At 37.7% G+C, this 72,089-nt stretch overlaps 1 protein-coding gene across 1 annotated transcript; it reads right to left on the reverse strand.

Moving 5' to 3' along the window:
- Positions 1–1,627: 1,627 nt before the first annotated feature.
- ADGRA3 (adhesion G protein-coupled receptor A3) lies at positions 1,628–59,001 on the reverse strand. The gene is made up of 19 exons (XM_062636482.1): positions 58,405–59,001; positions 41,906–41,977; positions 35,231–35,302; positions 33,310–33,381; positions 32,389–32,460; positions 30,665–30,825; positions 29,696–29,909; positions 28,656–28,820; positions 23,700–23,901; positions 20,403–20,552; positions 17,494–17,655; positions 16,997–17,200; positions 15,731–15,944; positions 15,366–15,574; positions 9,127–9,251; positions 8,467–8,590; positions 7,383–7,528; positions 3,410–3,505; positions 1,628–3,211 (listed from the first exon to the last, which is right to left on the reverse strand). Exons 1-19 carry the CDS (start codon positions 58,674–58,676, stop codon positions 1,969–1,971), a joined length of 3,975 nt encoding a protein of 1,324 aa, XP_062492466.1. The 5' UTR covers positions 58,677–59,001; the 3' UTR covers positions 1,628–1,968.
- Positions 59,002–72,089: the final 13,088 nt, after the last annotated feature.

The following is a 72,089-nucleotide window of genomic DNA, read 5'->3' on the forward strand; positions in this document are numbered from 1 at the left end:
TCGCAGCACTTTGACATTATGCCTTTCTGCACCTATCCAAACAGTAGCTGTAAGGTCAATTACAAGCTAAAAGTAACTTCTCTTGAAGCAGTAAAACAGAATAGCAATCAAAACTGAGTCATCCACTTGTGAGAATGTTGCTTGAGGAATTTTTAAATGGTAATTACTCACAAGAATCAGAAATAGAACCCAATTCCTTACACTGTACTACTGGAGAGGGTTGTATAATGCATCCAAAATTAGTTCAGACCATCAACCTGATCAGTAGAGGGTGCAGTGAACCTGGCAAGCAATAACTAAACATACCTGAGTCCTCACATTGTAAATTCTTTAACAAATCATTTCAGTACTGAGAATTAGCCCTGTATCTGTATTCAAACAGATACACTTAACTAAAATATCCAACAGTGACAAGTCTAAAAGAAGTAACCAGGGAGCCAGGTATATACAATCCAACTCCTCTTGTTGCTTAAAAGTCATCAGTGTTAGATTATACAGAAATATTTTTTGCTATTTAATACATATGGTTTTGTCAAGACAGGAATCAGTACCAGAAACAGACAAAGCATTTCCCTGAAACTGCTACCTCAAACTGGTCACTGCAGCAGGATGACATAAAATATTATCTTGCTTACATTAAGGTGTCAACAAGTGTAGAAAACTATACTTGTAATTTTAAAAATAATTCTGTAATATTTCATTTTACATGAAAATTTGACCTTGACACTAATTTTTGTAATTATACTACTGTTATAAATTTGTGTTTAAACTACAATTTTTACTTTTCAAGACTTATGATAATTTAAACATTACATGTTTTAGCTATTCCTAACTGCTGGGATTCACATGCTTTTAAAAACTGCTAACCTTATTAATATAGCTCTGCTACTGGAACTGTTTTGACACAGATGCTGTATAGTATGGGAGAAGATTATTCTCCAAGTTGTCACATACAGGCGAGTAAAAGTGAACTTGCAACTCAAAACACTCCACAAGAATAAGCTTCTACAGACACTGAACCTGAAGCCCCTGATTTTGCACACTGATCCTACTCCTAACGGATTAACTCATTACAACCTACCAAAACACCTGTGCTATTATTTTTCCTCACCATTACAACTGAGATTTTACTGGTTGCTACTGATGACCTTTGCAAATTAACACCTATTGTCTGTGAACATTCATAATCTTCTCAAATATGAATTAAAGCAAATTAACAAAAACATCCCAGGCAGATCAATTATGAGGGCAAAATAGAGTATTATTCCAAAACCATTACCAAGTAAACTGAAACTCTGTACACATGCATTAAAATAAGCTGCAGCCATCTGAAAATATAAGTAACTTATGAAACAAGTAGCAAGCAATTATTTTGGCATTAACAAATTACTTGTATATTAAAAATATCTTTAAAACATTGCTTCATTTCCAACAAATTCTAGGACTTATGCAAGTAATTGAGCTATTTCCATTGCCTATTTCAGTCACCAAGTATTTTCTTTAGTAACTAAAACTCCTAAATTTCAAACACTGAAGTAATAAGATCAGGATAATGCTTCAGTGCAATAATCCTCAAAAACCCAATAAATAAGTGAAACACTGGGTTGATAACCCTTCTCATCAGGGCTGCTGGGGAAAATATTATTTATTATACATTTAAATACAAATTTGAAATGTGTTGCGGACACATCTGCAGGTTTACAGGTAAAAAATAAAAATGTACGAAGTTGTTGTGTTCTGCATCCCTCAAGACTGATGCTTCTAAAAAAGTGTCACAAAACACCAAGAGTTCATCTGTGTAAAAACAGCAAAGAGAATAAAGCATACAATCTCCTGCTCGGCAGATTATCTTTGTTCCCTCCCTGCATAAAGTACCTACAGTTTGTAAACAGTCTTCAACAGTGTTAATAGCTTTAAGGAATGCGTAATCACTGTTCATATGGATTCATAACTCAATGAATTATGCCGCTACACAGTAGTTTCATGTTTCCATAACCCAGTTCTAATATTCCCAGTACCGTCTGCAGCGAGCAAGGGTCCATCCTGTCCGCTGCTTTTAAGTGGTCCATTCTGACTGGCTAAGTTTAAGCCGTAAGATTTTTGTTGGTTTTCAAGTTCAACCGCTATGGGTTTCCTTAGAATATCTTTTTTGTTGTTGGTAGCTATTGCTTTTTCAGTATTTCTGCTGCTTTTTGGAAGAGTACTGCAAGCATCACTGCTGTCTTGTTGGGACTGGTTATACTGACGTTCTCTATATGCCAAGTAGGCTCTTCGGCTCCTTGAATGCCCTTCAATGTTGCTTTGGCGACTTTTAGGTAAGCCATTTTGCACACTTCCTTCCACACTTGTGGGAACATCATACGCGTACTCCCTCAACACGGCAAGCCTGCTAGCACGATGCCCCTTGCTTCTATTCTTATGGTGCCGACTTTGGTGTCCGTTTGTCCGGAACTGTACCTCTAAGGGAGCTACATGCATTTTGATATCATTATCCACAGAATGTTCAGTGAGGCTATTATCAAGCTGAGGACCTGTGTTCAGTGGCAGGGAATTTGGGTGACACTGAGCTGCTGCAGCTTGCAAGTTAGTTAGTTTACAACCTTGAGAAGAATTTTTTAGACTTGATGCACTTTTATTTGTGCATGAAGATTCTGCACTACTGTTAGTGCACTTAGGGGCTTCTCCACTGGTTCCACTGGAACTGGATGGCTGCACATTTACTTGCACTGAATATGTACTTCTTCCAGGGCAGCAAGTCGTTATCCAAGCATGCCTGACATCTTCCCTGTTAATGCAATGGTGCACCATAAGGAAGGCACTGAAGCTTAAGCATGTTGCCCCAAAAAAACAGCTGAAGACCAGGTCCATGGGATAATACAGGGAAACTGACATAGCTCCAAAGATCCACAGAGCAACATATAAAAGCAAAGTAAGGCCTACTCCCAGCAGCTGTGACTGAAAACTGTGCTCATTCTCCAAAGCAGATGTGGAAACTAGTGACACCGACAGTGAATCTTGATGAGCCAGCTCTCCATGTTCATTGGTGGCCAGACGCTGCTGCTCCTCAACAGGTTCCTTAAGTTCGTATTTACGTTCAGGGTGACGCTTTAGTTGTATGAATATGCTCAGAAAATACATACAGTTTATGAAAATTATAAAGCTAGCTGGTCCATAAAATGCTCCTAAGCTAGGCTCCCACGTCATCCAGCAACTGGAAAACAAACAAACCAAAGAATCAAAATTAACATTTTATCACAAGTCACTTATGCTTTATCAGTTCATAATGGTACTTTGAAATGGTCCTGGCTGTGTTACATTTTCTGGAAGAATCAGGATTAATGGCAACAAGTACTAAGAAAAGGAAACCCATGAAATCTTATGACAGAGCTCCCAGTTATATGGTACTTACTAAGGAGCATTAGGTCTGCTGCCATAATTTCGGATGTTTGCTGCTGCTGTTATTCCACAGACTATGATAGGGATCCCTCCACCAATAAGGTAGAACCTAAAAAGTAAAAGTCAGTATATTAGCGGCTGCTTAATGGAAATGGAATTTATTCAGCATGAAGAAAATTAGAACTTTCCAGGATTCTGAAACTCATCAAGTTCTTTGAGAAAATAAACAGGTTTGAGCTTTGGCAATATGATTCTTTTCCTAAGCCTTCATCACTACAATTCTTTCCTCCCCAATAAACCGCCTCTCTCTCACCTCCCTTGCTGGCACTAAATGGAGGTACACACAGTTAGAACGAAGAAGCAAAAGTTGGCAGTCAGAAGTTGTAAACTGCTGGAAGAAAATATGTAAACTTAGAAGGAAAATAGCAATCTCTTGTTCCAAAGGCAACTTGCCCATATTATGGACACTATGTTCAGAAGATCAGCTGCAAGAACTCTTGTACCTTGAGTTTTTTTGGGGTGGTGTTGGTGGTGGTCTTATTTATTTGGTTTTAATAGTCCCTACAATCTCAAAGCATATACCTCCTGCTTCCCTGTGGTGGTGTTAATGAAAACTGCCTTCACAAGCAAGAGGGCATTTGTTATTGGAGTATCTTACTTTTCATTCCAATTTCTATGAATTCACATTGAATTCATTAGTGCAGATCAACAATTATTGATAATTGCTCCAATTAATGGCTCTTTGTCCTGCATCTTATGCTAATCCAGCCCAAATTCAGATCAGAACATGTAATAAAACCTACTACTGTGACATACAGATTCATAGTTTAGTTTTATCATCAGGAGACACCTACCCCTATGACCCTGGACCTTCCCACTGTGTTCCAGATTATTCACCAGGAGTTACCACTGTCCCCCTTGAGACACAAAACAGCAGTCACATAAATCCTTTTTCTTAGAAGTCTAGGTACACTAAATGTATTAGTTGCTGAACCCTACCAAGATCAAATACCATGACTGGTTTATTCTGTATCTTGATGCAGCAAGCAGGACTTGGCCAAGTGAAACCGATCTCTGTGGCAGATTTTACTCTACTTCTCTTTCACTAAAAATAACTAAATCATTGCCTCAGTGATGCACTGCTACTCAAACATGGACAGGTGAAGGTGGTTCTACACAAGGCAAGCTGTTACTGGTGGGAGAGTGAAGCAATATGGATTGCTTGCAGTTGTAGTTCAGGTTGCTGACTGAAGGAACATGTTTACAACTGGTCTTGGACCAAACCAAGACACCAAGTGCCAACACAAAAAAAAAAAACCAACAAAACAAACCAAAGAGAAAAAACAAAACCTGTGCAATTGTGTAAGTCTTCAGCAATTCCTAAGAGTCCAAATCACAACCCAAAATTATTAAGCAATGAGGAGTTCTATGAACAGAATAGTAACCAAAAAACATACATAAGACATGCTGCAAGGCCAAGCTGGATGGGGCTTTGATCAAGCCTGGTCGAGTGAAAGGTGTCCCTGCCCATGGCAAGGGGTTGGAACTAGATGATGCTTAAGGTCCTTTCCAACCCAAACTACTCTGTGATTCTATGATCCTATGCTAAAGGATATACAGTAATACTATGACTCGGGTGTAGAATGCTGTGTGAACTAAAACTGTTCTTTAAATTAGATCAAAAAGAGAAGAACAAATACAATGACATGGGTACACAAGAGGTGTTATGCTGCTAACAAACCAGTAAATAGCAAAATGTGTTCCTAAGCAGAACATTCACCCAGTATTTTTATTATAGTAATACAAATATTTATATTTTTATTTTATTTCATGCTTTACATGAAGTACCCCATTATTAAGATCTTCAGTGAGATAATTTGCAAAGCAGGTCTTTTACGTAAAAGAAAAATTGACACCGTTTCCTTTATTCCTGTTTGGGTTCCGCTGAACAAACACCATTTCTGCATGACAAACTCCATTTACTTCTTGTGATTGGCATCTGAGGACCTCAGGTTATTTTTACACTCTCTTGCCTCGCATGGCAAGGCAAAATATTTAGTTGGCATAGATTTTTCCCAGTTAAGAAATTCCAGCTGGTGCCAACTGTTGCACTACCTTCTCCACTTGGCTACAGTGAGCCACAGCAACTCCTCTTTAATGTCTATAGCAACTTTCTGAAGAAAACCAGACCCGTTTCAAAGTCTTCTTCCACCCTGTTTGTGACCTGTGACATAGTTCCATCAACACTGAATGACTATAATCACCACCACCAAAACTATCTTATTTCCCAAAACAAAGAAAAAAGCTTGTCTATGCTAGAGTGGAAGGAAGCTAACAGGTATGAAGTGCGCCTTCAGAAAATATCTACAGAAACTGAAGATCAGTGTAAAGATCATGCCTACCTATCACCTGCAAGGTGGACTTCTTCAACCTCCCAGACCACAAAGCAGAATAACTTACATTTGGCCCTTAAGTAGAAAAATGTGTACTTACACACATTAATCAGGGCTTTTATTTTTAATGGTCCAAAAGACCTTCTGTAATTCTGAAAAGGCATATAGAAGAGAAATATAAACAGTGTGAAGGCAACAGAGAATTGGTTGTTTTGTCCCTCCAAGTTCAAGAAATAGGAGACCTGATAACAGTGGGTGACTGCTTCTTGCACAAGACTTTGTCCTATGTCACCACAAATAGTTTTGTTTTGATCATAAATTTAAAAGACAACTGAATTTAAAAAAAACCAAACCAAACAAAAAATAATCCTGCTATGGCTGTTCCATGCAAAAACATCACACATCACTCTGACTGTGGAAATCCCTGATCTGAAAGAAGTTGGACACTGAGAAAAATCTGAAGAATATGAAGGCTGGTTCCTCTGATCTGATACTTGTCTCAAGGGTCACTGCCATTGTCACAGATCTGAAATGGTACATACATGTTTATGTCTATGCAGAGCTGAGCCTGTGAGGCTGGTAATTACTGTAACATTTGCCAAAGCAAGAACTCCATGACAAATAAGGGATGAAAAAGAAAAAACTCACAATAGGTGTTAAAAAGGCTACTCAATACCCTGCTAGAAGCACACAGTTGGCAATGGGCATGATATCCTACAGTGAATACAACAGATTGACTTTTCCTTAAGAAAAACCCAGTAAAAGTTAAGTAATGCAAAGAGAACACTTAAAAGTGATATGAATATTAACCTTCTACCTTTTAACTTATCAATTAAATATTTCTATATGCTTATATGTAATAATGCAAATTTTATGATATTCAGAAAAGCATTTTTGATTTTCTGCAGTCTCTGTACTTGGAAATCAAGCTTTCTACGTATTTGCCAATAACTAATCAAAGTTAATCGCCTTCTGCCACCTTGTGGAGGATTCCAGCTTAGCAGTTCTTAATTAACACAGAGGCTCACTTAAGCTGCATGAACAACGTATGTTACTCTTTTCTAAGAAAAATACCTAGGATGAGTTTCACAGATCATTAGTTTGTCCTATTTTGGTGACTTCAGAAGTAAAATTTCTAAGAGGAATGCTTCACGAAGAACACTATTTTCATTTGATAAAGAGTGACAACTATTTTTCAAATTATTTGTAAGGAACCCCTGGAAAACATATTAAACTTTATTTACTTAAATTGCAGTGTTTATTGTTAACTGTGTGACAGCAGTTCTACACATTCTTTTTTCTCTGATAATTTCGTGGGAAGTGTTGCTATCTCTGATAATTTCGTGGGAAGTGCTAATCAAAGCCCCACTGATGACGCCAAGAAGCTACCCATTTCTTATTTTACAAATAAAACACACAGCAATAGTCTAAGACCAACTGTCCTTCAGCTCATCCTCTTTAACACAATACTGAGGAACAGAAAAATCTAGAAGGAACTTTATGGAACTTCTGGAAGGAAGGACCTGTTACATTCTCTGGTCAGAATATAAGCTCAGCGACCTGGGAAATAATGAGTTGCAGAAACAGTCCCACCTCAGCATTGGTCTGGGTGGAGGCGGTGGCTCATCAGGATCTTGACATCTTTTTGCTTTTTTGGTTACTTGCTTGTAAATATTACGAGAAGTCACTCCCAACCACAGTACTGTTGCAAGAGTGGAATAATGAAGAATTATCCCAACCTGAGAAGAAAGATGTAAATGAATGCCCAAGCATTTCCTTAATAAGTTAAAAATTAATCATTTAACACACAACTCACATAAAGCCTGAATTTTCAAAAGCTCATTTCAAGGTAAGAAAAAATCCCTTATTGTGACTGTTCTAAATGCCAATTCGTTGTGAAAAATAAAGTATGTTTTACAAACCCATCTTCATATCAGCTGCAGCTGCCTCTAGTGGAAGGAAAATTTAGTAACACATGAAGGAAAAAAAACCAAACCAAACCAAAACCAAAAAGCATTATGGAGTATTATGGTGAGGGATTAGAAACTCCTATGAATCACTGGATGAAAAAAAAACAAACCAAACAAAAACATTAAAAGAAACTTCACTTATATATCATTCCAAAGTGGGAACTGTCATTATATTGAAACACGGCAACTGAATTAAAGATGACCAAATCTTAGAAGAACAAGTCATTATAAATCGCAATAAAGCTAGTGGTTTGTCTAGCAAAAGCATGGGTCTCTGACTTTAAATACTTCTCTCTCCCTCCCTTTAGGGTATACTACCAAGCAACTGAAAGTAATTACTTTAATACCTGTGGAAATCAGTTTTTACATAGCCAGTAAAGGCCACATAAAGGCCTATATATGATAATTTCATAGTAAGTTAGTCTCAAAAATAAAACTAATCAGTAAAACTTGTTTTTTGTGACAGCATTTTAAGCAAAAAAAAAATAAAATCCAGTTTTCAAGTAATAAACTAGTTTTACCTCCATGGCTGATTGAAAATACAGAGAAATCTTAAAAAAAAAAACCAAACTATTTTTTGTCTAAAATTTTACCTTCTGATAATATGCCTGTACTGTACTGTTCTGCAGGCGGAAGAAGGGGTGTATACATATGTAGCAGTATGAAACCAGTAACTGATTTTTTCAAGTGTCTTCATGTTTACTTACTGCTTGGCAAATGCTGGCATTCCTGGTCTGAGTTATGCCTCCAATAAACATCACGCATGTCAGGAAAATATGAAAGCTCAGGTTAACTAGCATATGCCAGCTTTTCACACTGATCCTGATCACACTGTTAAAAGGAACAAATTAGACAAAGTACAACACAGCTACATTATTGTCTTCCATAAACTAGCAAGATATGCTTGTGATAAATAACCTGTAATTACTATGAATGATCATTTGACTACCACATACTTTGTAATCAAATAGAATCTGGTCTTCATCAAGAAATTATAACAACCTCCTATTACCTAGCTTTATACAACTATTTAAGGCCCGATTCAAAAATTTTAGCCTTCAAGCTTTCACATCAACAAAAATATAAAGTTGAACAAATGAAGAGTTTGTTAAATTCTAATATTCTTGAGTGGTCTTTTATTCTGACGCAAAAGTGAGATACATGGTTAAAAACATTAAAAAGAGATATGCGGTTATGAGAGCTAAACCGTCAAACTCAAGAACAGATGAAATGGCTACTTGCTTAACTGCTAGTTTGCATCAACAAATTTTGTAGGGAAAAACCTCAACCAAATGCAAATTACCGTATCGTGTTTCCATCAAAAAGTATGCATGAAACTAATTTTTCAGTTAAGGTTTGATTCATACCTGTGATGGTATACGTAACTGACTATGATCAACAACAGACACATTAGCAAAACCATGGCAGTGGCATAAATTACTGGATGCAGAAGATCAGCTGGCTGCGTATATAATTCAGCTCCCGTCAAGTCCTGACAACAACAACAACAAAATTAATATTAGTTCACCATATCTATTCTTCTTCTGAGGACAGGGGCATGGCAGAGGAAACGCAGGTAGTAATAGGAACCTTTTAGGTGAAATATGATGCAATATGATCTGACTTTGAAGGTGATCAAACTTTGAGCAGGTAACTGGACCAAATGACACCCACGTGTTCCTACCAGACTGTTATTTTATGATTACTGTTTGACCAAAACAGATAGCTGATAACGCAAATGGAATTCAACAGCTCGTTAGCATAGTTCAAGTTTTCTGAAGCCAATCATCAAAACATTACTCAAGGAATAAGAAAGAAATGCAACCTTGGACTGTTAATGCATGGAAGTGTTTCAAACATCTAAAAGGTGACTTTTTCATTTACTAACAAGAAGAGAAAAAAAAAAAAAAATTCTGTTTGGATGCAGTTACAATTTACTAGAGTTCCATTTCCATAATGGTAATGGTCATGGACACTGGGAAGTAAATAGAGAAACAGAAAAACACCCTTCAGTCCATTCCAGCACAAAACGGGCTTTACTACTGATTGTAGGGTTGCAAAGGACCTTACGATTGTTCAGTTCCAACCCCCTCTCCCATAGGCAGGGACACCTCACACCAGATCATGTCACTCAAGGCTCTGTGCAACCTGGCCTTGAATATTGCCAGGGATAGAACATTTATCGCTTCTTTGGGCAACCTGTTCCAGTGCCTCACCACCCTCACAGTAAAGAATTCCTTCTTTGTATCTAACCTAATCTAATCTAATCTAATCTTTATATCTAACCTGAACTTCCCCTGTTTAAGTTTTAACCCATTACCCCCTTGTCCTATAACTGCAGTCCCTAATGAAGAGTCCCTCTCCAGCATCCTTGGTAGACCCCCTTCAGATACTGGAAAGCTGCTATAAGGTCCAACCCCGATCTTACGCAAATCTGGTTTATGAAAAATAATTTTTCAGAACAGACAGGATACAGAAACTTCCGTCACATATAATTGAGTAAGTTGCTCTCAAACCTCTAGAGCTGGTAAAGTTCAAAAGTGCGCTGGTGGAAAGGAGAACATATTTGGCAATCACAAAGGAAGGTAGAAAATTAGGAGGAAGCCTCATTTTGTTTTGAGAAAAAGCACAGTGATGTAAAACCTGTTGTTATGGTTTAAGATGGATAATCTAATTTCATGGACAGAAGAAGAGCTCTTGAATCAAGCCTTACAATTAAATTAGAGTCAGCAGTCTCTTCACCACTCCTTCAATTGTTCTTTCATCAGAATATAAATTTGTTATTCCTAGCTAACTCATCACCCTCGTTTCAAACTAATTTAATCAGATTGTCAGTTTGAGTTTTATATACTTGGTTTTCTTTGGCACCTGGAAAACACACTTTGGGAAAGATCATAATATATTATGCCTCAGGCAGCCAGTCTCGTATGATTTCAACACTACCCATAGGTTGGTTGATATCCAGCCAGAGATCCCTAGAACTCACTGCTGTTACAAGCATGAGCAAATATATTGCCACACAGTCAATAAGTATTGAAGAACAGCAACTTACAGAATCATGGAATGGTTTGGGTTTGAAAGAACCTAAAGATCATCTAGTTCCAACCCCCCTGACATGGGCAGGGACCCCTCACACTAAAACCATGTCACCCAAGGCTTGAACACTGGCCTTGAACACTGCCAGGGATGGAGCATTTATCACTTCTTTGGGCAACCTGCTCCATTGCCTCACCACCCTCACAGTAAAGAACTTCTGCCTTATACCTAAGTTGAACTTTCCCTGTTTAAGTTTAAACCCACTGCCCCTTGTCCTATTGCTACAGTCCTTCTCTGGTATCCTTGTAGGCCTTTATAGTATTTTGACTGCTGCTTCCAGATTGGTGACAGATAACAAGATGTGATGCATGTACTGGTGTGAACTTTGAGAACAAGATCTAACAAATCACAAGATTTACAATAATCTTCTGAAACACCTGAGAAAACTCAGTATGCCTAGCCTAGCTAGCACAGGCCTTGACTCAATACCCACTAAGCCAATGGAATTCTTACCGATTGCACTCACATTTTTAATCTGACCTACGAAAAGGAGTGAGGGGAGCTAATAATGCTATTTCCAAGCTAAACTGACCCTACATAATATTTCAGTAAAAAAATGACAGTAAAATAACAGTAGAGAACAACACTGGGGCATTTACAGCCAACCAGAAGAACTCTTGACTACCAGTGCTGTTTTTTTTTCCTGTGCTACAGGCCTATAATAATGAGACTTCAGCTGAGCCTCCTGGTTACCTTAACAGTGGTTAAAATAATTTCCAAATTAATACAAAATTTTACAACTGTATCTTCTCAAATCACTAGATTAGAAAACTAGGCACTCCATTACAAGTTTCCTCATGAGACAAGACTTCATCTTATGTTCTGAAATGTATGAAGACAGGTCAATACCTTACAGCCTACATTCTTCTACACACATACACACTAAAGCAGACCAAAAAAAGAGTGACATAACTCTGGTTAACTCATTCACCATCCAGCCAGGATGATGGAGCATTGCATTCAGGTCTCTCCTGACACTACTGTTCATGTATCTGACATTAATGACAACTGCTGAATTAAAAGCCAAACATCTAAAATGAAACCCGAAAGAATCTCTTATGAGCCTAGGACCAGAACCCAGACTTTCATAACACTGTAAGATTTTACAAATGAACTAAGTTATTATGTCTTTTTTAATTAATATATGGATAGGCATTACGAAAACCTTTTTCAGCAGCCACTTAAGACATCATAGAGCTTTTGCAGTGTATTAACTGTGTGCAAGAAACATCTATTGGATGAATATGAAACACCTTATCCTTGGTGCCATCTTAAGGCATATCAAGGATAAGAGGGTTATGAGGGGCAGTCCACATGGCTTCACCAAGGGGAAATCATGCTTGACCAATCTCTTAGCCTTTTATGAGGAAATAACACGGTGGATGGATGATGGCAGAGCAGTGGATGTGATCTACCTTGACTTCAGCAAAGCATTTGACACAGTCTCCCACAGCATCCTCACAGCTAAATTGAGGAACTGTGGTCTGGATGATCAGGTAATAAGGTGGACTGTGAACTGGCTGAAGGAGAGAAGCCAGAGAGTTGTAGTCTATGGGGCTGAGTCTAGTTGGAGGCCTGTAACTAGTGGAGTGCCTCAAGGGTCAGTACTGGGACCAGTATTATTTAATATATTCATCAACGATTTAGATGAGGGAATTGAGTGTACTATCAGCAAGTTTGCTGATGACACTAAGCTGGGAGGAGTGGCTGACACGCCAGAAGGCTGTGCTGCCATGCAGCGAGACCTGGACAGGCTGGAGAGTTGGGCAGGGAATAACTTGATGAAATATAACAAGGGAAAGTGTAGAGTCCTGCATCTGGGCAGGAACAACCCCAGGTTCCAGTATAGGTTGGGGAATGACCTGTTAGAGAGCAATGTAGGGGAGAGGGACCTGGGGGTCCTAGTGGACGACAGGATGACCATGAGCCAACACTGTGCCCTTGTGGCCAAGAAGGCCAATGGTATCCTGGGGTGTATTAGAAGGGCAGTGGTTAGTAGGTTGAGAGAGGTCCTCCTTCCCCTCTACTCTGCCCTGGTGAGACCGCATCTGGAATACTGTGTCCAGTTCTGGGCCCCTCAGTTCAAGAAGGACAGGGACCTGCTGGAGAGAGTTCAGCGCAGGGCAATGAAGATGATTAAGGGAGTGGAGCATCTCCCTTATGAGGAAAGACTGAGGGAGCTGGGTCTCTATAATTTGGAGGAGACTGAGGGGTGACCTTATAAGTGCCTATAAATATATAAAGGGGGAGTGTCACGAGGATGGAGCCAGGCTCTACTCAGTGGCAAACAATGATAGGACAAGGGGTAATGGGTACAAACTGGAACACAAGAGGTTCCACTTAAACTTGAGAAGAAACTTCTTCTCAGTGAGGGTGACAGAACACTGGAACAGGCTGCCCAGGGAGGTTGTGGAGTCTCCTTCCCTGGAGACATTCAAAACTCGCCTGGACACATTCCTGTGTAACATTATCTAGGTGTTCCTGCTCCGGCAGGGGGATTGGACTAGATGATCTTTTGAGGTCCCTTCCAATCTCTAGCATACTGTGATACTGTGTGATAATATTACACTGTTCTACTCCACCTACCCTCTTTACTCCAGCCCCTACAGCCTAATTGTTTTGGAAATCAGCTAAATATTTAAGGAATACTAGTTTTTAGCAAGCATAGAATGAGAGCCACACACAGAAAAGGAAGAAAGCTGCCCCTACCTTTTTTTGATTTCTGATTGTCAATAGTTCTTTATGTAACTCATAATAAAATATTGATATAATCTTACCATCTATTAATTTACAAATACTCATTTATAGCAGCAGACTGAATATGCTTTTCATTTTATTTCCTCCAGATGACAGAAATGTGACCAACTTAAAGCATAATCTCTTTAATGCATACTACACATACAAATGAAGTTTAATTCTGAATTTTAAAGAATGCTGTTATGTTTCAGAAAAGGATTATGTATTTAAAAAAAAAAATCAAAGAAAGTAACTATAGGATTATAACAGTTTGAAGTAATTTAAAACAGTACCTTCAAAGGTAAAGTTGCCAAGTTCTTTTTTAAAGCTTGCCATGTAAATCTTACAGAATCATAGAATAGTTAGGGTTGGAAAGGACCTTAAGATCATCTAGTGCCAACCCCCCAGCCATGGGCACAGACACCTCACAACTATGTCACACAAGGCTCTGTCCAACCTGGCCTTGAACACTGCCAGGGATGGAGCATTCACAACTTCCTTGGGCAACCCATTCCAGTGCCTCACCACCCTTACAGTAAAGAACTTCTTCCTTATATCCAATCTAAACTTCCCCTGCTTAAGTTTTAACCCGTTAACCCTTGTCCTATCACTACAGTCCCTAAGGAAGAGTCCCTCCCCAGCATCCCTATAGGCCCCCTTCAGATACTGGAAGGCTGCTATGAGCTCTCCACGCAGCCTTCTCTTCTCCAGGCTGAACAGCCCCAACTTAATTTATTTATGCTTAGCTTTTTGGCATTCTAATATTTAATTCCCCTAAAAGGAATATTTTTGAAAACTTGGGTTACAAAACAAAAAAGTAGCTTCTAATGCACTGATCATCATAAAGGAATCCTCTTTCTTCCACACACGATTACATGATAATATGTATTTAATTCCACACAGAGCATATTAACTACAACAAACCCCATACCAAATTAACACTTCACAATATTTCCTAAACCTCTTACTTTTTCTGTCAGCTTTCTGCTAGCCCACCATTTTTAGGTATCACATTTTATCATTTAGCATCTGTGGTGATGACTGATGGCAGGATAGCAGACGCCATCTGTAAAAAGGGAAGCTTCCCGGCCAAATTCTGAAATGAAGAGCTCTGGGAACAGAGAGAGAAGTAATCCTGCTTCATAACTGACAAGCACAAAAAGGTGTCTTGTTCTCTTCTCCTTTAACTATTGCTACATTTTAGAACTGGTTAACCATTTTGTCGACATTGATTTTTTCCTTTTTCAATTGATGTCTTCTGGTAACAGACTTCTACACTAGTGAATGAATAGCTAATTTGCAGTGAAATAGCTATCTCTGCTTATAGATCACAGAAAAAAAGAAATACTTGGGAAAACACCTGTCAACAGACAAAGCTAACAACTTAAAAAAAAACCTACCTTCTCTGTGTTAAACTTTTTCAACTTTATTTTTAAACTGTCATTATTAGACTTAAGTTCATAGAAGCCCATTTGATTAAGTAGCTCATTAAAATGGCTTCCTATAATACAGTACTTTTAATTAGAAAATTCTTTTGTGCCTAGTATATTCAGCAATTAAGTGCATTTTAACAGATTTCTATTTAAACCTCATCTTACATCAACATTTGTATCAATGAGAGCAAAAACTGAACATTTCTGATGCTCAATTTTGTGAAATGAAACATGGGAACGCTCATTTCCTTTAATTCAAGGAAAAAAACAAAACAAAACCAGAATTGCATTTTGAATATTTTTAAGTTCCAGAAAGAGACATGTAATTCTAACTGTCATACCATTAAAACAGCATAGTTGCTGAGGGAGTAGCACTGAATGGTGGTAATGTTTTCATCGGACAGAAGAATGCGACAACCATCAGATTTCCATCCCCCTTGTCCGTTAAGTAGATCAAAGTCCCACTGAGCTGCCACAGCATCTGCTCCATGTGCAATGCGCCGCAGTGTCACATTTATAGGAACGTGGTGACTGGCTAGGTTTAAACCATCTGTTATAAAAAAAATGCATTTGCACATAAATTTCTCAACACATAACACGCGAGATCCTAAAAACCTTTTATAAGATCCTCACTAGCTGAAACAAAGAGGTCAAAAATGTTCCCTACTTCTTAAAGATTATGAAACAGTAATAATAAAAGACAAACCTATCTTGGTAAGAATAACTGGTGTTACAACTGTACGACGTTTCCCATCGTCAGCCAGATTTGTGGAATTTCCTGTTGCTGGAAAAAGCTTTCCATTGCGAAATGCAATAAGCTGAAGCTTGTAGACAGATTCATCTGCTGGTCTGATTTCTCTTTTTTGCTTCTGGGCGAAGAGAGAAGCTGGCAACTGGATAGAAGCCTCTACAACTGTGTTCTAAAAATAAACAGAGTTTAAATTTTAAGAGAAAGTGAAATTCTTTGCAGAGATTAAATTAACAACTCCTCCAACTGCATTTAGCAGACTATGTGTTGTGACAAACCTATCTGACAATGCTGCCAAGTAATCCACAATAAAATTATTGAATCCAGTTTTTAAGAAAGAAAAAGAAATTGAATTAAAATTCTGCAGTTACCTGACTTATTAACTTCAACTTTACTCTCTGTAACATCAGTAAAGTATTATCAGTTTTCCGGATTAGACTACTGGCAACTAAAAGCAGCAACCAAGACAAGCAAAGAGAAATGCTGTAACTGTGCATTAGTACCATTCAAAATGAAATGCTGTGTACAAACAGGCTTTGACAACTTGTTTATAAATTATACTTGGGTAGAGAAGCATGCATGTAATTTCACAGAATTACATAAATATAATTTCAAGTATACACCCTACAGTGACATTCAAGCAAATTAAGTGATAAAAGCAAGCCAGTATGTTAGATGTTAGGGAATGTAACTGAAAAATTACCTTTAGAGAAGCGTTTCCATTCTATACCCAGCCATAAACATATACATGTGTATGTGTATACGCTCACACACATTCAAATAAAATTAACATTTAGTTTCATTTTCTACTTCATACTTAATTACAGAATCACTCTGGGCAGAATATTTCAGATATTTAAGGAGACTGGCAATATTTTGTTTAATATGTAATGAAGGTGAATACACAGCAAAATAAAGCCAAATATTATTATGACCTAGGGAGCATTTCAATTTCTGCACTCATGAAAAGGTCTGAAAGCATCTTTCAACTTAGTAAGTTTTAATAAAGGAAGCCACACCTACTCATTAGAAATTGTATCCATTAAAAAATATTCTATAATCAAGCCTTCTTATCCTTTGACACTTCAATTATCTCTTGCCACAGTCATTCTGGATTATGTAAAATGCTACTTTAACATTAAAAATAAATAATATAAGCTTGCTTTCCAAATGACTCATATTTAAGATATTTTTCCAGAGTCAGTAGGGAAACGAGTATACAACCTTTAAAGCCAGACTTGACAGTGTATTTGAAATGTTGCACTTAAAGCTTAATTGTTTATCCAGATTTCCATCTGGATCTCTTCTCCCATAATCATTGAGTCCTGTACGATCTGATGTAGCCACTTTCTGAAATACAGTGCATGTCATCCCAGTGAAACCAGCAGCCTTTATTACGTAAGCCTCAAGAGCAATATTTGGAGAATACTGTAATGACAAAAAAAAAAAAACAAACGTTAAATAACTTTACATATCACAGGAATAATAATAATAATCTTAGAAGGGATTCTCTGCCTTAACAAAATAAAAAAAAAAACACAAAACAAAAACACCCAGAAAACTGTTTATCTGGCAGAGATAAATCTGTTCAGAGTATTTCTCTTCTCCCTACAGAAATAGTAGGCATTTCAGATAATGCCAACATCTATTAAGAAAAATAAAAAGCTATTGAAACTCAAGAGGCAGCCAAATGTCTTCTAAATAAATAAATTTATACTTACAGTAGAATAAACTTGAGCTCCATTTGCAAGCCGATACATAGCAATTTTCTGTAGACACTGTACAATTCTAGTGCAAGCCTTGGCTTCCCTTTGCGCCATCCACAGTACACGCTCATCAGCTAACATAATGTTACTTGCTATGTCCACCATCACATCACCAAGCTAGCAGAGAAGAGAAATAAAACTATTTTATATCTCTGAAAGCATTCATCAGGTAGGATCATTCTCAGAAAATTCAAAGAGACTTGTCAGCACAAAAACCAAAAGGAAATTGGTTGTTCCTATTTCAATCACCTGCTTGTCACATTGAGATATGGAAATTCTTTTGACTCAAGCATTTACCTTCTTTCAAGAAAAATTTTATGCCAATGTAATTTGTCTGTTTATATTACACTTAGAAAACAAAAGCATTAGAAATAAAGGTATTTCATTAAAAGTAAAGAGTGTAATGCTCCACATTCTACTGTAATAATTACTTAAAAGGACTACTTATAATCTACTCTAGACGTTATATTTATTAAAACAAAATTAAAATAAAAAATAAACTATAAGTCAACAATAAAGCAGTTTGCATGTATGGGGGAAGATAAGAAAAGAGTAATACAGGCAAGGATGGGGATGCAATCCTTCCGCTTTTCCTCCTTTTGCTATGTCTGCCTTTTCTTTTACTGCTTCCTTACTTGCCTTCATTTTTGCATGACCTGTTTTAGGTCACAGGTTGTACATGAGACAGCAAATACCCGTAGACACCAGAGCTGCTTTCAAGCCACCAATTATGTTGTTGTAAGTTTATGCTCACAATTCTTCCCCTGTCTTCTGCATGACAGACAAATATAAACTATAAAGGGAATTTATTTAGGCCACAACTCTACCAAAATTAATGAGTACCTACAATGACAACACTGACCTTCACTGGATTTTCATGACATTTAAGGAACAGTGGCAAATACTGGACCAAAAGAGAAGGTGCATGTATTTTCTAGTTGAATTGTCTGAAATGCAATTCACAGTGACTAAATTTAGGGACTACAATTTTCTGCTAAAAGAGAAACAGGGTGGGGTGTGGAAGACAACTCCTTTGCCATCCAGATCAATTTCTTTTCAGAATATTACTAGTAAGGACAGAATACAGTCAGCTGCTGTAATTGTAACATCTTTAAAAATAAAGGCAAGAACTAAATATAAAAATATTTACTGTTTTAGGAACTGCCTCATGTAAGGACAGAGACTACAGTCAGTAAACATTCTCAACAGCTAACAGAGCCTCAAAGAGCATTTGCAGGTTGTAGACCTTTAAATTCTCAAGAACAAATCAAAGTTAAATTAATTGAAGATGTTTATTATGATATAACAACTTAGAAAGTGGTAACATGTTTTACACATCAACAAATGATGGGTTTACAATAAAGTATCAGTATTAAGATCCTGAAGTCACTGGACTCAAGTTGTTTCACACTGTTAAAAAAAATATTACACATTTCTTCCCCAGTTTATCAAGGTACAGACAAGGTGTTTTTGCCAACTCTATTCTAACTTAAGACTATCTGCCGAGAACTTTCTGAACATTTGTCTTCAAGTTGCTGCTTCTAACATGCAAAAGCTAGTAAATTAAGCTTTTTATAAATTACAGTATTTCTCTTAAAATGCTGTAACACAAACTAAAGAACAGTAACATGGTATGTGAATACAATAATAAGAAAAAGTTTGCAGAGCAATACCCTAATAATAACTCTTATTATAGATGCTAAAAATTACATGAAATGATATTCATATTCCTTGGATATAACAGCAAAGCAAAAGTTGACTTCAAATCAAATCAATTAAGACCAAAACTACCTAAGAATTTTTTCGTATCATCTATATACCTTCAGACATGGCTATGTAATGCCAGATTGTGTCACTCTACAGCCAACAAATCACAGCCAAGAATATCCCTATAATGTAACAAATCATGCAACAATCTAAAACATATTTCTATTTTCAACTGGGTACAAAAGCAGCCATTTAATTAACTGCTTGTATAATTCCAAAATACACCAAAAAATCCAAGCTCTGATTGTAAAAAGGAAGTTTGGCTTGACAATTCTCCAAGGAGTTCTGCAAAGAATTTGGAATCAGCATTTATGGTTTGCTGGGGATAGACAGGAAAAATTTGGTTGGGTTTTGTCTGCGGGTTTTTTTGTTTGCTTGGTTGTGGCTTTTTTGGTTTGTTTGTTTTTTTAGTTATTTTGGTTTGAGTTCTTTTGTTTTGTTTTTTTTTGCACAAATTTAAAATTGAGGTAAACTTCCCAACATGCACTGTACAGTGAGATCAATATAACCTCTGTTCAGCAGTGAAACAGAGAGTTCCTACCCACAAGTGGTACAACCACTTGCATTTTTCTCCCCAACAATGAGCGTTCTCTAAGATTATATTTTAATGTCTTATATCCTGCAAGATAGAGGAATACTGAAAACCTTAGAGATACAGCTCAATACTGAATAAAGCCAGCCTACCGTGGTGGCGGGGGAGAACATAAGTCTTGTTTTATTCATTATTGAGAGGATCTCTGAGGCTTTCATTACTTGTATTTTTATTAGATAAGAACACACCAATGAAAACCTGTGTGACCCACTCCATATTAAATAAAAACAGACTTACTGTACCTATCTCCCTGCTCCAGTGCTGACCAGAGGTGTTACTCACATTACAGGTCCAGTGAATGCTGGATCACCTCAGCACGAGTGCGAAGTCTGTGACCATGGGTCAGCAACTTCAGGGACCTACTAAACAAACAAAAACATGGAATAGAATCTGATAATCCACTAACTCAGTGCCTGCATCTAATGTTGAGAAGGTTTCACTGCTCAGAATATTTAAGGACAAACACTTTGATTGTCTTTAAAGTGACGGCAAATTATCCAGTTACCTCTTTATATTTTTCAGCGAATCTTCCAAATTTCTCTATCATTTCAGCCACAAAAATAACATCCATCTTATCAGAAAAATTTGCTGCTTCAACAGTGTAAGCCAAGAGCTGTCTTGCTGTTGCCACTGCATTAGTAAGGTTGAGAGGCATCTACATAGAGAACAAACAACCATTTTGAAGAAGTGAAAATTAAGTGCAAGATAGAGGCAACAATTCAGTAATTAATGAGCATTTTCCCTGAAGAGGACAGCAGTTCCCACAGGGATCACAGTGCTTTAAGTAGCGAGGGACTACCACCTCATCTGTTGGCAAAAATACTTCCTATAAGCCAGGAAATCAGCACTTGTACCAGCACCCAGAAACTGGGTTTTGTCCTGTTGCCCTAGTAGGGAGAAAGGTGTTGCACCAAGAAAAGGAAATGGGGAAAACCATTACTGTAAATGTGCTTATTTTCCTTTTTACCTGAGCCTAGGCAAGACAACACAAAGCTCCTAAAATACAGCATTTTATAGCAACAGAAACCAAAAGACATTCAAGCACACCATTGCGGTAGCATTCACTCTTGATTCTGTAATTACAGAAAGCATTTGGGATACATACATACAAACACACCACAAACAAGATAGATCCTCTCTATGACAAAGCTCATTATTTCATTCCTGAAACAAGCAGCATGCTGGAAAATTGTTCACTAAATAGTGTACAACATTAACATGACTGAGCCAGCAGGGACCAAAAATGGGATATTTCACATAGGACAGTCGAAAGCTGCGTGAATGTTATCAGCTCATGTTCAGATGCTGTTTATCCATGATAACCCAAACCAGAGTTGTTCCATCTCTCTGTTTTCTGGTGTACAGATATCTGGTCTGTCCTACCAAATTTGTAATGTGCCACATAAGCACAACTATGTATTTGTTCCTGCTGGTCTTAGCACTTGTATGTAGATCTGAACGCAATTAATGAAAGATTTTTTTTTTCCCCAAAGCACTAGAAGTCATGGATATAAAGAGTAAACAAAGTTCAAAGTCATAACACACACTTTGAACAAAGTAAACTTTCATATTCAGATATTCTGTATAATTTCTTTGAACTTTTTTTTAAACATGAATTTATTTTCACCTAAAACTTTATTTGTATGATACACAAACAAGAACAGTGAAATGTAAGTGTTCTTGCATAACTGCTACAAAGGTTTCGCTCTATTTTAAACTTAGACCTCTACTTCATTTAAATTACTTGGCAGAGTTCTAATTTTCAGAACAGCTCAACTACCTTTGTATTCAAAGGTGTTAAAGGAGCTTATAATACTGCTACATTTATTATTAGTCTCAAAGAGACAATAAATTTCTCTGCAGAATACTGTTGAAAATTCTAGGCATACTACACGTAAAAAGAGGAAGGGTCTAGTGAGTAAAAACAACTAAAACAGAAACATGCCACTTCTTCCTTAAAAATAAAAAAATAAATCTATATTTCAGTGTAGCACCACTGTGTGCATGTATTTTTAATGACTGCTTCACATATGGAAATTATGCTTCAGCTGTTTCTGAAGATATTGATCTGACCCTCACCTTTTAAACTTTTTCAGTTGGCAACATTCTTTCACAACCTTATAAATGCTGGCTAAACAAAAGCAGTTAAGCCAGACTGAAGTAATACAGGCTCTTGAACAGTTCCAACTCTATGGTACATAGCCAGGAGTAGTTAGTTATATGCCCTGCCGATAAAATTACCAGGTGAGGAAAAAGCAAACCAGCAGCAGCAAAGTTCTCAATAAGCAAACACTCAGCTCTTGCAGTCTCCTACAAAGGGATGCCCAGCATCATCTCCCACCTGCTAATCAGTCATTTTGCACTACCACCCTCCATTTCAGCCCTCAAGTATGTTTCCTGTCACCAAGTCAGAGCATGCACCCCTAGTGCCTGGAATGTAAAGCAGCAGAGAACAGTTATGTCAATCCCTAAATTTGTCTTGGACAAAAACAATTAGTCCTTTCCCCTTCCCCCTCTCTCCCATACTTTTGATCTTCCTTACACCACTGCTCATGGGTCCTCAGGGAATCAGAGCAAGAAGATAAAAAGCTATGCCTGCATTAGTAAGTAACAGAATACAAAGGAAGCAAGTCAGCAACAACCTACCTACACAATATGCAGTACAATGCTTTTGCCTCAAACGAGATATAGCCCAAGCCACTAGATGTCAAGTCCTCACTACATGTATAAATCAGAGACATCCAAGCACAAATATCAGTTCGTATCCAGATTGTCTCAGTCACGGCATATGGCATTTCTGATACAGTGTGAAGTTTTCTCTAAAAGTATGTGAACTCACACCCTGATCACACACAGCAATCTTACCCTGAGATCAGACAAGCACCAGAACTTACATTAAACATGGGCAGTGCTACCAACATCAAGTGGCATAGCTGTATTAGTAAAAACCAAACAAACTAAATCAAATAAACAAACAAAAAACCCAAAGCACAACAAAACCCCAAAAAACCCAAACCCAAAAAACCACAAGACACACCATACCAAAAAACATCCTCACATCTCTGTAGTTTCATCAGCTGCACTGATGCTAGTGATCTGACAGTATGCAGGGGAAAACATCAAGCTTAAACCAGAGGCTCAAAACTTTGTGGAGTATTATACAATATGGGACCCATAGTACAAGGCTGGATACATCATTGTGGAAATGCATTTGTGAAAGTATGAGCTAACTAGACATAAGCCTCAAAAGGAATTTGGAGACAAGAAATTTTGTTTCATACCTACATTTAAAATTGAGAATACCCTCTTGTATCCTGGTAAGTACTACCAGATTACAGTACCTACTTAATACTACTTTCACTAGTTAACTCCCATTGCCCACACCAAGTCTATTAGAGGTTTACAGCAACAGAGGCAGAGTTTGACTACTCTCGGTTGTTATAATGGAAATAGCTGCTCTACCTTACAACTTCAGCCTGCCTTATTTCTTTATAGCATGTGGCCAGGACAGGGCACGCAGTTGACAAAACCAATCATGACAAGTACCATTCTGCCATGCTTTACACAAGTACACCAAAGCATAAAATTTCCTTTGCACTTTCAATCTGGGGGCACTCAAAACAGGTATTAAACCCAGCTCCTAACATAACCCTACAAATTCTAGTGTTGTATTCAGAGGCATGTGTTCATCAGAATTCACCCACACCACCAGCATTACCAGCTTACAAAAACCTCTGAGAAACAGACTTCACAGTTTTTATTTTCGTTAAAGAATCTGATCTTCTAGAAATGCAAAAATTACCTGATTGAACATATAAAGAACTCGAGTCACATCATTTGCATACTGGCACCTGGAGTAGTCCTCTTCGGCCCAGTACCCTCCCCTATCACATCTGCGCCAGGCTCTTCTCTCATCTTGTGAGTTGCCAGGATATATCCCACTGCCAGCAGAATACCGTGTGCACAGCAGGTATGCTGTGATGCCTGCCAATGTTCTAGGCCACCTGGGGAGGCAAAAGCAAAAAAAAAAAAAAAATTAGACAAATTTACATGACAAGTAAATAAAGGGATTAAGCACCACAACGTGAAATAAAGAAAATAATGAGACACTCAAAACTAAGCATCCCTAAGTATTTAAAGGGCCGCCTTGGCTCATGTTCAGTATTTTCAAGCTGTTCATATTTGTGTACTATTAACAAAACAGTTCTAATGCTAGCATGCTTTTTAAAATTATTTTATGAGGTTGCAGGTGGAGAGAAGGTGCTTATAGAATTACTGAAAATAGCTCACCTTTTTATAAGAAAACTTGCCTACTTCATGAAAAATTACGTATTAACACTATAAAACCAGTTAAACACATAGTAAAAGCCCTGCAAGCATTCTACTTGTCCTGTTCACGTGAATCAACGTAACTTTCAAACGACAGAGTAAAGAGCAGAAGAGAATTCCTTTCACGGGAGGCATGTGGAACTAAGCGCTTTTTAAGAAAACTTCTAAGTCTCTCAACTTTCTCCTCTGTAATTTTACCACATATTTTATCAGTATTAATACATGCAGAGATAAAAATTAATTAAAGAATAAATACAGAAAATCAAGTTGCAATCCAGCTTTAGTGCACTGTTCATTCATTAGATCAGAAATGATTTAAAGGAAACTTAGGAATAGAAGGCAACCATGCCTGAATCAAGCTTCAGTGCCGAAAACAGAGAAAGACAGGGACAAGCAATGCCATTCTGGAAGGAGTGGCAGCCAGTCTGCCTGCCCCTGCTTCTGGCACTCTCCCTTGTTAGCATATGGATAAGCAGTAGTTTATCGTTCAGTAGAGTAACAAAGTTTAAAGCAAAAAAGCATACATACCTAAATTGCAGAATGCTAAGCATCTCAAATACAACAACCCAACATACAAGGTTAAACTAAAACTGACAGCAAAACAGAGCTTCAATTGACTGTACCAGACTTTCTGTACCCTAATTAAGTCAAGTTCCTTGAACAGCCTTAAGAGCTAACATACTTTTTCTCAGTTTTAAGTCTTTCAAAGGGCTTTGTACAAGGCAGTTGTCTCCAAAAATTGAAATGGTCAAACAAAAAATTCCATTAGATTAGACTGTGATTTAAAGTTTGCTTTTTGTATCTGGACTGCATTTCACTAAGTGGCCATTTAGTCACTATTATGACGTATTAAGACATGGCCCAAATATAGCTACATTTGAAAGAAAAAAAAGAGAAAGTAATATCTCTGTTTCCAGAAGGATGGAGTAACTGCCTAGAAGAATGTTCCATCTCAGGAAATTAAAATCTAAGTAATATTGCCAAAACAGAAACTGAGCAAGTTAGCTCCATTTTCCACAAGGTTATTAGGGTATCACAATATTATCTGCCTTCTCTCCCTGCTCTTCCTACCACTTTCCCTATTTTTAAATCCACCTCTTCCTCTTCTGTTACTGTCCTTTTATTCCTACTGCATTTACTTTTCATTTATCTCTCTACACAGAATTTTATCTTTTACCACAATCTTCTCAAAAGTATATTAGCAATGCCAGTCACAGTCTGTACTACATTTATAAAAGATATCTACAGAAAGATTTAACTAATAAAACTCATATATTTGTCCTATGTTTTAGAAAGCTTCCCATTAAACCAGATCTAAAAGGTGGAAAATTTAAAACTCCCATCTTTCTGCTATAATCTCACATCACAAAAACAACATACGCAATGTCACCAAGAGAAGTGCTTTGTGGGGAAGTGTCCCTTACCTTCTCTCCTCTCCCATTCACAATACACCTTATGGAGTTACAAGTTTATCTGCAGCCCAGTGGTGAATGAGACAGAGGAACTGATTCCAGCTGCACCTACATTCACACTTCTCTTATTCTTTATTTTTGCTAAGTGAACGTTAACTTAAGTCATTCCCAGCCATGAACTGTTTCCTCCCAATACTTGTATGAAATGAGCTGATGAGGAACTCTCCACTTTCCATGAAGCCAGAGAGGACATCCCTCCAGCAGGGCTCAAAAAGGTGACTAATGATGTGAAATTCTCATTATTCAAACAAAGGCTACTTCAGTTTGGCTGTATTCTTAATTTCTTATGAGCTTAAGCTAGAATGTCTTTCACAGTTTACGTAACTGCTAGGAGAAGTGCAAATTTGGACTGTATTAACACTGTTATTTCACTGCCATTTATAATTAGGTGCTCAAAATTTATTACATGTACATAGGAGTAGACAGCTGTGCAGAAAAAGGCAGTTTATTTACATTTAAGTACTGAAATTTCATTTCAGGGGGAAAAAAAAAAAAAAGCCAGACCATGAGATTATAAAAGAACCCTTTTCTTCATGCATATTCATTCTGTTTTGTAAACATTCATTTATTTAAATTAACAATCCTTTCAGTCACAATGAGTTTTTATGTCATCATTTCATTAGCTTACAGGTAGTCTAATATTTTTTCTTATTATACTTTAGCAATTCTCTAAATTCAGCATGACAATTACAGTTCTAGGATTAATTACCTCCAGTGAGTAATAATTTTCGAAAGGATAAGTCTTATATTTAAGAAAGTTTTCTATCACCTACCATCACAAAATTATTCTAAACACAGTAGTTGGAGGATTTACTGAAATAGAAGCATTAAGTTACATTTTAACATGCAAGCTGTATTTTCAATTTAATCATGGATTGTAATATCAGGGATATTATCTGAGTAAGACTTAAAAGAACACTTTTTTTTAAAAATTGGTTCCATGATGAAGACAGTTTTTGCCTAATCTTTGTAAATTCATGCTAACCTACTATTACTGCCGAAGACATTGAAGACAAACATCCACCTTTGCCACACTTTGCTATACCATCTCTGAAGGGATAAAAATCTAGATGTCAGTTTTGAAACAGATTCCAAGCTAAAATGACTAACCAGTTCCAACTAAAAAGCTATAAAATCAAATTAACCTAGGATCATTTACAACCATCTGCTCAGAACCATTTTCTCACTAGTCAAAGCCTTATTTCCATATGGTCTCCAAGGTGAAAAATTACTCTTTATTATTACACTACCTAAACTACAAATGGAAGTCTGTTACAGTAAACCCAGACACAGTGAACTTTTTGATACACTGAACATTTCCTGAAACCTTATTTCTTTCTACTGAATTCCAGAGGGGCTAAATCCTATTACACTGAACAGTCACTGAACAGCATAGGTTAATTTAATGGAAAACACTTTGAAATAAGCCTTCACCATCTGTTTTCACCTCTAATGGCAAATCAAAGAAGAGCGATTCACACTTGTATCATAAAAAAAAAAAAGCATAAGTGATTTAAATAGATGTGCTCTTTGATGAATACAGCATGCATCTGTTTGACTTTCTTCACCTTTTTATCTTACACAGGAAGTTTTCATTTTCTAAGATAATGTTCATCCCTGCAATTGAAACCACCACAGTGTAAAAAGAGGATATGCACAAAGTTTTTTATACAAATAATTCCTTACAGTGTGAAAGGGAAGTTCTTCGGTAGCTCCAAATTGCCTCTGTGGAGCAGGTTACCTTAACACTACTTCCCTTACTAATAGTTCCACATACTCAGCTACCCTTCCCAAATTGTCCAACTGATAAACATAAAAAAGATGAACTCGGAACAAATGCTCTCTCTCAAGACTTTACCTGAATTCTTGCTACAACTGGAGAAGGCCTTCTGTACCTGAAAGCTTGCCTTCTCTCCCCCAAAAACTATGTATCAGCAACGCGCTTTAACTTACTTTTAATTTCTTGAGATAAAACATTTATGCTCTTAGATTAGCTGTATAGAAATAAGGCAACTTTAAAGAACTCTAATGTACACAGGGAACGGAAGAAAAGTGTGTAACTGTAAACAGAAGATCAAGCAGAAGATTAACATAGTCAAGCAGCATAAGGAAAGTGAAAATAAATAAGTGTGTAAAAGCAGTTATTACAACATTAAGAAATCCTATAGACCGTAGTGAAAACATATGTTATGACATACACTAATTCTCAGTAGGAGCTATTGCAGGGAGGTAAAACACAGAGTAGTTATAAAGGGAATTACCTTACAGATAGAGAATCTATACAGAAGCTATCTGTTACAGCTGGCACCTCCAGGAGTAACGTGTTGTTAGAGTGACCAGCAGCAGTAAGATCAGAAAAGGGAAAACAGGTGAAGAGGTAAGAACAAAAGATAAACATAATGGAACATCAGAGCTACCACTACAGTCTCAACAATTATTAAAACAAGCACCATTCACCTTATTTATTCTAATACTCATAAGGTGTGTGTGTGGAGAATATCTTGTGTATATTTATTTGTGTGTATATATAGATATACATACACATAATTTTTATGAAAATATATATAGAACTTATTTCTTATATAGTGATTGTGTCATACAGGAGCAGGAGGGTTTTAAAAACAGAATGATAATCTGATGGAAAGGCCCAGTCAGTACACAGTCCAACTCTAGTTTACAGGTCATATATTTCATTCATATATGTTCAAATTCATATATTCCTTCATATATTTCAAATATTGTCACTTACTTTCCATCTCTTCCAAAGATGTGAACTAACAGGCTCAAAGTCTAACATTCCATTGTGTAGTTCTGGGCACTTCTTCCAACACATACTAATTTAGTACAGTTAATAATCTATTACACATCATTTACAATATCCACATAGGTTCCTTTAAAGCATAATACTAATACCTTAGTTAAAAAAAAAAAAAAAGAAAAAAAAAAAGGTTACAAACCTGAAATCCCCTTTATTGTTCACAACCCTCTCTGGAGGACAGTACTGCGCAGAACTTTCTAGCACCACAATGTCTACTGTCCTTGTGTTATTGCCACGTCTGGTTTGTACATGGCAACCCCAGTTTCCTGTGGAGCCAGCCTGAATGTTTGAGATTGTCAGTGCACTGGGAAGATAAAATAAACAAATAAAACCCAAAAGTCTTGCAATAAAATTTATATAAACTCTTACCAAAAGATGAATAAAGTACAGAAAGACAGTGGAAGAAATAACCAATTATATACAACTGTGAGCAATCTTACAAAATCAGAGCTATCTATGAATCCATGTACTGTAATTCACAGAGAAATAATTATACTTCCAGCTTTTTTTGCCAAGGTAGGAAAGGAAAAGCACAGCCATGTGAAAAAGTTCCCTGACTTCAGAAAGAAGTCCGAATTCCCCAAGTGTTATTATTATTGCTCTCCAACACAAATTTTTTCTAGTTGTTCCAGAGAGGCCAAACTAAAATAACTTCCCAAATGCATAATTTGTGATAAAGTTTAGAAGTCCTAACTTACTAATACAACTACAGGATATATAACACTTTGTAAATGCCGAATGAGTCAAAAATCTGCTGCAGGCAAAATAAATTATACTTACAGATATCTGCTGGAGATATTCAATATTACCAGCTGTGGTGTGTACAAAATGAACAGGAAAAAATCCAGGAGCAGTTCACTTGGATACCTTTCTTTCATAATTTCAATGTTCTCCTGCAAGTCTCCTGGGTAACTTGTTCTAGCTAATCCCGTTGTAAGCAGGTGGGTTTGACTAATCAGATCGCTAGACCTCCCTCTTCTAACTTGGTAGTTAGCAGAGGTGACAAAATCCAGGCAATTTAAGAGATGTGTGAAGTTAAAAGACCACTTCCCTAATTGGGATATTTCTGTCTACATATGTTCACCCAGCAAAGATATAAGAGGGCCTTACTGGTTATGAAAAGAGTCACTAAACCAGAGCAGAAAAGGTGTGAAATACATTTTCTCTTTATGGATTCACCTTGCAATCAGTGAGCAGTTATGAATCATGTTTTTTTCAACAAAAATACCCTGGGACTCATCAGTTTCCACTATCTTTCCATCCTGATACCACAAGACTTGCATGTCTTGATCAATATATGAAGCCATACACTGGAAGGGTAGGCTATCTCCTTCAAACACAACCTGACGGTGAGATGGAGTCATATAGAAAGATGGTAATTCAAGTGGTGGTTCTAGAATTCAAGAAATAAAATGAACAGTTAATAGCAAGAATCTGTCATATACATAATTTTCAAAAGAGGAGAAAAATACACTGAGTGCAAGATTTATATAAAAGCTATCCCTTCACACACTGGATATTGAAAAACACAAATTCTCATCATATTCTTCATCAAAACATATATTCCTTTAATGTAATACACTTCAAAAAATCTTTTGCTACCCCACATCCAAAAGATAAAGAATATAAACTTGAATGAAAAATATATGTATGCATTTTATTTCTTTGTGATTTCTCACTATTAAGATTTCAAAGTCACAAATACATGCTTTATTCTTTTGACAGAGTAACTCTAAAGAAGTTCAGCAAGTTGGTCATTGTTTCATCAAAACAAAAAGGCTAATCAACAACAGAATCATCATGTAGAAAACCAAGTCATAAAAACAAGACTTTTAAACTTCAGAAATTTGGGCTTGGAATAATTTACACATCTTAAGATGGATAGCTAGGCTTTGGAACAAAATTTTCAATTTCCAACTCCTCTTGTGAAGTTTGGGTAAAAAACCCTGAAAAACATGGATTACCAGGAAAAAGGAGTTTATCTCCACAAAGTGCTACCCATCCTTAGGTTCTACAAACTAACATCCACAATTACCGATTACCACTATCATGTAAGTGCTGCATTTCAGGGAAACAAAGTTTGTTCACCAATATTAACAGAATATGGAATATGTTAGAAAACAAGTATCCATTGTCTGGAGTGCTTACCGCAGGTTAGAAGCTCCTGCTTAACACCAGTCACTGTCTGTGACTGAAGTGACTTGGGATATGCACATTTAGTTTCACGTACAGTTATATTTCTTTCCTTTAACCACTGATGCATCCACAGTATGTTGCAATCACAAAGAAGATAATCAGTCTGAAATTCTCTGCAACACAAAATAAGTGCTCACAGTGACAAAATGCAACACTCAGAGGTCTGAAAGCTTGACATCAACAGCTGTGCAATGCATATGTCACCTATACAGAGTCCAGCAGTCTGACCCCAGAATAGCCTAGCGCTACGTACATATATACTTCTGCAAACTGTGGTCTAAGAACAAAAGTACACACTCCCCAAGAAAAGGAATCTTCTCCATAAATAAGAGCAACATCTGTGCATGAAAGGTTTTCTAGTAATTTCTTTCATGGAGTAAGTTCAAGTATTTAATTGAGCACTAACAAGGAATTGCTTGAATATGCATCAACATAACCTAAGAACACATTTCATTACTTCATTTTAGCAATCAAATGCTTTAATAATAAAATCAACAAAAATAGTCTTTCACATATTTCTCTTTTCAGAACCACTATTCACATGATTTTAATGATAGTTTTATTCTGCTTCATACAAAAATCATAAGTCTTTTTCACTGATTCTTAAAACGTCTTCTCTGTGCAATTTAATACTTTCTACTAAAAAAAAAACACCAAATATCCCTACAGGTGTCTGATGCAGTCAGCTAAAGTAAAAAAAGAGAGTATAAATATTTTCTCTGTTTAGAAACAGTTAAAAAGTTATCAAACCATATGGCTTTGTCTATGCTGTTTTTTATTTCTAGTGAAAACATAATTTTTCTTTTTTTGCAAATATCTAGAGGATAACACAACATCACAGACAGAACACTTCAAAAACTAAATCAACATTCCTGTGAAATTCCATTTGGTCTTTGTTCACAGGAATTCCTCCAGACACACATTTTTAACAGCAACAGTTATACCCCGGCTCTTGTCAGACCTGTGATGTTCTTAGACAGCAACCCTTCTGTACACTAATAAAACACCAGGAATAACAACTTATGAACAATTAAAAGAAGCTGAAGGAGGGAAAGAAATATTTGCCTTTATAAACAAGAAACTCAGTGTCAAAGCCAAAAGTCAGAGGTCTTGACAAAGTCCCAGTACAGTGAGCCAACTGCCATGAGTATCAGGGAAAAATGCAAGCTAATCATCAGCACTGGTAACTTTTTTCATTTACTGTCTTCCTTACAGAAGACTACAACTCTCATGAAATTAAATGAGAGAAAAGTAACATAAGGTTGAGATGTACACACCGTTATGTGCAGCAAAATTATACTGTTCTAAAGGATTAAGATCTTTCTTAAAAGTATTTGTTTCCTTTGTCAAAAAAACGGTGTGGAACACTGTATTTATTAAATATAAAGTAATAAATGACGCATACAGAATAAAGCTTTTGGAAGCCCAGATGCAGTTACAGCTTTGTCCTCTCAGAACTAAGTTACCAAATATAGAGCAACTTTTGAAGGAAGTTATATAAACACACAAATATCTGTACATACATTTCTTATGTGCTTATTCAGATAAAGAAACCACTGTTAAGAGGCTTAAAAGTAAAAATGCAGAAATGTAGTACAAGCATGTGAAATGTTTTTTGTTAAGAACACAAATGATGATGTAAATTAAGATTAGATGCGGTAGATATAAGTACTTACAGAGACTTTAGTGAAGCAAGATGATCAAACGTTCCCTGTGTAAGCGTAGAAAACAGATTTCCAGAAAGATTCCTATGAAGCAAAAGCATCATGATTCGAACTCATGCTCAAGCAGCTGACATTTGAAATTAAAAAACCCCTCTTCAAGATAACATTATTTTAAAACTCACAAGATACTATTACAACACTGTTACAAGACCCTAACAACAATAATGAGGTCTGATAGCCTACCAAAATCCCAAAATTATATGTTCCCCAGTACTTTTTTTAGCTGAAGAATTTCAAGATTTGGAACAAGGACTGAAAACAAATACTTTATTTTTATTTAAAGCAACAACTAGCACATGTTGAGCATACATTTCAAGAAGTTTAAAATTAACTTTGTTGTTCACAGTGAACTTATGTTGCCGTTAACATGCTACTAAGAAGCATGTTCGAGCTAGCAGAATGTTTTTTAAAAATATTATACATCCCACTTTCTCTGTTATCAGTGAGAACATTGCCTAAAACACTAACAACCAGGGCAAAAAACATTCTGTAATCTTACATGTTCTCTCCTTAACGTAAATGAAGAACTACAAACCATGCAAGAGAGCCAGCAAAACACAACCGCACTGATGCCATGGTACAAGGTGTGGATTTTAAAAGATTCTGTAACCCTGAAATATTTTTGTAAGGAAAATACTTTGTACAGCCTGCTAGTCCCACCCCTTTGCCCTGCTACACCTTCTAAGAAGCTGGGAAACGTCTGCAAAGCACACAAAGCACTGAGTAGCATGGTTTGGGTTGCCCCTGCTACACACCCTCATGGTCATACAGCTTGTCCTTCAAGCACATGCTTAAAACTAACTACTCCCATTGAAACAAAGATTGTTAATGTATATAAGACTAAAGAAGTTATATACATCAAAATATACTTACAATCTAATTAGATTTACAAGTCCTCTAAATACGTCTGCATTCAGGCACCCTATTCTGTTATTAGTTAAGTCTCTGTAAATAGGAAGAAGCAAAAAAAAAAAACTGAAAAATCATTTTCTTTCCACTGACATAGTCTGCAAACAGAATCATGAATTTTAGTTGAAATACTTAACAGACTGAACTGGATTTACATTTAATCTTTTTCTGCAAAATCCAAATGGTACAGCTGTATGGGTGTACTCAGGCACAGAGTCCTTATTCCATTTCTACAGCAGTAACGGTTTGTGCATACATGGTTAAATGAGCCTTGTCTGACCAGTAAATCCCCTTAGAACAGGTTTGGCTTACATCACTAGAAGTAAATTCTCGTATTTGTACAGTATATTCATTACATGTGCTACATCACTTAATTTAACATGCCAGAGACCCCTATAATGGTACATTCGTTGTACATAAGTAGGACCACTTCTTGTCCTGGGTTCAGCAATAGCAGTTACGTTTCTCCTTCGTGGTAGCTGGTGCAGTGCTGTGTTTTGACTTCCAGCCTGGGAACAGTGCTGGTGATACCGATGTTTTCGGTTGTTGCTAAGTGATGTTTATGCTGACCAAGGACTTTGTGAGGCTCATGCTCTCCCAGGGAGGAGGGAAGCCATGAGGAAGCAGAGACGGGACGCCTGACCCAGGCTAGCCAAAGAGATATTCCATACCATAGCACGTCATGCCCGGGGTGGGGGGTAACTGGGAGTTCTTGGCGGGTGGTATTGTATTCTCTTCCCTTGTTATTTTCTCTTATCATTGTTGTAGTTGGTGGTAGCAGTGGTGATTTGTGTTGTACATTGGTTGCTGGACTGTTCTTGTCTCAACCCGTGGGAGTTGCACTCTTTCGATCCTCCTTCCCGTTCCTCCGGGAGCGGGGAAGGGGAGAGCCCCGGGGAGGGCCTCGATTGCTCTCAGCCCAGCACCACTCACTGGGAGTGAGTGAACAAGCTGTCTGGCTAGGGTTTAAACCACGGCACTTCTATATTTACATTTACACAAATATTTAAATATTACATATTTTACAATGTAGGTCTTAAATCAAATTGACAAGAACATTTTAAAGGAATAAAAATGAAGCTTGCAAGCAGTAATGGTCCAGAATTGGTCCTTCACCTCTACTTTTCAGGTTTCCAGAAGTGCAATTACCAATAAAATTTCCTTTTAAGTGAGGCAAATCATCTAATCAGTGACAAATGAACATATATACTACAAAAACTTAAGAAGGAAAGCTGTATGCTGACTAGAGGAAGCAGAGGAGGAGTAAAGCAGCAAAATCACTAAGACTTAAAAGCTGTTCCAGATATTCTGAGAATCTGAAGAGTGAAAGGAGGAGACTAGATGAAGGGAGGCCATCGTGCCAATATCTTGTTTTTCATGTTTCATCTGGGACAGAATTTTTACAATGAAGGTATAAAACCTTAAACACAAAAAATGTGTTAAGGGGAATACTGGCACAACATTCAATAAAGCAGCATTAACAGTGCTATAACTCAATGTAGTATTAATAGCAAGGGACAATGTGTTCCACCATAACCTTTTGAGGGGAAAAAAAAATCATAAGGAGTTTAACATTTAACAAAGCAAGACTTGACTGGCACCAAAGCTCTGAATGAGTGTTCACCCAGTGATGTTTCAAGTCACAGAAACAACAACAGAGGAATAAAACAAAAGACTGTCCATAAGAACAAATGAGACTGCCAAGCCATAAGCAGTGGATGTTCGTCAGTCATAAGACTGAAAGCAGACTTTGTTCCATACATAAATATATGTATATAGACAGCAAATACATATTCAACTTTTAATATTTAATAGCTTAGCTAATCTAAATTTCCAGAACCTAAGACGTACTCTACTTCTCAGGGGTTGTTTTGTCACTACTTACAGTCTTTTCAGAGATGAAAGCCCCAGAAAAGCTCCTGGATCTATCGTACTAATAAGGTTGTTCTTGAGGTCTCTGTGGAGAAAAATGAAGACATTACATTTACCACAAACTACCGTTTAAAACAGATACACAGGCATGAAGATACACTTAACTTGTTTGAAAGCCTTGTTTGAAAACTGAAAAAAACAAAAACCGCAATCCCCCCCCCAAAAAAGAAGAAAAAAAAACAAACCACAAAACCTAACAAACCAAACCAAAACCCATGCAACACATTTCTACTTTTTCTAACAGTATTTTTCAAAATTTGAAAATCTGTATTTTAATTGGAAAGAGGAATATAAACAGCATGTATATTTCATTAAATATTCTACCAGTTCCTGTCACATGAAAGGTTATAGAGCTAAAGATACTTTGCCACAGTGTTCCAGTAGGTTACAGCTGCTCAGGGTGTAACATTTGCTCATCAGACAGTACCATACTGTTTAGCACAGTTGTCTTCTTCAGCCTACCCATTTTCAAATACTTTAGCAGTGCCCAACACCTACCAAAAGAAACAAAACAAGATCCTAAAAACACACCAAAGACACAGCATTGAAAGTTACCACTGATTACTGGCACTAAAGCAAAGCCCTGGCTACGAATCCCAAGTAAAGCTGGTGAAAAACTCAGAGCACAGATTTTTAAGCCTTAAGTTTCCAGACTATGACATTGTAAGGAGAAATCTGATGTAACCATGTCATTAAAATGCTTAATTAATTGTGTAAGTGATATAGGAGTTTTAACTCCTAATTCAATGTATTTTGCAGATACAGCTTAATTTGAAAGGTCACAGAAAGTATCTGTCAGCTTCTACAGTTTTGAACAAACTTTTATCACTGCACAAATGTTAAAATTATTTCAACTCCCTTATGAAGCCAAGATTTTTACTATACTAATATCTGAAACTTCGCAGGCACTTATTACTACAAAAAAAAAAAAATCATTCCTTGGTATTATCTGAATGTTCTGCATTTGAAAAGAAAATCAGTAATTTCAACTAAAGTCAATGTTTTAGTATACAAGAGGGTGGAAAGTACACCTCTTAAACCTACCACAATGTTAACAATTCTGCCCAAAAGAGAACAGTACAAGAAGATTACATCTACCATCACACAGATATGCATGAGTGAAAACATAAATTCATCCCAAGATTTCACAATACCATTTCCTGCAGACAGATTAAGAAGCCATGGTAAAACAGTGTCATGGCACATGGATCACACTTCAGTGCTGTGCCTAATAAACATTTTTAAATACTTGAAATATTTGAAACAATTTAGATTTACCTTGAAGTACAGTAAATTAATTTTCAATAATCATACTCAACTTGATTTTCTTGCCCTGGGACTGCCAACTACTTACAGAGCAGTTTTGGGAGCCTGAAGAACTGTCATGTTTTTAAGCCTCTTTCTGCAGGCTTATAAAGCCAGTACCAAGACCATGACAAATCTAGGAATACTAAATGGTATTAATCTCTTATCTACCATCAGTGTTCGGGACATGAAGAAAAATAATACTTATTCTGCACATTCAGAATTTCAGTTTAAAATCATGTAACTCCCACTTAAAATCTCACCATGGAAAATACTCGGGGAAGAAAAACCTGGACAACATGCCTTGGAAATCCACTAGCCTATAGATTATCAGTGAGCATTAAATTACATACTTAAATTCAAAGCATACTCCCTGATACACCTCTTTCTTAAATCCACTGCTTCAGTGTAAAGTTTTAAAACTAAAAGCAAGAGTTTTACTGTTTCCACAAACTGTTTATACATTTTGTCAGATTAGTTGACAGTACTTCGTAGTCTCTTCTTTATGTAATTTTTTGCCTTTTTTGTCTCCTCCTTAACACCAGTTCTAGAGGGATAATTACACTAGAATAGATAAATTCTCTTTTAAGAAATGCCAAAAAATATGTGTTTACAAAACTCAGTGTGTATTCTGTATTTTCAAGTAAGATAGCAAAGCACTAACGATGCACCATACTAAAGTAATTGTTAAAAAAAACCCCACATCCTGAAAGCCCAAATTGTCAGCATTTTCTCAATCAGCATCTACAACAGTTGGGGAGCCTCTGGGGATTTTCCCCCCTCCCAGCAGCAGTCACTAGTAAGCACTAGCTATGTATTCATCTATCAAAAAGCATTAGCAGATGAAAACTGTGAAATAAGATATTTAAAGATCTCAAAATTAACATCGAGCTGACATGTCTGGCAGCTCTTCTGAAACAGTAAAAGCTGTTGATATACACGCTGGTGTAATTGCCAGGATTCCAGATCTAGGACAGTTTCTAAATGAAAAAATGACAGTCGTGGGTAAACCAACAGATTGATAGGATTCTCATATAAAAGCGATGTGAGGGAGACAATCTCAGACAGTTGTGTTTGGCTTTGAGGTTTCCAGTGGTTTTAACACTTGTAAATACATTTATACAAACTATTCATTTTTAGCAATGGGATTTTAATCATTTTTCTTTGGAAAGCTCAACCAACAGGATACAGTCATAGATACCAATTTGTCCAAATAAAAAAATCTGTCCAAAATAAATCCATTAGAAGAGTGTTTCAGTTAGGGTAATATTACAACTCCACAGTAGACAGTTCTGAGACATGGACATTTTCCAAATGGAAATTAAAACATCGTTATAAAAATAATCTCTTAACTTTCTGAAAAGTTCTTACATACACTTCTGAAATCCCCTCGCATCTAAAAAATTCAACAGCAACTCAGATCACTTCATTTTGCTGTTTTGTGCTTACCCCATCAAACCACCTGTGACATGCACTGATGAGCTACAAGAGTAAAAATTTCTTCAAGATGTAATGCAAAAAAGTTTTAAAAAAGGAAATGCTCAAGCCATTTCTGCAAACTAAACAAAAGCTAAAACCTAGACCAAAAAACCTTTTTGTTTCCTTCAAATAATTTCTGTAATTACTTCCAACAGTACAGCATACTCCGAAGCATTCAATTTCACAGCACAAATTTTTTTACCAGACTACAAGCCTATTTCCCACCAGCACCATTCACCTTTTGGAAATTACCGAGAAGAAGGTGAGGATGGGAAAAGTAAGTACTCTGTTAGTATTTTGTTAGCCTAACACTCTGGGTCTTCTACTGAAAGAGCCACAGCTAACAAAAAGATGGAGTTTTCAGAACCAAAACCAGAACTAAAGTTAGAGCAGAAAACAACTTCATGAATATTCCTGAACTGTTTCTCTGCTCAGTATAATTCAAACAAGAAATACTGATAGTTTCCAATCTCTTTTAAAAACTTCAAAAAAAAAGAAAAGATTCCAATAAATCATTAAGAGAACTCAGGTCTATCTTTTCACATGCTCTGCTGCACTATCACAGAAAGAACTAAATCAGAAATTATTACTCTCTGAAAAACTATTAGATGCTTCTATTTTTACTTAAAGCATCCATATATCTGTAGACTGGTGCTGTAAAAACAAGACAAAAATAAGACTGTCTACAAATAACCCTCCTTCCACACTGCATATTTTCTCTTTTCAAAGGTATATTAGTATATCCTAAAAATACTTTGGTAAGCCCTTACCATTATTTATAGTTCAATAAATATCAAATCCCTCTTCTGCTATCTAAATACCTTACTAAATCCCAAGCCTGTCTCCTCCTCTCTTCTCCCTCATGTATGATTAAAAACAGTACTTTACAAACACATAATCTTCCTTATCCTTGCAAAAATCAACTGGCAGCATTGACTAGCTTCCAGATGGAAAGACAGCAGTTTGCTTCCAAACTGGTGAAGTTTGAATAATGCTGCATACATCCAAGTATCTACTAAATGAAAAATTAGCTGTCATAATTTAGTTGTGCAAGAAGTTATTTCAGCATTTAAACTGCAGGAAATTCATAGCAAAACACAGCATTAACAAAGTCAACGGAGATTAAAATATTTAACATCTTTTTGTACAGATACTTTAATTATCACTTATGGCAGTTAAAATCTTTGATCTGCTTACTGTTATTTGCATGATATTTTCCTATAAGAGTAGATGTTGACATAGTAGAAAATGCCTATGCTATAATTAACAAATGTTTCACCCTCCAGTAAAACAAAAGTCTTCTTTTGGTAATCTTATCATCCTGTTTACAAAATAATGCATTACCAAATTTTACATCTTAATAAATTAACATACATACACAAAATTTAACAAACAGATTTGAAATTCTTACTTGGGGGCAACATTATTAATGTACTTCCCCATAATTTTGGGTATACAAGCAACAAATAAAACAATCTCTTCCTCGCAACAGTAACAATGAATAACTGTCAGAAAGGAATGAGGTCAGAACATAACATGTTTGAGTAAAACAAAAACCTAAAGGGCTGCAGATATCATATCCCCAAGTTTATTTGAAGAACTGATACAGTAACAGAAACCATTTAAAAATATGTACAGTTTCATTAAGATGCCCAAGAACTAAACAGGAAAAAAAGTTTAGTGTGTTAACACATGAATTATGAAATAGTGTGTGCATTTGAGGATTCAAATACTGATTAAAATGCAATTAAAAACAATTATTATGCTGATACATGTTCCTGATAATAGTACGATTTATTTTGTTTTAAAGGCTTTGGTTAAATATATCTATACATCTAAACGCTAGCTGAAAACAAAGAGAAATGGCAAAAAATATTTGTTGGCAAGTATAATGTTACACGGAATGAACAAGCAAGCATTAAATGCATACAGAATCTCTCCCCTAGCAAGTAGTAGTGTTAAGTGACAATGCTACTGTCTGAATGAACTATTTAAATGCTGAGTGAACTTCTTTATCTCTCTTTCCTCTCTTAAGAGTGGGGAAAAGAGCATATCTACAAAGGAAGAAAACACTCAAAGAAACAAGGGTAAGTATGAGTAGTAAGAAAAAAAAATAAGCAAGAAACTGTCAAAAAACTGCAGTTTTGAAGGCATGCAAGTTATCACCGTGTACATTAAGGAGTGTAATTTGAATCAGCTTAACAATGTTAAAATTTAAAACAGTTACAGTGGCTTTCAATTTTTCTTTTACTAAGGATTAGCCATTTAAATTTGAAAAATTACTTTAATTACAGTGGTAGCTTCTGTTCAGGGTTGTAAGAACATTTAAAACAGAAAAGTTTCAGTTTACTGTGGTTAGATACTGTTTTTAAATAAGTCATGCATTCACAAAAAAATAGAAGAGAACGTCATTAATGACTAGTGTCATGCAAGTTACCCCTTCCTTTATGATGAAGCTGCCTGATCACTTAGAATCATTTGTTGATGCATTAACTCTCACACCAGTGTACATAAAGCATGTTGTCTCCTTCAGATGAGACCACCACACCCTCTAAAACACTATCAGAGATCACTTTAAATGCTCAAAACATGATAACTGCCTTATTGTTTTCATTCATAATAAGGGAAGATATTAAAAAAAACTAAAAAACCTTATAAATGACAGGAGTTAAATGGAACAAAGCTAGGTTCTTATGATTTGAAAGAAAATTAAGATTTGGATTCATAGAGCAAATTTAAATTATCACCTCAAACTAATTAGAGTTTCAAGTATTTCCTGCCTGAAAATTGTAACGAGTTATAACAAATAACAACTGTCAGGAGATGCCTTTACTACCTAAGCAAGGATGTCAAAAGAATGCGTACAGATCTATAATCCCATCACCCTGATAAGCTTGCTTCTCTAGCATGCTGGCTTATTTCTACAATAAAGCTCATCTGCTAGGGCATAAAACAAATCTTTCTCCTGGCAAGCAGGGGATGGAGTGGTGAAAATGTTCGAATTTACTTAGGCCAGGTGACCAGGATAGCAGCCTTCAAGTTTTAGAAGAAGAATAAAATACTTTTAATCCCCTGAAGCCAAATTTCATTTGGAACGCTTCCTAGATGCTGTGAGATGATTATGAAGCTGGCGACTTTCCCAGTCAAATGGCCTAGAAAAATCCTTATCGCTAAAGTTTCTGCTTGCTCCCAGGTAGATCAACCTGCCAATCCTGACCTTCTACCAGCTGGAAAAAAGCTGACTGTAACAGAAGCTAAAATGCTTCTTATGCCATAGGTGACGTATCATCTGAAAGGGAAAGTGAAAACAGGAAGCAAAACATGTCCAAAAAGTTACTCCCATCAGATTTGCCCCCATTCTCCTCTGCCATGCACTCAGTATATACTGAAGTTGTGAAGAAGCAAAACTGTTAAATGTCAACAACAAATCTCAAATGAATCTAGCCTTCATCTGCTTCCCATGCAAATATCCCTTACTATTGTTCAACAAAGGGTTTGACACTTCATAAGAAATTAAAGAAATAGTTTTCTTTACAACATAAGGTTTCATGTTAAGAGACTAACAACAACGAAGCACATTCAGCTGGTGTAGCATTCCACTGAACTTCCTATGGAAACTGCCCTAACCACACCCACTGCTCAGATTATCCCTTTGCGCTGTTACATGACATTCACAACCTTGAACAGAATACTTATCTGTATCTCTTCAAATACACACAAATGAAAATACATCAAAATAAAGAACACATCTCTTAAGACATTTTTGTTTTCAGAATTATTAATGAAACATGAACAGTATATCACTTATTTTTTAAGTGAAAATAGCTTCTTAAGAAGTGCTTACAATCTTTCAAGAAGGTGTAATCCAAAGAAAGAGCCATTCTTCAACTCTGTTATTTTATTATTACTCAGGATCCTGTAAACAAAACCAGACAAGAACAACATATTTTAAGTTTGGTAACAAATTATTTGCTGCATCTTACACTTCTGGTGTACATCTTTCTGTTTTGTAGCCTTTGCTACATGCCTAACTCATTATCCAAGGTGTATATAACAGCACTGATTGTGAATGAGAAGAGGATTTTCTGTTATGTGCCCCAAGTAGCATGCAACTTTACATAATTAATATATGAAAGTACCCTTATAAAAAAAATCATAATAAAACACCAGAACTGGCATAATAAATAATGGTACAAAACAGCCAGTCTACACATTCAACAGTCTGTTCTTTCATACCCATTTTGATTTTCAAAGCCATGTAGCATATTGCCTGTTTCCCCTCTCCTCTGCTGCCACCCTCAGCCGCTTGCACAAGTTCACTTCTCCTATGTCATGTCACCCTTCCCAGCCATCATCCCAGCACACTGATCCTTCTTCTCAATGCAGTCTTCTTAAAACATCTCAAAAAAAAGCTTTGCAAGCACTCCTCTTGCATATCATTTTTTCTCTTAAAGGACCACACAACTGCAAATTCCCTCTTCCACACAAATAAGCAGATCAGACCTATGTAGACAAGTCATTCTCCAGTCACAGCTGTCTGCAAATGCAAATCATCCTAAAGTTAGGAAACTCCTTGTACAGCTGGGCACTTCCATACTTAGAAGGACCTGCTTCCTATACACCTTCACATTTCTCTATCACAAAAAAAGGGTGTATTTTCCTTCTGAATCACAAAATTTAGCATCCACAATGAAGTCTCACAGTACAAAGATCTGCTCCATAAAGAGTGCTTCATCTCAGTACATTTTGAGCACAGCTCCTGCTATCTTCATTTGATGCTCAGCATTTCTTACATTGAAACAAGCAGTAATCAATCTCTACCTACCCTCCCTTTAGCATGTAATTATGGAGAAACCTAGATGGTCTCTTGCCAGATGGAAGATTCATATTTTATTTAATTACTCTTCACACAAAAGTAATTTTGTGCCACCATAATAATTCCCGAGCTCTTTCCAGCCTTATTATGCTAAAAAAATTCTGAGGTAAGACCACCAGAACTCAAACAGTCTTTAACAGACAAGTCACAAATCTGCATAATGGGATAATAATGTTTTGTTTCCTACTGTTTTCCTAGCAATTTTTAATACCAATATCTGTTTACCACTTGTACTAGGAATTGAAGATTTCTGGTCAGCTCAGCGCCCATCATGGTATATATAAAGACAGAACTGTCATCATTCCCGATAAAATTTTCACTGTACTGCTTCTGCCACTTTACTGCCCAATTATTAGTTTCATAAGCATCTTCCAAAATTCTTCACTTAACCTTCTTCCTTATTACATATCAAGCAGCTCACACTCACAATGTTGTACACATTATTAAGAAATATGTTGTGCGTTTCGAATCTCTCAAACTCCATTCCACTGAGAAGGCTAACCATTTACTTCCACATCCGCTTCTTATTCTCCAGCAAGTTCGCTGCTCATACAGTGATTTTCCATCTCAGGCTGCCACATCATTTTCATCAAATCCTTTGGAAAGGGATGGAGAGTCAGCTTTTGGAAAAGCATCTGTCCCATCATATCAACTGGATTATCCCTGTTTGCAGATTCTGAAAAGTCAAAGTCTGTGGGGAAGAGCTTCCCATTACAGGAGATGTTAATATTCCAGAGTACATCTCTTTCTCTTTGTCTAGGTGTAAAGTATATTTATTATAAACTGTAAATTTATTATAAATTCTACTGATTTGTTCAATATAAACATCAGACTCAGAAACATATTTCTCCTAAACTCCTGATGCGCTTATGAACATGTGCATTTGCCATCCCACCAGTACTCAGAAATCAGTTTCATTCTAAGCAAGACTTCAGACATTCACCATCTGACTTCTTCATCCTTGACTTCTCCCAGAAGCTCTCCCATGTACACCATCATGTCCTGGAAATTTATTCACTCTGTCACATTGTTCCACAACTGCTACAGTCACTTCAATTTCAGACAAGTCCTCTGACAAATGCATCTTATAGATCCATCACATCCACGCACTTCTTCACTTACACCAATTACATTTTCAGGCACTTAAAACTGCCACTAGGAGATTGCTTTCCATCCTACTACATCTTTCAGATATCCTTTAAAATAGCCATAAACTATACATACACAACACTCTTTCATCCAATACATAAAATTTATTAGCTAATGACAAAGATTAGTGCTTGAAAACACATCACGAATAAGGCAGAACTAAAATACAGAAATACCAGTCTATGAAAACAGCACCATTTTGACACAACCATGTATTAAGCTAAGTAGTTTTCTTTCCCAGGTTTCTCAAAGATTGCCTCAAGTCTCTGTGGCTTAGATGAACATAGGGCAGGCTTTTTTTGGTCTCAAAGCTCTGATTTTGCATCAATCTCTATCTCACACACATAGAATCAAGAGAGCTGAACAAATTATTTGAAAATCTTTCAATTTCCAGTCTGACAGACAGGAGTTTGAAAATTCTTTGAAAAAGTACAGAATAAAACATTCAACCAAGGTTAACGGTTCTGATGCTAAAAGGAGAGATCCCATTCCTTCTCCTCCACTTACAGTCATACCATGTATTTCTGCAGCTCATCTCCAGTCATCTCTAGTGCCCACTGCTCTGCAAGCAACGAATGTTAAACTACACATTTACCCAAGGCATCTTTCAAGAGATCAATTTGTGTCAACTGTAAATGCATGATCATCATAGTATGTTACACAGTCGGCTAATCCCAGGTGAAGGCTGATCACAAGAATGGTAGAAAGGATGAGAAAAAAAAATACTTAAAAGTATACTGAGAATCTGTTGTATGTGCCTATAATGCCTGTAACATCCACTACAGTGTCAACTAAGAAAACATGGTCTTGTGAAAACACTGTACTAGTCAAATACATTAAGCTACCTTATAGGAAGGAAAGAAGGAAAACTGCCCCTTGGCTGCAGCTGTACCTAGATGACCAAACAAATGAAACAGAGCATTTTTAAAAAACAGATGTACAAATCCAGGAAGCCCGGGTACTCTTTAGAAATCTACATGTATTTCAAGGAAACTTTGCATCAAGGAAGGCCCAACATTAACAGAAAACAGAATACAGATTTGCAAGGCTTCAAGTTTGATAAGCATAATAGTAATAATCTACAACTTGGAATGCCTGCAAACCTAGTAAAATTTAACCAAAGCATTAAAATCACCTCCTGAAATCTTTGAAAATACTTTCACTTTACTCAAAAAGGCTTTAACCTATATAGTAAGTATTATTATAGAAATGGTAGGTACAGGATTTATTCTGCAAACCAAATCTATTGAGAGCAAAGTATATCTTTATTTCAACACCCTCCCTGGCTTCAGAAACATCAGCAGGAAGAAAAATAGTAACATATAAAGAAATTAAGGCATGCACAAAACCCCTTATTAATAGTTAATGCAAACTGAACATAAAGCATAACAGCAACAGCAAGAAAAAACACAGACCAATTTCAGACTTATGGATACAATAAGAAGAAAAATACGAGGTTCACAAAACATCCAAGTCAACAGAAGCAAGCACACACACTACCATCTTTAGCAGCACAGAAATAATTTGTATTTTAGTTAGAACTGATTTCATCTTAACATTTATCAATTTTATAGCTATTTTTCTAGGAAAAAAGAGCTATACAAAACAGAGCAGAAACTACTTCAAAAGCAGCTATAACTGACGGAACTAAATTCAAACTAAATAAAAATTACAGTTCTATAAAAAAAATTATTTTTCTGACATTGCCTATAAAATAATAGGCCTAAAGTAGAAGCCTTTGAATATCTGTGCACCAGGTAAATTTCTCTCTGGAGTGTGATGTACAAATTATAGTCAGCCTGATTTAGTATTTTCACTGCAGAGGCTGTTAGTTGCTCAACCATAAAGGTTTAGTACAATAAATGGTAGATTTTACAACACTCCATATAACCTCAGACATTTCATCACACTTAAAAATGTTGTAAGTGCAATCTTTAAAAAAAATGCAGTTTAAAACTTGCTATTAATAAATTTAGTCTATACATTATTTGAAGTGTTAAGGGGTGTGGCATAAGATGACAAAATACAGTGAAGCATTCACCTCAAAGTAAACGTTTTATAGTCACTTTCACAATTTCTGTGCATTAACGTACAGTGAACTGATGGAATGCTATGTATCACTTAGACACAGCAAATTATTTGTGATCAGTAATAATTCTAAGTTACTAGTTTAAGACTGTAATTTTTCTTAAGAAGCAAGTAATTCTGAAAATACACAAGCTTTTCCATCATTAAGAAATTTAAAGGGGAAACCAAACAGAGCAACACATCTCCACTCATCCCCATCCTGTTCAACTCTCCTTTAACAAGTGACTTTGCAACCTAAGCTATGCACTTGGAGATTTCACAAAGGGGTTTCCGTAGCCCAATGTCACTGTTGCTCCATGTGTCTTACAAGCTCCAGAGCAGATTTCCACCCCACAAACCCTCTTTTAAATGAGCAACTGCTTGGAATAAATTCCTTTTGCTTGCTCAGCCTTTACATAACTGCAAATAAAATATGTAACAACCACATGCAACATGCAGCCACAGGAATTAAAAAACTTTTAAGAAAAGGCAGCTAAAAAGTAGGTTCTAGAAAGCATTATTAACATCTCAAGCCACCTTAAAGTAACACAAACATGCAACAAACTCTCCTCTGATCAAGCAGAATGGTTTTATAGACTAAGAGGTAAAACAATGTACCTCAGAAAAAAATTACACCCCCCCCCCCCCAAATTCCAACCAAACCAACAAACCAAATACCATCCCAGCTTTTTACCCATTCCAAGAACATTGCTGAAATGTTCCTTTGTTGAATAGCCTTTATTAAGCGACCCTTTATTAATAGTGATTCTTTGTTGGATCCAAAAGCCCTGTTTCCATTTTGCTTAATAAAGTGCCAGAAGAATTTGGCAAAACTCTGCAAAGAAACTCAACTCTGGCTCTTAACTTATTGGCAAGACCTTTAGCTATCAATGCTCAGTTTCTAGCATGCGAAACGTAACTATGCAGTCCAACTCAAAGTTTGTCTGTACTACAGTGAGTTTTAGCAACATCTACTAAAGGCGATGTGATCATTCCTTTCTTTTTGATACAGCAGGAACAAAAATAATCAAGGCTTGATTTGTTTTTATCATTAAAGTGAAAAGCACTAAGTGAAAAAAGGTTTTATTCAATAAAACAGTTTTGGCTTCATAAGACAACAGTCAACTAGACAGGAATTTAGAATGCATCTATGAGCTCACAAATTAATCCCTTCATAGGATACTACTAATATACACCTCCATTAACACTATTACAAAATAGTCGAAATGGCCACCAAGAAGGCTGTACTGGGAGACAGAGTAACTTTTAGCTGAATGCTGAAGGAACTTCCAGAACACATTTTAAGAGACTGAAATAGAGATCCAGGAAAAAGAAAATAAATCAAATCATTACATGATGATGGCTGCATATTCTAAGGACTGGGAAAGCATCCACCAACAAAAATTGGACTAAAATCCATCTGTACAACCAAGAAAAATGCTTTCCGCTGAAAGCTGCGAACATGCAAAAAGAAACACATTTTTCAAAGTTTATCTTGTAGAAGCTGTGATTTAATAAGGATATAAAATCAATATTTTTCAACAGTTAGTATTTTGCCTTCTAATGAGTTACTGGTGTCAAAGGGAAAGAAACATAAATAATAGACTGCACAGAATATGAACAGGACTTGCATAAAAGTAACCCTAAAATGAAAACACTCCACAAGCTACATATAAAGAATTACGAATCTTTCCTGAGCCTCTAACAAAAGGAGACAGTATTTTCCAATTTAACAAAAGCATTATAATTGAGGAAGCTTAGCAATGAAACATTTGCAAAGTACTTTGCAACAGATAAAAGATTTCCTGTACTATTTCATTCTTATGCATCTTAAACAATATTAAGACTGTAAACTAAAAAATTCAGATATAGCAAAATTACAGAATTAAAACTGTGTCTATTTATAAAGCTCCATTTGTAACTGGGAGTGTCCTAACTTTGTATCATGTAACGATGGACCTCTTTTTTTATTCCTACACGATCCCTGAACATTCAAGCATCCAGTTTCTTCTAACACTAACACTGAGGTGCTGTTTCTAAAGCTAACCAAAAGGACTGTAACATTATTTCTATGAAGCTTCATTCAAGCTCTCTCTCCTAAAATCTATGTAAGTTTAAGCGAAGATGATGACCTTCTTCTGTAGTAACACTCCTAACTTACTCCCCTCCCTTCTGCTCCCTCCTGAGTTCAGAGAATCATAGAATGGTTTGGGTTGGAAGGGACCTTAAAGATCACCTAGTTCCAACCCCCCCGCCATAGGCAGGGACAGACACCTTCCACTAGACTAGGCTGCTTCAAGCTCCATCCAACATGGCCTTGAACACTTCCAGTGATGGGGCATCCACAACTTCTTGGGGCAACCTGTACCAGTGTCACACCACTCTCACAGTAAAGAGCATCTTTCTAATATTTTATCTAAATCTCCCCTCTTTCATATTAAAGCCATTCCCCCTTGTCTTGTCATTGTATGTTCTTGCAAAAAGTTCCTCCTCCAGCTTTCTTGTAGGCCACATTTAGGTACTGTTATGCTCCTCTAAGGTCTCCCCAGAGCCTTCTCCTCTCCAGGCTGAACACCACCAGCTCTCTCACCATCTATTTATAGGGAAGGTGCTCCAGCCCTCTAAGCATCTTCATTGCCCTCTGAACTTGCTACAATTTGCTCCAACAGGCTCAAGTCCCTCTTGTGTTGGAGCCCTAGAGCTGGATACAGTACTCCAGGTGGGGTCTCATGAGAGCACAGTCGAGGGGGATAATCTCCTCCCTCAATCTGATCACACTCCTTTTGATGCAGCCCAGCATACTGCCGGCTTTCTGGGCCAGCCGTACTGCTGGCTAGCTGGTCTCACTGAAAGAGTTGTGGTCAACATCTGTTCAGTTTCTCATCAACCAACACCCCAAATCTTTCTCCTCAGGGCTGCTCTGGATCACTTCTTTGCCTAACCTGTATTTGTGCTTGGGATTGCCCCAACCCAAGTGTTAAGACTTTGCACTTTGCTTTTTTGAACTTCATGAGGTTGTGCTGACCTACCTTTCAAGTGTGTCAAGGTCCCTCTGGATGGCATCCCTTCCCTCCTGCATGTTGATAACACCACACAGCTTGGTATCTTCGGCAAACTTGCTGAGGGTGCAATCCCACTTGTCCATGTTGCCAACAAAGATGTTAAGCAGCGCTAGTCCCAGTATCAAACTCTGAGGAACACCACTCATCAGCAGGCTCCACCTGATATCACACTGTTGACCACAACTCTTTGAGTGAGACCTGCAGCCAATTCCTTATCTACTGAGTGGTCCATCCATCAAATCCATGTCTCTCCAGTGCAGAAAGAAGGATGTCATGTGGGACAGTGTCAAAGGCTTTGCACAAGCCTGGACAGGTGATGTCAGTGGCTCTTTCCTCATCCACCAATGCTGCAGCCCCATCATAAAAGGTTATCAAATTTGTCAGGCAGGATTTGCCCTTGTGGAGCTATGTTGGCTGCACCCCATCACCCCCTTATTGTCCATGTGCCTCAGCATAGTTTCCAGAAGGATTTGCTACGTTATCTCACCTGGCACCACAGTAAGACTGACTGGCCTATAGCTCCCTGGGTCTTACTTCATTCCCTTTTTAAAAATGGGCATTATGTTTCTCCGTTTCCAGTCAGTGGGAACTTCACGGACTGCCATGACTGCTCAGATATGATGGATAGTGGCTTAGCCACTTTATCCGCCAGTTCCCTCAGAATCTGTGGATGCATCTCATCAGGCCCTTGTGCACCCTTCAGATTCCTTAGATAGTCCTGAACCTGATCTTCTCCCACAACGGCTGGTTCTTCACTCTCCTAGTCCCTGCCTTTGCCTTCTGCAACTTGGGGAGTGTGACTGAAGCACTTGCCATTGAAGACTGAGGCAAAATGTGTCAAGTGCCTCAGTCTTTTCCACATCCTAGGTAACCAGCTCTCCCATTTCCTTCCAGAGAAAGCCCACATTTTCCTTAACCTTCCTTTTATCACCAATGTATCAGCAGAATTTTTTCTTGTTGCCCTTGAGTCTCTGGTCAGATTTAATTCTATCAGGGCTTTAGTTTTTCTAACCCTATCCCTGGCTGCTCCAACAATTTCTCTGTATTCCTTCTAGGCTACCTATCCTTGCTTCCACCCTCTGTAGGCTTTTTTTTCCTTTGAGTTTGTCCAGGAGCTTATCTACCGTATGTACACTGTTTTGTATTCTCACCGTCTCCCAGCTAAGTGCAAGTTTACCCCACTCCTCCATACACACATGAAAGAGAGTAACTTGCTTCACAGAACATTCTGCACACATAGATGCCTAGGCAGACTTTCCTAACAAGCTGTTACAGCCAATACATTCTATTTGTCATATCACAGTAGTATTAATTATAGCATAGGCTGTCACACCCAGTCTCACATTTATTTACATTTCCTGTCAGGTATACGTGCTCTCTAGAAAGTGCTTTGTCTAGACATGTTAGCAAGCTCTTCCTCTTAGCTGCTGCCACACAAGGATTTTTCACAAAAATTTAAATCCTAATCCTATAGATGTAAACTGGTTTTGGATAGTTTAGCTCCCTGAACTGACTAGGCATGGAGCCAGAGAAATGCTAGTACAGCAGCAACAAAGGCAGAGGAGGGGGGAACGCACCCACACCGTGAGAAACTGGGAGGTGAAGGTACAAACACACCAGTTTATACCTCCAATTCAGGCTAAAGTTCTACAGGCAGCTGGATGCGGATGTAACTTTCACTCAGAGGAAGAGATCTCCTCTCTCATCGTCCCTGTGTCAGAAGCAGGAGAGGGTAGAAGAGGACCACCCTCCTCCAGCATAGAGCTGTAAGACCAGCTCACTGCAATCTACGGAAAACTGAATGAGCCTAACAACATACAATTCTGAGAACTCTCTCTTCTCTAAGAGAGAAGAGATTCAGAGCAGTCCTGCGGAGAAGGACTTGGGGGTGCTGGTCACTGAGAAACTGAACGTGAGCCAGCAGTGTGGGCCTGCAGCCCAGAAAGCCAACCGTATCCTGGGCTGCATCAAAAGGAGTGTGACCAGCAGGTACAAGGAGGTGATCTTGCTCTTCTACTCTCTCTCCTGAGACCCCACCTGGAGTATTGTGTGCAGTTCTGGTGTCCTCAAAACAAGGACATGGAACTGTTGGAACAAGTCCAGAGGAGGGCCATGAGGATATCAGGGACTGGAACACCTCCTGTATGAAGATAGGCTGAGAAAGTTGGGGCTGTTCAGCCTGAAGAAGAGAAGGCTGCGTGGAGACCTCATAGCAGCCTTCCAGTATCTGAAGGGGGGGCTATAAGGATGCGGGGGAGGGACTATTCATTAGGGACTGTAGTGATAGGACAAGGGGTAACAGTTTAAAACTTAAACAGGGGAAGTTTAGACTGGATATAAGGAAGAAATTCTTCACTGTAAGGGTGGTAAGGCACTGGAATGGGTTGCCCAGGGAAGTTGTGAATGCTCCATCCCTGGCAGTGTTCAAGACCAGGTTGGACAGCCTTGGGTGACATGGTTTAGTGGGAGGTGTCTCTGCCCATGGCAGGGGAGTTGGAACAAATGATCTTAAGGTCCTTTCCAACCCTAACTATTCTATGATTCTAACTGCTTTAAATTCCTGTTAACACCAGAGGCTGCTGCCCTAAAACAAATGTTCTAATTATTGGAATCAGTTGCTTGAGATGTCTTACAGGATGCTTTTAGGAAACTGAGCATAACTTGCGAACTCTGCCTAATGCTAACTTTCTGACAGAAATAAGCCTTTATGCTCATCTCCTCAGATGGAAATAGCACATTATATGGATGATAACAGAAGTTTTTCCAGATGGTGTTATGCCACTACCATTTCATTATTATGATCCACCTCCTACTGACATTCAGTCACTAATCCCACCTTTACTGATTTTGTGTGTAGTTGCTGAATTTCCAAGAATTCTTGCCGATAGCATGCTAAGCCAGTTACACTTATCCTTCAGCACCTGCTTTCATTCCCTCTGAAGTCCTTCTGACTTCTCATCTCTATGACCAACACATCCATTCAAAGAAACCCAGGCTCCCATCTTAACTCCTCCCCAACTCCCAGTAGTAGTTTCTGAATTTTAATCTAGATCTCCTTTCCTTTCTTCATTCTCTGTCTAGACCCTTCCTTCGCTCTACCTCAAAGCATCTTTTTTTCCCTAAATTGAAATGATCTATCAAAGGACACAGACTGTGTACTCTTAGACAAAGCACCTGAAAACAGCACAACCCACAGCCACCTACAGATATAATGCTGTAACCTTGCCTGGATAAATCCTAGAACACACTGCTCAGTGCAGAGAATTGTGGAATTAAGTTTCCTATTTCTTAAACATCTTTCATCAATCTGTATTTATCATGTTTGGTTTGTTTGGGTGTCCTCCCGTCCTCGTCCTCACCCCCCCCCCCAAAAAAAAAAAAAAAAAAAAGCAGCTCTTAGCTGGTTTTCCTTGCCAGAAAGGTCAAGTTACTACCTCAAAAGTGTACTCTGCAGCCCTGCCAAAACTGGCTGACTAGCTTGGATCACACATACTACCAAAGCAACTACCTTTGGGACATAACAGCTCTGCTTTGCACTGCAGTGCACTGTCATCCCATTTACCCTAAGGCAGCTTGGAGGTCTGTAGGACAGTACTGTACTGTACCATTGGACAAGCCCTGTGTCATTACAGAAGGAGGAGTCACAACACAATAATGCACATAAGCAGTAATTAATGGGTATGATCTGTCCCACTGTAGCACACTAAAGGCAACAAGACACTGCAGTGCTCACTGCTGGACAGCCAAATAGTGAAATCCAAAAGTAAAAAGAAAATTCTAACCCACTTACTGTGTTAAAGACTAAAGATATTCAATAAAATTAAGATTTTGCAAATTAGTATTTAAAATTCATTCCTTATCTCACTGCAGAAAGCAAAACTCACAAAAACACACATTAGTTCTCTTAAATTCTGAAATTTGAAACCATTTATTATGACTAAGCAAATGATCAACTGTTTTTAATCTTCATGGATTAACTAACTACTGGTACAAAGAAAGTATTCAAACTGTATAGATTCAAAAATCATAGAGACTAGTACGGTGAAGATAACAAACTAAATAACGCAATAATGACAAATCCATGAACCTGCAACATATCTGGCCCATGCAGAGTACATATGGGAACCATTAAATTCCGAAATATATAATCTTGCAGTTCCATACTTACTTTAAATCACGAAAATAAACTCTGAAACATAACAAACTGCAAGCAAAGAGGAATAAGACATTCATTCTTCATCACTGCAGCACAAATTCTAGTTCAATTTTTTTAACTTAGCATTAAGTTTTAGATTTGGCATACAGCAAAGGATGAATCTATTGCTGAATTTTCTCAACAAGGTAAAAGACACACACAAAATCTGATAGGCTGAATAGGCGTACTAGAATACCAGCCTACCACAAAAAGAAACACCACTAATAACTTTTAGGAGTCAGATGCCACTGGTAAAAAGACAAGTACAAGTACCTGTGAATTACTAAATGGTGGACAAGTACTTGTGAATTACTAAGTGGTGGACAATTCTAAAGTTCTGTCTCTGTACTACCATGGGTCCGTAAGCAAAATATGTTTTGCATAATCCACATTTCCACTGACCAAAGAAAATTAAAGATTTAATGGGAATTATTAGCATTTCTGTCTTCAGAAAAATGTTATCCTTGCGCAAGCTATTAGTACTGGACATTTATAACAGTCTAAGCTAGAATAATTTAACAAAAAGGCACCAGCTGCCAAGAAAACCTTCAAATTAATAATGCAAATGTACCTTAAAAGAAGAGACAAACTGCTGCAGTTACTGTGCCTACTTTCTGTTTGTCAACATTTTGGTAAAGAACACTCTTCCAAACAGGTAATAGAGACAGGCTGGTATACAAAACACAAAGGAAATTAAAATGGTTTAGCAAAGCATTAGATCACACCCCAGAAAAACACTATTATAAATCATAAATATAAAACACTATGTAATAGTAGTTTTCTACTTCAAGTTTTCTTCAAATTTTAAAACTTGAAGAGGTCTTTTTATATAAGAAGGAAAAAAATTATGTAATAACACAAAATACATGTAATTACAAGGTAATCACAACGTAACCTCAGACTGTGATACAAGTTACTTCTTGCAATACTAGTGATCTTTTGCTATGAAACTTTTGGAATTTAGGAACTTGTGTTATAAATGGAAAGGTTGTGTAGATATCCAGAAGTCCAAATATGTATGCCTTTCACAGCATGCCTTTCAGCTGCTCAAATCCCATGACATTTTAGGATGTTTCTCTACAGCAATCCAGTTAAGTATGTATTGGAACAGTTCTGAACACAAATCCTGGCTGATGGCTCAGAAATTCTAACACTTTTAAGTGCAAACACTCACGTTCCTGTCAGGATACATACGTAAGCGAAGTTGTTTGCAGACCAGTATGGATCCAAACTCAGAAGTACAATTCTTTACTGAATAAATATGCTTTTCCTCTGTTTAATTAGATTCCTTTTCCTATAGCATAACCTATGTATAACAGGAAACAAAAATTCTCATCAAGTAGCAAGGACTACAACTTCATGGGCTTGTCTTCAGTAGGATTGGACATTCTCTTCCAAAGAATGAAGTAATGGCTAATATCCAATAGGTTATGACATCATCATTAGAGATTACCTCAAGAAACACAACAGCAATTAATATCTTATCTCAGACTGCTATTACAAGAATATAGTGCATTCCTTACTTAAATGTGAATCATGGCAATGACTTCAGTTATCTACTGAAATACAGAGCATGTCATACAAAGTACTGAGTTACATTCATGCAGTTATGTTATCTTCATACCAAAAGCATCTTACCTGACTAGTTAAACTACAAAGTTCAATGCCATCTATGGTGTTCACGCAGATACACCCTTCATTTGCATCGCAATCAGTTTTTATTATATATGGCTTGAAAAAGGCCCTTTGCTTGATTTCACCTTGGAATTTCACCAGACTCTCAGTAAAGCACCAGTTAATTCCAGCTTGATTCTAAAGCAATTTCAATTTATAGTACTGTCAAAATCCTAAACATCACTTATTCTCCCACAGACATCTCTCTATAATACTTTTCTTCCAGTATTTGCTTTCCTTCCTCAATCATGAAACACTCACTTTGTCTCTTACCAAGTGAAATCAAGTTTAGATTTTTATTTCTTTTATGAATTATAACTAAAGATTCTAAATAGTACTGACCTAAATTACTAGGACAATAAAACGTTTTCTGGCAAACAAAGGCCAAGACATCTCATAAATGAAGTGACTTTGCCCAATTTACCGGCATCATTGTTAACCACTAACTACAACGGCTGTAAGAATGAAAGAACCTTGCCAGCATTCTAAGACACTATTAATTTATCCTCATTTCCACTACTTATTTCCTTCCTTTTTTGAGACTTTTGTCCTCAAAACAATTTAACTGGAAAAAAAAAAAAATTGAAATGCTAAATGCACAGTAGCTGATCTACTGAAAGCCCCAGAATTTGATCAGGGATAAGGATGGAATCAGGATTTCTAAAATTAATATAAACACTTGAGTCATTCCTAGCTTACTTGAAAACCAAGATGTTATGTAAAACTATATAGGCCCTCATATTTAAAACAGGTTTGCACAAAATAAGAGTCAACTTAATAAGTTGCAACTCAATAAGAGTCAAATAAGTTAACTGAACTAAAATGTAGCTGATCTACATGACAGTGATCTATTTTCAACTAATTATCTCTGCAGTGATCCACTAATACAGAAAGCTATAATAGAACTCATACTTATCTTAATAGAAGAATCCCACAAGAATCAAGATTCAAGATAACTCAGGGCACTCTGACTCTAATCAGCCTTTTACTATCCAAGTGCTGCAATTCTAAGCATCAGCTTGGGGGGGGGGGGGGTGTATTTTTTTGGCAAAAGATTAGATAACAGTTATCCCAACCACTATTAATCAACATGTTAGTGAAATGGCACCTGGCAACACACCGCATAAATCACCTGTACTTTCTAACCAGGTTAACATGGATTCAGTAAAAACTCTCTCAGTGATATGGAAAGTCATGCCTCAAGAATCAACAAACTTAAAAGATCCTGAACAACAACAGTTACTGTGTTCACCCTCTTAGAAAAAGCAGAAGCATTGGTTTAGTAGTCTGCCTTATATTTAAGAAAAATTTCAAAGCGTGTGTTCATATCAAATTGTATCAGCACAGTTATGATACTACAAATAACAATGAAAATAATCACATTGGTTATTGCTATGTTTATTAAAGAGTTTAAAAGGGAGAAATTAATATTTTGGAAGTTATCATAAAATTCAAAGTTGAGTTAAAATTGAAAGCAACTAATTAGTGTATGTAGATACGCTCTAGATACACTCTAGATAATGAAGGACTATGAAAATCAAGATGAAAGATGAACCATTCTTCCAAATTTTTCTGTCACTGCAATTATGAACAAAGGCCCATACACAGCAAGGCCACTGTGTTTGATATCTTTTTGTCAGAGCTGTAACTCCAAGTTTTCTGAACCAAAAGATCCCGAAGTCAAGTTCAGCATAACAACCATACTAACATTTACTGTTAAAAATTATAATGGATAATACTATATTTTTAACAGTTATTCAGCTGCAAAGCATTTGAGCCTAACAGACTGAAAAATATTTGTTGACCAGTCATCAGCACCTACTTTTTGCTTTCTTTTCTATTTCACATATGAATATTTCTGGTCCCTTCTCACAGGTAACACAGAACCATCTTCTGAACCCTTGCAGTGTGCTAAGTGAGAACAACTACTTTAGCCTTAATCACCTTCCTTTTTTTGGCCTTCCCTTTTCTCTTATGTCCATATCCATCCATCTGCCACTGACTGGGTCCATAAAGTCACTAAGACTTCCTGCAGGAAGCCCCTCCTTGGTGCTTCAGTGCTGTCTTAAGTTCACAAAAGCAGCAGTCAGACTGTTGTTCTCATGACAGAACTATAGTCATACTGTGCTTATTGGTATATCTTTCAAATCTGTAATTTCTAGTTAAGTAGATGCATATCTTAAACTGGACCACATAATTCAGTTTCTTTGCATCAGTTTTCTTGAGTACGACTTGGCTGCTTGAGTCTTTCCATGGTAGTACAAGCACTTTAAGACTCTAAAGGAACAGACAGGGTTCCACTTTCAGGACCATCAGCCAATGAAATCCAGTACTGCTGATGTCAGGGGGGTTGGACATCTTTAAAGATGCCTTCCAGCCCAAACCATTCCATGATTCTATGAACAACTTCTTTGTTAGAGTGACCAGTTAATGTCTCCACAAGAAAAACACCTTGCAAATCATTTTTTTACATGTGTACACTCATGTCTAAGTAAATAGCAACATATTTCTTACTCTGGAATAAGTTGCATATCCTGTTTGAAACTTGTTATTCAAATGGATGAGCTAGGATTGCCTCCACATAAAAAGAGCACACCTACTGCTACATGGAAGTAAACTGAGCTTTTTCCCAAAGAAACAAAACAAATCCCTTTGGCTGGTTTTATTGCGGAGTGCAACAAACAAGTTGCTGTTTGCTACTGCGAAACTTCAGGCCCACCTAGCCGACAACACACTGAGCAGCTCATACTCTCTATTAGCACTCAGTTGTTAGAACTAACTCAAAGCACGGTACTCCTAAGCCCCATTTCTCCTGAGAAATTAAAAACAATTATAATTTAAGGAAGTTTAAAACAACCAACACCCCCCCCCCCCAATAAACAAATAAAACTGTGGAATTAATTACTTTGAAAAAAGAAACACCTAAGCCTTCTGACCAGCCCGAACCCTTCGATGGAGAGCAACCCCAAAAGGGAAGAAGGAGCAAGGTGGAGGGATGCTGCTCCCGCCGAGCCGAATCCCCCGCCCCGCCGGTGAGCAACGGGATGCACTCCGCAGATCACCATCCCCGGAAAGTACGGGAAAACATTAAAAGCGTAGGAAAAAAAAAAACCAAACCAACTCCCCCCCCAAACAAACAAACAAACAAAATCAACAAAAAAAAACACTTCTGGGGCTTTCCTCAGCAGCAGAGGGGTCAACCACGCTTCCACACCCCCTGGCTGACCCCATTTTACCTCAGGCCAGCACTCCCTCCCACCTCCCTACCTCATCCACGTCTGACCAAGGCCGCTCGCCCCCCACCCGGAGTCGGTACTCACAGGGTGACCGTCCGGTTAGGCAGGGTCTCGGGAGGCAGAACCTGAGCAAGCTCTAGGTTGCTGCAAACTACCTTCACCTCCACCGGGACACCGGCCGCCGCCGCTTTGCCGGCGCTCTTAGGGCGACCATCGTACTTGCAGCCCGGGGGCAGCGCGGCACTGCCACCGCCCCCCAGCGCCGTCAGGAGAAGGAGCGCGGGCAGGAGCTCAGCCGGGCGACGGCGGCGGCGGCGCGGTGGGCGACAGAGAACGCGGCGGCCCAGCGGCAGCATGGCGGGGCCGTGCAGGGCCCCGCTCCGCTCCTCTCGCGGGCGGCGGGGACGGACGGGGTCAGCCGGGCCGGGCAGGAGAGCGACGATCAGAGGCAGGAGCCGAGGCTCGCCCTGGCCTAGCTCCGCGGAGGCGGCACCGGGCGCGGCCGCACCACTACCGCCATGTGGTGCCGCTGGGCGAGTGGGTTTCGGGCGGGAGCCGTGACCACCACAGCCGCCCTCCTCTTTGTGTGGGACCGAGCGGGCTCCGTGCAGCTGCAGCAGCGCCGCCTTCCGCCGGTGCCGGAGCCCCGCGGCAGCCAGCAAGCCCGGCGGGCCTCGGTCCTACTGCGCAAGCGCCGCGCTGGCGGCCGCCGCCGGTAGCGTGCTTCCTTGTCGGGGGTCGGGGTTGTGATGTGGTTGCCGTGCCCCAGCGGAGGGACAGAGCTTTTCTGAGGAAACATGCGCCTCCCTGAGAGGGAGCCCCTGGTCCGTTCCAATCTCCGCGCCCTGCAAAGGCTATCGGCAGCGCCGGGCCTGGGTCTGCTCTGAGTCACACCGCTCCCTGCAGCCGCGGCACCGCGAGCTGTCGAGGCCTTCCTGCCCCTGCCTCCTCCGACGGGCTCTCCGTGCCTGGGCAGTTGCCTGTTCCGCGATGGCCGGCCTTTGGGCTCTGATTCTTCGGCTCTGTCCCGTCTCAGGAACAGGGTGGAGCAGTTTGGATCTGCTTCCATGCCTTACCTATTGTACCCAGTTCCAAACCCTTGGACTTAACTGGAGGAGCTCTTGCCATTCATGCTTTCATAGAGGAAGGATCATCCCCTGCTTAGGGGCTGAATGACTTTCAGTACTCTTGAACATCAGGTATCTTGTGCTTGTAAGACATTTGTCCTCAAATCATACCTATAAAATGAGGTAACCTGTTATTCTCACTTGGAAGCCAAAGAGCCAAAGGATGGAAAAATATCAAACTGAAATGTAAAAAAAAAAAAACCAAAACAAAACCAAAAAAAAAACAAACAAAACCCCACAAACAAAAAAGAAAACAAACCAAAAAAAAACCACCCTTCTTTTCGTTTCATGCTTGGGTCTGATTTTCTGGGTGTAGTTAGGTGATGTTCTCACATTTCAGCCAGGCGCAAATGCCTTTTTGCCCATGACAGCTAAAATTCTCAATATGTTCTTTGCCCCCGGTAGGTGTGAGGACAATAAAACAACTGTTACCTGACTAACAATCAAATTACAAGAACTGGCAGTGCCTACTTTAAAATTTTAGGCAAGACTTTTCAGAACTCATCTGGTCCCTAACCAAGAGCTCATAATGCCCCATTCTTACAGAAGAGCACTGGCAAATAGCATCCTGCAAAATACCTGTTATTACACAGCAATGCAATTTTAGGCATTGGCAATAACAGCTGCCCAAATTAGTCTTACAAAGTCATTAACCTAAGGTGTCTTTGGATAATACTGAACATGGGGTTGTGACCCAGTTTTAAATGTAACCTAATGAAAGATGCTGGCAAACAACAGGAATTGTGGACTGGGGCAAGTGGAACAAGGTTAGAGTAATAACTTCACAATTATCAGGGCATGTTGTTGATACCCTTTACCCACTATCATGTTTTCTCTCCTCGATTGTATGGCCTCTTACAAATGAGGATGCAACCTGTCCCATGTACTGAAATTGTTGGCCAGAATGCAAAGAGGACGCAGGTCCTTCAAGTCTAATACTAGGTGTGCATGCCACTGAGTCACTCAGCAGGACCAACCTGATCTGGGAGAAATGTAAGGCTGCTACTACACTTCAACTAAATTAGATCTGGACACAAAATACAAAGTTGACAATTCATTTGTGCTCCTATGTTGCTGTTGTGCCATCTGCAAAAGAGAGATCTAGTTAGCATAATTTCACCAGTTGATTCTTCCATGTGGGGCTTTGTTTTAAGCAAATTCAAGCTGCAGTGAATTTGTATTGGATCAGTGCTTTGTAGCATGGAGCCCCATCATTTTTGGTCTAGCACCAGGAGTTTTAAAGGTGGAATGACAATATCAAACCAGAGCCTAAGATACTTTTCCCCTCAGAATTAGTGCTGGGTTAAACAGTTTTTCCCTTTTGCTGCTTTCTTCTCATAACCTTCAGCTGCATCAATAACATGACCCAATTCACTGCACAGCTTCCTAAAACTTTTGTGCTGGGTTAGGGATCAACGTTGAGATAGGGCATACAAGCTACCTCTTCTGGCAGCGGAGCTGGTTTGTGACAGTTTAAACCATTGATTCCACCAGAATATTGTCTTGGCATCACCACAGCTTCAGCATAGCTAATCAAGATTGCACTTCAGTGCTACTGGTGGAAACATTCCCAAGTTTTTTTGAAGCTACTTGCTTCTCTCACATTTGTGTCAATGCGTATGTTTTGACACCATTAGCGTCCAGTTGTATCAGTGAGACGATCCCCATAGTCACATCCCTTAAAGATGATGATGGAAGTGGTGAATTGTTGCTTCTGGTGACTGTGATCATAGACCAACTTAACTCTTGATTTTCCCATAATCGTGGTGAGACACATTTCTTGCCACTGGTTTTCATCTTAATATCATGTCCAGTTCTTTTCAAGTATGTTACTTGTCCTTGATGTTTCTGAACAATCATCTGCTCTGTTCTTTCCACTCCACTGAGACCACCCCTACTCAGATCTCTAACTGTGGATCGCAGTTGCAACTCCTGCAATTTTAAGTGATGCCTCTAAACTGCCACTATGGAAACCTGGAAGTGTTGTTCTCTGTTGTTCTATGTTGTCTTAGTTTGTCTGCTTCCGCAGTGAATCTGATTCCAGGGCGTATTGTTCCTCACCTATTTTCAAAAAGTTTGTAGGCTTCAAGCAAAAGGCTGTTTTTGAAGGATTGTGCTTTTACCCTCATCATTCTTCTTTCATGCAAATTACTGCAACTTCCATTCTGTGCCAAAGATTTGAAAATGTATTTTCTTACATTGACTCAGGAAAGCTCTTAATCAAAAACATACGTCCCACAGCAGTCACTTAACAAATTTCATGTGTTTTTTTTTTTTAACTGCCATATACCTTTGTCAAGTTTATTAGATCACTACCTTTATTGTAGTTGTAGTGGTCTAAGAATATAAGCACAAAGTTACATTGTATGTTTGGATCAGACACCAGAAAGTCCTTCTCCTCCTAGCTTTCCAACAAACCCTCTACCCTATAGATTATGTGCCTTTGCTCTTGCTCTACCTGTGGTAGTCAACTGATTGTTCAGTAAACCAACTCAACAACTAGGTCAACCTTTTATCTTTCAGTTTAGTTTTCTGCCAGGTTACTGAGTTGAAGGGTTAAAGAATGCCAGAGCTGGAGGAAGGTGAGGGCACTAAGTGGAAGGGAGAGGAACCTCTTGCCTGGGCAGCAAAGTAAGTCATCCTATGTAACTTCAAGAAAGACAAGGTTTGTAGAGGGAGGCAGTATCATTTATTATAGTAGTTGGTATTGCAAAAATGGAAGCAAGCTGTTCCTGAAACTTTCTGGACATAGCTGCATGAATATTACTTTTTCCTGCAATTCTTGCTTCTTTTTCTGTACTGAAAAAAACCTCAAACTTAACTTTCTCTCAATCCCCCTCATTCTCTGTTAGTTTTTGTAATCTTGTTGCTGCTGGTAATGCTTTACTGGAAGTGAGGCATGTAAGCTGACCTTTTTTGAATGTGCTTTGCCTCCAGATTGCAAACAAGTATACTTTGTCCTTGTCTGTTTTTTCCCTTCCTTTCATAAAATTTGGCACTAGTGCATTCAATGTTGAAAAATATTTTTTCCTCTCTTCTTCCTCATCTACTAAATTCTTTATTGAAGATATTAAGAAAAGGGGTGTGGGAAAGAGCGGGAGGCAAAAAAAAAAAATAATTTTTTTTTACAGTGTTTGTGTAAACAAAGGTAGCTTTGGCAGAACTTCAAATACTTCATTTTTCCTCAGGTCAGAGAGATAAATAGGAGCTTTTAAGTGATTTTTGTCTGTCATTCTGTTTCTTTGCTTACTCTTGTCCTTTGCTTTAATCAGTTCAGGTTTCACATCCCTGCACATTTTTATGGGTTATCATCACCTTCACTGAAATGGTTGCTCCGTAATTCTCTCAACAGACACTCATGCTGCCAGTGCCTTTAGATCTTCTGTTTTTTTTTTCTCACTGTCAGAGTCTTCTACCTACCACATGTCATGGACTGGGACATCATCAGTTATGTTTTGTTTGCTACAGCAATTGTCAAGAAGAAGCATTTGGTTGCCCTCAGTTATGTCTGCAGTAGTGTGGTTATCTGCTATTCCAAGTACAGGGAGCTGATGATAACTGCTGACACATGCTGGTGTGGTGTTGGTAACCACTAAATCCAAGCAGTCACAGAGGCATCTTTCTACAACTACTTCTTACAGAGCTGCAGGTTGTAGTCTTACATCCCTGCCTCTATCAGACGGTTCACCGAGTTACCCCAAGCTCTGCTGTTGCTTGTGACAAACACAGGTTTTCGCAGATGCTTGGCTGGTGTTTGTCATGTTGGACATTCTTCATTTGTTCTCAGGCACAGAAATGTTCTCTGCAAGTCCCTCTCCCAGTTGACTGCAGTCAAGGGTCAGAGATCTTCAGCGTCAGTACTATAACTGGGGAAAATACAGTTTTTAGACTCAGTTGGGAGTCTCTAGGGAAACACTGTTTCTCATTACCTGGTTGTTCAAGTAGACATATTTCAAGAATGCTTTGGCAGAATACCAAACATTAGTTGGTTTAGTTTGTGTAGTTATGGAAAACTTTATGGAAATGCTTAAAAGGAAAATGCTCTCAAAGCTGTTTATTTAGAAGTCTCTGGGTTTGGTTATATCAATAAATCCCAAATTAAGCCACCATTAGACTCTGAAGTTTTACATATTGAAACTTGAAATATCAACAGATGCACTTTCACAGAAAGAACAGTCAGTCCCTGAAGACTTTCATGCTTAATTTTCATTATTTTCTTTGCCTTGAGTGAAGGAAAAAAACCCATACAGTGTGGGTTCAGCAGATTCATAGAGGGGTCTCGCTCCTCTTCTGCTGTTCCAGCCTATAATTTTAGATGGAATACTGACTTTGAAATACAGTCCCATTGCTGAACTTTAGGAAGCAGTGTACACAGCTCAAAAATACATAAAATGTGTTGTGCAAGGTTTCTTTTTGACATGCAGTTCCATCACCACTTTTTTAGTGTTTGGCCTCCAAATGATTGTTTCATATAATTTTGCATTCTCCTGGCTTTTTATAAATTGATGTGAATTTTCAAGGAAATAAATATAGAACTATATAAATTTAAATTTATAGGGAAGAGAATGAGATAAATGTAGTTTTTATATAAACTTGCATTAAAAAGTTTGCTAAAATTTGTAACTGTCAAATCAGCCCCTTTTGAAAAGATTGTCATTAGCTAGGCACATTACTCAACAGTAATAAGCTTACAGGCTTCCAAGCAGTAATCTGCTAATAAAAATGGAAATAAAATAGTTTTCTTTCTACTCTCTGTTATCCTTTCTTAAAAACTTTGATATATCAATTTTATAATGTAAGTAGGATCCAAACACACAGAGTTTTGGGAAAAATTGGTAGGGAAAACAAAAGCTGAACTACTTCATTCCTAACACATCAGTCTTTATGGCTGAAAAAAGGGTGATGGTGTTCCAAGATGGTAGTGATTATGTCTAGCTAGATGGATGAGGATTTGTACTGTTGTATGAACATATGAAAGACAAGCTGTCTGATGTTTAAGCAATTCGAATGGTTCAGAAGTTAAACTTCCTTAACATGAATACTTTGAAGAATTTCCTTCACTCCCAAATCTTATCACCTTAGATTTTACAAAACATTAACTATAGAAAAGTCCCAATTTTATTGGCTGCATAATGGTGCCTGAAGCAAGAGATTGTCTTTCCTGAACAGTACCCTGAACTCAGGCAGAAAATTCAGAAGGAAAACCAGACGGGAAAAGGCTAATGTGATAGTTAAAGAAAATAACAAAGTCTATACTGGCCAGAGGCAAACAGCAGCTGAGTCGTACACTGACAGGCGACTGTGGGTCAGACAGTACCCTACAGGACTGAGACAGGGCTGGGTGATAGTCAAAAAAGCAAAAGGGGAGGATGATAAGAAGCACATGTGGGCTCAGAGGTGTACCTGCAGCCAATGTAGCAGGAGCTACAGACCCGTTGATGACAATAAGTAACACGTTGCCCTTGAGACAGAGGCTGAGGTCCTTGCTGTCAAGTAACCAAGGTGCACCTAGACCCTGTATGGCATAAAGACATATGACATGGCCGGTACCATGCAGAGATGCGGAAAAAAAAAGCAGTAAATGGATTGGAGAAGCAAGGTGTCTTATCGTGGTACTCCTTCTGAACTCAAACCCATACCTTTCAGCAGGTGGAGCCACAGCAGTAGGTTATAGCATGCCTGTCTGGCTGCAGAGCTAGCGTTCCTTAGAGAAGAGATCTTTGTGGCACCCTCAATTACTGAATAAAAACACGGTCTGAACAGTCTGCATTATGACTCACACTGGTCTTTTCCCCCAGTCCATTTTATCCAAAGGATTCTTTTAGTTCTGGTAAGCAGCCACAAGCCATAAAAAGAATGAAACAATAGGAAGCATAATAATAAATAGCAATTAATACATCATTATAGGTTTGCATCTCAAGGCGGAAGGAAATAGGGAAAACAATGCATTTTGATGTCAACATCAGCAGAATTTCTGGGTCTTGCTTTTTGAGTACTTAATCATCCTGACACTGAGGCAGTTTCATGGGAGTTTCAGCAATGAAACTATCCAGAGAAAACTTTTTGTTAAGGCAGACCCCACAGCATACGCACTTTTTTGACTACTTTCAAAACAATGTGATTTTATGTTGATAAATGCAGCATGGTAAACATGCTCTACATTGTGTTTTGTACTTCCCAGACATTTTTTCAACTTAAAATACAAGTATTTAATTTAGACTTTATTAAACAGTTATTATATATTAAACGAATAACAACTACATACTAAAACATATTTGCAGAGTATTATGACTATGCAAAAGGTTCATATCAATTTCACAGTCGTGAATCTATTACATAACTTTTAATCCATGATGAATATTTAATAATCAGTATTCAAATAACATATATTAACTGTCCTATTAAATCTAAATTAATTGTGGCTGAGGGAACATTAATTTAAAAGGTTACCAATTTTCCCAGCAGATCTGATCTTTGTTTCATATTTTCTACTAAAATTAGTGTTAAAGACAGAGTAAATTTGTTTCATTTAGCATGCACTTACTAGGTGCTCTGTGAATCACATTCTGCCAGGCTTCTCTGCTAACAGTGATATTAAAGATTCTCTCCCATTTTCTTCTAGTGTAATTAGCGTTACCTGGAGATAATAAAATATCATGTATTTGTTTAGGAAAAGTAATCCCTGTTGACTGAATGTCCTGACATTCAGCAGTTCATTAAAATCAGTGAGTCAAAATTTGTGAGTTTACATATTTTGAGTTTACAAAATGACCAAGTCTCAAGAGAGGAAGCAAGACTGGAAATAATTTTCTTTAAATGAATCAGGATCACCATAGAATTTATCTAGAAGCGATTGTATCATTGCAGTCCTGTGCATAACAAATGTGAGAAGCTGCAATAGTGCTGGAATTAGACCTTGGAGTCTAGGACTTGAGGAAGAGTGCACAGTCATAAGCAGTAACTGGCATCGGAGTGTTTGAATCTAAGAACTGAGATGTTTCATTGGAGAAAGGGACAAATCTCCTCAAAATTAATGTGAGAAGAACCTGGCATTGAATCATATAGTCTAAAATATACTATCAATTCAATCCTGTGTTGAATTCTGCTATATTTTTCCATATTTGAAATTCACACAGGTCATTATGTTTGAATGCTGCACAACAGTAATATGGCTTCTGTTCTCTGGAATTCATTCGGCTGTACAAGACATATCAATTGAACGTCTCTGAGTAAGAGATATGCTTGGCAGACTCTCCCTGCAGTCTCAGCCACAAGCTAATTGATCACTAGGAAAAAAAAGTATCCTTTATAGATGCTGTATGACACCATGTCATGGCCACAGCAAAGAGACAAAATCAAACGTGTTATTTTTACAAGACATAAGACTTCCAGATATTAAATATAGAATTTTCAACTGTGTTTTCTCTGCTCTTGTGCAGACTTCTTAAGTTTGTCCATTAATTTCTATTTTGCAGCATCTTGCAGCAGGCTGTGTTCTCATAAGTTTACAATTCCATGTTGTAATTTTTCTCCCACTCTGTAGCACTGCATGCCAGATGTGTCAACTACCTGTCCCTAACAGGCAAGTCACAGAACACAATGGAGACTGGCATGGTATGCTGCAAATGGTGAGCAGTCAAAGGATTGCTTTAAAAAGCACATTCCTGAAGTGCAGGCTAGCGTTGCACCTTTCTGGCTAGCTTCACATTTGTTGTGTAGACTCTTATTAGCTTGAGTCTGCCTTTGCTGCAGAGATAAAACTGTGTTGGTGAGGACTTTACCACAGCATTTTCTAGGGTCTTGATCATTCGCTGCTCTCTCTCTCATGGAAGTTGAATATTGAGGGAGCTGTTGGCAGTCACTGCCATGAGAGTTCAGGCCTCATAATCTTGAGCAGTCTGAGAAAACAGAGAGTCTTTAAAAACAGTTAAATTGTTTTAGCTAAAGAAATAATATAGACAGATTTGCTACCCTTTGCATTGTTTAGCTGTTTCTGGTTGACCGTTGAGTTTAAGGCCAAGATCCAAAACTTTGATGAGATTTAAGAAATAAATGTCTTCTTGTGTTGGTTCTCAGCTTCTTAAGAACCAGGTATTTTATGTTTCTCTCCACTTTTCAAATAGTGTCCATTTTCTTTGTCTTGATAGGACTTGATGTTTGTTCCTCATATAAAGCCAGAGATTACGTCATTTCTGTTTCTTGACATCCATTTCTTGCTGTACTGCCTTAGCACTGATGTTGTAGCCCTAGCTCTAATTTGGCTGGAACAGTTATCTTTAATCTCAGCTGATTCATGATCCAAAAATACCAAGCAAACAACAGTGCCAACATTTTACTTTACTGTCCCTCTCATCACGAAGAAATACACATTTATGGAAAACAGGAAGTACAGGCAACAAGAGAGGTTACAGTCTTGTAAGCCAAAGATAGAAGCCACTTCTCAAGTCCAGTTTAAGCAGAACTTTCTCCTTTGCCCACTAAAGGCATTTGTAGATTGAACTAGATTTTATTAGTTGTTACTGTTTACTGCTTAGTTTAATATCTATCTCCATTTCTTTGTGTCTAGAAACCAAGGGGAGCATAAATTAAATTACAGTTTAAAATAAGAGATTAAGTGATTGTTGAGGAAATATGAAGAAGAATTATAGGCCACTAAATTTAACTTCAATACCTGACAAATAACTAGAACAATTAGTAAAGCAAGAGCAGTCAGTATGTAAACAGCTTGAAGAAAATGCAGTGATAAATCAGCAACACGTTTGTAAAAAGCACAAATCAAGTGAAACCGAACTAATTGGTTTCTTCAATGAAATAATGAATTCATAAAGCAAAAGTGGTACACAGAATTTCTTAATATTAGTAAGACACTGATACCAGTTGCACATGGCATTCTCAGAAAGAAGCTAAATAAAGTGGGATTAAATGGAACAACATAAAATTAATAAGCAGGTAAATAAACACTGAGAAACTTTATGAACAGTTGAGCTGGTTGCTGGGAGGAGATCAGAAACACTTTAGGTGATCAAACATGTTACACAGCTCAATGTAGACATGAGGGGCTTTTTTTAACTGTTTTTTTTTTTTTAAGATAACCCCCATAAAACAGCATCGAGTGTAAGAAACACCTAAATAAAGAAACTGAGCAGAACAGCAAAAATGACAGCCATTTTGGCTCTATGCCAGCACCAGAATAGCTTGCATCAGCATCGTTTTTCTGGTACACAGCTGAGTTTCTTTATTTAGATGTATTAAATATTCCAAAGCCTATCTAAATAGAGCTTTGATTACCCCAGGATTATCTCAGATTTATTTATTGACGTTGCTTCTGTTGACTGATATTTCTGTCCATTCGTCTATAAAAATCACACGATTCATGAAATGTTTATGCCTTTTTGTTGTGACTGAGTGAGAAAAGATGTCTAGTGGCGTCACATGCATCTGGGAACTTTTGCTCTGTTTTCTTTATAAAAGCTAATAAAGATTCTCAGGATTATTTATTTATTTTTACCACAGTAGGCATGCTGTTGGCCGTTATGGCATCTGTGTTAGGCATTTGACACCTAAGAGAATATTTTGGATTTTAAGAATACAGAACAAAAGTTTGTCTCAAAAGCTGACGTGACAAGAGAACTCATATGATAAAGACATGAGAGCCCAAGACGTCAATGAGAAGAGTTTTTGTAAGGCAACAACTGTAGAAAGAACATCAGCTGCCTCATCATTGTCAAGGTTTTTCATAGGTGCTAGAGAAAAGGAACATTTTTTAGAAGTCTTAAAGTAAGATTACCAGGTTAGTTTTGAAGATTCTTGTTTCCAAGTAAGAAGAGCAGTTGACACTTGAACAGAGAGTGAGCTAATCAAATCTTACAACAAAACACCACAAATAGTATTTTAGATATTAGAATAAAAATCAAGTATTGAAAGGAGACATCTGTTGTAAAAAAGGATTGAGATGCAGAGCACAGAGAATAAGCAGATGCAATTAACAGCGTTTTACACAAGAAAAAGAAAATAGCATGAATTCTTAAACAGTTGATTTTGTCTGCTTGTACAGTCTGCAGTAGTTTTTATTTCAAAGTATAACGAAGGGAACAGTAAGATATAGATAACAAATGACATCCTTGTCAGTAAAACTTTGCCAGTCACTTCTACGCCCTTCATATAGACCAGATTGCATTAAAGTTGAAATAAATGCAAGATTGCTTCTGACTTCTGCAGGAATGGCTTTTCACTCCTGGGCAGTGTACCTTCTAGTTTTGGTCAAATATCACATGACATGAATAGCTCATTTTAAAAAGAGCAAGGATAAAATATCATTAGATAGATAGGTTACAAAATTGGGAGCTTTTATTTAAAATAACAGAAAAATATGACTGATTTTTTTCAGGGCAAGTACCACATGTAAAGAGGCAATGAATAAGGTAGGTCTGTTCTCCATAATGAATGCTACCTCAAATGTACATACTAATACAATCACAGTATTATCATAAGATAAATTTAAGAGTGAAAAAAAAGGCAATAAAAATGACTGGTTTAGGATTTTTCCTTATAACTGAGTTTCTAGGTAGGAGTGTTCACTTCATAGAAAAGAATGATGGCAACATTTAATAACCTACAAATACAAATATATATTAGATTGCAAATACTGCTTGCTGAGAGCAGGATTAAAAAAACAGGCAAATTAAAAAGGAGAAATTTTGTTTATGATGAGCAGATTAGACAGCAAACAGGAGTGACTGCAGAGTTGCTGTTACTGGAGACCCACATGGCTAGAGTTGATGCTCCAGTGTCAAATGAGAAGACATAGATATGTTAAATTAGTCTCACCAAGCAGTAAGGGCACTGTAAAACTTCAACTTCCAACTCAGAGACTATCACGATTTTTGAATATTCTGCTACTTAGGAAGCCCACATGCACCAGTACCCATTTCTGAGGAGCTAATGTACCAGACAGTTTACACAAATATTGCTGGGAAAAGTACACCCTATCTAATGTTTCAATTTTTACATTGCAGGTAATTCCTTATAAGTTGTAACAGATTCAAGTACTTAACTTTCTCCTCTAGAACCAAAATAATTTATTATAGCATACCTAAACAGATTTATTTACGAGTAACAATGCTTTTACTTAAAAAAAAAAAAAAAGAAACAGCAATAACGGGAAAACCCTGCATCATCTGATTTAGGGAGGTTTGGTCAGAGCTTACAGCTCCTAGAAGGTATAGAAGGGCACTCTTTTTTGTTGTTGAGAAACTGTAGTATAAACATGTATGTACAAACATACACAGATAAATAGTTCCTAAAGAGATTTAATGTTTTTTTTTTTCAGATCTACCCCACAGAAATGGATTTTGGCACATGAACATAAGAACAGAAAACAAGATAACAACTGTTAAGATAATACGCATATGTCCTTTCTGAATGTCTCCAGCAAAAAAAAAAAACCAAACCCACAACTGCATAAGGTGATGAGAGTTGTGTGATACCCTGAAGGTGAAGAAGTTTGAATTAAAGCTGAATATGAAATTTCAGCCTCAAATGCTTATTGCTCATAATTACTATTCTCTGAGTGCCAGTCTACAATAATAAACAGAAAATTCAAAACTGGGAAGATTTTTTAAGTGAACTATTAGCATAATTTATTTTCAAAGACACACCTCCCACAAATCCCTACCAATAATCAAAGAGATAGAGCTTCTTCTGAGGTGTAGCAAAGAAGACCATGCAGTGGCCTACTATGCAGTGGTCTAAACTAAGAACAGAATCATAGGATAGAATCATAGAATACTTAGGGTTGGAAAGGACCTTAAGATCATCTATTTCCAACCCCCCTGCCATGGATCAAAGCCAATATCTGAGTAAGACTATGTGGCAGGAACAGGAAGATTTTAAACAGGCAGAATTGTGTTAACGAATCATATTTAGCGAAGGGAAATAGTACAATATGTGTTATTTCAGTTTCATTGAGTATAGTCAATCTAATTACAATTTGCAGTCTGGAAGAATGCGTTTCTAACATAGCCATGATTCAGCCCTCTTGTGAGATATATATCCAAAACATGCAAGGCTCTCAAGACATCTATGCTGCAGTCAAATAAACCCCCTTTAGAAAAGTAGCTCTTGCAGATACTAACTGTAGCAAAGGCAACCTGCAACAGAGCTGTGGATGGCCGTATAGCCATGGCAGCACGAAGATCAGTGCCAGATTACTGTCTACATATTTATGTGAATATTGAATAGACTTTTAAGTACAATGGTTAGCACAGTAACAGTGCTAACAGCAGTGAAACTAGTTAGCTGAAACCCTAACCTCTGTAAGTGCACAGAGCTTATCACAACCTGCATTACAGCATAAATTTACTGCTGGAAGGAAGAGCATCACTCCTGACTTGCTGTTGATATTCCCTCTTTCGTTGAAGTGGCTTTTTGTTCAGTTACTGACTTTGCCTGATTTTATATAGAGTGAACAGACTTAATTACATAGCTTTGATACCCACGGCCTAAGCCTTCTCCAACCATTAATTTAGAGTGAAAGAAAGTTCATTTGCTCACTGGAGGTTTAGTGCCTTCTTCTGAAGCATCTTCTGCTGATCGCTGCCACATACAGAATACTCACATAGGTGGATGCACTGAATCCAATAC

The sequence above is a fragment of the Pezoporus occidentalis genome, unplaced genomic scaffold (genome assembly GCF_034315485.1).
Source record: "Pezoporus occidentalis ecotype Australia unplaced genomic scaffold, CSIRO_AGI_Poc_V1 ctg48, whole genome shotgun sequence".
In the NCBI taxonomy this organism is placed as follows: Eukaryota; Metazoa; Chordata; class Aves; order Psittaciformes; family Psittacidae; genus Pezoporus; species Pezoporus occidentalis.

Coding starts and splice junctions, on each gene's coding strand:
- ADGRA3 (XM_062636482.1), bottom strand. CDS start 58,676: ATGCTGCCGCTGGGCCGCCGCGTTCTCTGTCGCCCACCGCGCCGCCGC. Junction 30,826..32,388: donor CTTGCTTCACTAAAGTCTCT/GTAAGTACTTAT, acceptor TTTGTGTTGCAG/AGAATTTCAGACTGATTATC. Junction 3,212..3,409: donor AGCAGACCTAATGCTCCTTA/GTAAGTACCATA, acceptor TTTGTTTTCCAG/TTGCTGGATGACGTGGGAGC.